This window comes from Ranitomeya variabilis, chromosome 5, assembly GCF_051348905.1.
Source record: "Ranitomeya variabilis isolate aRanVar5 chromosome 5, aRanVar5.hap1, whole genome shotgun sequence".
Lineage (NCBI taxonomy): Eukaryota > Metazoa > Chordata > Amphibia > Anura > Dendrobatidae > Ranitomeya > Ranitomeya variabilis.
In genome coordinates this window covers 48,581,072-48,652,565 of record NC_135236.1, presented here as the reverse complement: position 1 = coordinate 48,652,565, position 71,494 = coordinate 48,581,072, and the positions used below count along the sequence as shown (strand labels likewise).

The 71,494-nt window shown below is 48.2% G+C and overlaps 3 protein-coding genes across 6 annotated transcripts; all 3 read left to right on the top strand.

Moving 5' to 3' along the window:
• The first annotated feature begins 11,971 nt into the window (after positions 1-11,971).
• On the top strand, positions 11,972-29,962 carry LOC143774351 (surfeit locus protein 4-like). Its single transcript, XM_077261844.1, has 6 exons — positions 11,972-12,122; positions 20,368-20,554; positions 20,631-20,707; positions 22,115-22,158; positions 22,439-22,625; positions 28,417-29,962. The coding sequence occupies exons 1-6, from the start codon at positions 12,075-12,077 to the stop codon at positions 28,681-28,683; spliced, it is 810 nt and encodes a 269-aa protein (XP_077117959.1). The 5' UTR covers positions 11,972-12,074; the 3' UTR covers positions 28,684-29,962.
• Positions 29,963-33,432: 3,470 nt separating this feature from the next.
• On the top strand, positions 33,433-41,290 carry YJU2B (YJU2 splicing factor homolog B). Of its 2 annotated transcripts, none has more exons than XM_077261843.1 (9): positions 33,433-33,692; positions 37,908-37,961; positions 38,475-38,557; positions 38,840-38,895; positions 39,337-39,397; positions 39,606-39,748; positions 39,839-40,011; positions 40,259-40,397; positions 40,750-41,290. In XM_077261843.1, exons 1-9 carry the CDS (start codon positions 33,690-33,692, stop codon positions 41,130-41,132), a joined length of 1,095 nt encoding a protein of 364 aa, XP_077117958.1. In that variant the 5' UTR covers positions 33,433-33,689; the 3' UTR covers positions 41,133-41,290. The 2 variants fall into 2 exon arrangements, with proteins under 2 accessions (XP_077117958.1, XP_077117956.1); XM_077261841.1 differs by lacking the exon at positions 33,433-33,692 and adding an exon at positions 37,153-37,378.
• Positions 41,291-42,355: 1,065 nt separating this feature from the next.
• GTF2F1 (general transcription factor IIF subunit 1) lies at positions 42,356-57,045 on the top strand. 3 transcript variants are annotated; one of them, XM_077261840.1, is made up of 14 exons: positions 42,356-42,429; positions 46,088-46,124; positions 46,202-46,263; positions 47,265-47,337; positions 48,248-48,441; positions 48,521-48,691; positions 48,872-49,074; positions 54,864-55,005; positions 55,086-55,144; positions 55,395-55,505; positions 55,699-55,772; positions 55,866-56,010; positions 56,092-56,215; positions 56,598-57,045. In XM_077261840.1, the coding sequence occupies exons 2-14, from the start codon at positions 46,113-46,115 to the stop codon at positions 56,800-56,802; spliced, it is 1,575 nt and encodes a 524-aa protein (XP_077117955.1). In that variant the 5' UTR covers positions 42,356-42,429; positions 46,088-46,112; the 3' UTR covers positions 56,803-57,045. The 3 variants fall into 3 exon arrangements, with proteins under 3 accessions (XP_077117955.1, XP_077117954.1, XP_077117953.1); XM_077261839.1 differs by having other exon boundaries at positions 42,395-42,429; positions 46,011-46,124; XM_077261838.1 differs by lacking the exon at positions 42,356-42,429 and adding an exon at positions 42,521-42,646 and having other exon boundaries at positions 46,011-46,124.
• The last annotated feature ends 14,449 nt before the right edge of the window (positions 57,046-71,494 follow it).

Sequence of the window (71,494 nt, the reverse complement as noted above, 5' to 3'; positions counted from 1 at the left end):
TGACTCTCCTGGAGTCACAGAACCTGTTGGTATTCTTAAAGAGGGAGTTATCTTGTCAGCCATTTCTCCGGATTTGCGACGTGTGTTGCAGAGATTTCAGGCTGGTAGACCTGACTCTTGTCCACCTGACAGACTGTTTGTTCCTGATAAGTGGACCAGCAGAGTCATTTCCAAGGTTCATTCCTCGGTGTTGGCAGGGCATCCGGGAATTTTTGGCACCAGAGATCTGGTGGCTAGGTCCTTTTGGTGGCCTTCCTTGTCACGGGATGTGCGGTCGTTTGTGCAGTCCTGTGGGACTTGTGCTCGAGCTAAGCCTTGCTGTTCGCGTGCCAGCGGGTTGCTCTTGCCCTTGCCTGTCCCGAAGAGGCCTTGGACACACATTTCCATGGATTTCATTTCAGATCTCCCGGTGTCTCAGGGCATGTCTGTCATCTGGGTGGTATGTGATCGCTTTTCTAAGATGGTCCATTTGGTACCTTTGCCTAAGCTGCCTTCCTCTTCCGATCTGGTTCCTGTGTTCTTTCAGAATGTGGTTCGTTTACACGGCATTCCTGAGAATATTGTGTCTGACAGAGGATCCCAGTTTGTTTCCAGGTTCTGGCGATCCTTTTGTGCTAGGATGGGCATTGAGTTGTCGTTTTCGTCTGCCTTTCATCCTCAGACTAATGGACAAACGGAGCGAACTAATCAGACTCTGGAGGCTTATTTGAGGTGTTTTGTTTCTGCGGATCAGGATGATTGGGTGACCTTCTTGCCATTGGCTGAGTTTGCCCTTAATAATCGGGCTAGTTCCGCTACATTGGTTTCGCCATTTTTCTGCAACTCTGGTTTCCATCCTCGTTTTTCCTCGGGACATGTGGAGCCTTCTGACTGTCCTGGGGTAGATTCTGTGGTGGATAGGTTGCAGCAGATCTGGAATCATGTGGTGGACAACTTAAAGTTGTCACAAGAGAAGGCTCAGCGTTTTGCCAACCGCCGCCGCGGTGTGGGTCCCCGACTTCGTGTTGAGGATTTGATATGGCTGTCTTCTCGATTTGTTCCTATGAAGGTCTCCTCTTTTAAATTTAAGCCTCGCTTCATCGGTCCTTACAAGATATTGGAAATCCTTAATCCTGTGTCCTTTCGCTTGGATCTTCCGGTGTCGTTTGCTATTCACAACGTGTTCCATAGGTCTTTGTTGCGGCGGTACGTTGTACCTGTGGTTCCTTCTGTTGAGCCTCCTGCTCCGGTGTTGGTTGAGGGCGAGTTGGAGTACGTGGTGGAGAAGATCTTGGATTCTCGTCTCTCCAGGCGGAGGCTTCAGTATCTGGTCAAGTGGAAGGGCTATGGTCAGGAGGATAATTCCTGGGTGGTTGCCTCTGATGTGCATGCGGCCGATTTAGTTCGTGCCTTTCACGCTGCTCATCCTGATCGCCCTGGTGGTCTTGGTGAGGGTTCGGTGACCCCTCCTTAAGGGGGGGGTACTGTTGTGAATTGACTTTTTGGCTCCCTCTTGTGGTCACTAGTGGTATGACTCTGGGATTGTCTTTCTTCAGTTTGGAACTCACCTGGGTCGTTAGTCCAGGGGTGTCGCTATATTAACTTCCTGGATCCTTAGTCCAGTGCCTGGCATCGTTGTAATCAGATCCTTCTGTTGCTCCTGTCTGCTGGTCCTGGCTCTTGCAAATTTTAGCTAAGTCCTGCTTCTTTGTTTTTTGAGTTATTTGCTTTGCTCCTATTTTTGTCCAGCTTGTACTAAATGTGATTTCTGACCTTGCTGAAAGCTCTAGGGGGCTGGTGTTCTCCCCCCGGCCGTTAGTCGGTTCGGGGGTTCTTGCATATCCAGCGTGGATATGTTAATAGGGTTTTTGCTGACCATATAAGTCATCTTACTATATTCTGCTATTAGCTAGTGGGCCTCTCTTTGCTAAATACCTAGCTCATGCTTATGTTTGTCTTTTCCTCTTACCTCACCGTTATTATTTGTTGGGGGCTTGTATCCAACTTTTGGGGTCTTTTCTCTGGAGGCAAGAAAGGTCTTTCTTTCCCCTTCTAGGGTTAGTTAGTTCTCCGGCTGGCGCGAGACGTCTAGAACCAACGTAGGCACGTTCCCCGCCTGCTGCTATTTGTGGTGCTAGGATTAGATATACAGTCAGCCCAGTTACCACTGCCCTATGAGCTGTTTTTTTGTGTTTGCAGACTTGGTATTATTTCCTGAGACCCTCTGCCATTGGGGTCATAACAATGTACAAGAATATAACTACTATAATACTGCTCCTATGTACAAGAATAGAACTACTGTAATACTGCTCCTATGTACAAAAATATAACTACTATAATACTGCCCTCTATGTATAAGAATATAACTACTATAATACTGCTCCTATGTACAAGAATATAACTACTATAATACTGCTCCTATGTGCAATAATATAACTACTATAATACTGCCCCTATGTACAAGAATATAACTACTATAATACTGCTCCTATGTGCAATAATATAACTACTATAATACTGCTCCTATGTGCAAGAATATAACTACTATAATACTGCCCCTATGTACAAGAATATAACTACTATAATACTGCCCCTATGTACAAGAATATAACTACTATAATACTGCTCCTATGTGCAATAATATAACTACTATAATACTGCTCCTATGTGCAAGAATATAACTACTATAATACTGCCCCAATGTACAGGAATATAACTACTATAATACTGCCCCCTATGTACAGGAATATAACTACTATAATACTGCTCCTATATACAAGAATATAACTACTATAATACTGCCCCTATGTACAAGAATATAACTACTATAATACTGCCCTCTATGTACAAGAATATAACTACTATAATACTGCTCCTATGTACAAGAATATAACTACTATAATACTGTTCCTATATACAAGAATATAACTACTATAATACTGCCCTCTATGTACAAGAATATAACTACTATAATACTGCTCCTATGTACAATAATATAACTACTATAATACTGCCCCTAAGTACAAGACTATAACTACTATAATACTGCCCCTATGTACAAGACTATAACTACTATAATACTGCCCCTATGTACAAGAATATAACTACTATAATACTGCCTCCTATGTACAAGAATATAACTACTATAATACTGGCCCCTATGTACAAGAATATAACTACTATAATACTGCTCCTATGTACAAGAATATAACTACTATAATACTGCCTCCTATGTACAAGAATATAACTACTATACTACTGCCCCTATGTACAAGAATATAACTACTATAATACTGCTCATATGTACAAGAATATAACTACTATAATACTGCCCCTATGTACAAGATTATAACTGCTATAATACTGCTCCTATGTACAAGAATATAACTACTATAATACTGCCCCTATATACAAGAATATAACTACTATAATACTGCCCCTATCTACAAGAATATAACCACTATAAGGGTATGTTCCCACGGTCAGGAACCGGCAGCGCTTTGGATGCAGCACATGTCCGCTCCGTCCAAAACGCTGATGGCTTTTGAACGCAGGTGATTCCGCATGTGTTCATTGAACCGTGCAGAATCACTGCATCCAGTACATTGTACGGAGACATTTATCTTGTGGAGAATGAGCGTCTCCGCAAGATAAATTGACATGCTGCGGTCTGGAAAGACGCGCGTCGCATGTGCGTCTCTGCAGGGAAGCAGCAGGTGCCAGTGCATGCATAGTGGAGATGGGATTTCTTCAAATCACTATGATGTAACATCTGGCCGCTGCGAGTTGAATGCAGTGGATGTAAGCATCGCCCAACCCGTAGCGTTTGCTAACCGAGGGAACATACCCTCATACTGCCCCCATGTACAAGAATATAACTGCTATAATACTGCCCCCTATGTACAAGGATATAACTGCTATAATACTGCCCCCTATGTACGAGAATATAACTACTATAATACTGTCCCTATGTACAAGAATATAACAACTATAATACTGCTCCTATGTACAAGAATATAACTACTATAATACTGCCCCTATGAACAGGAATATAACTACTATAATACTGCCCCTATGTACAAGAATATAACTACTATAATACTGCTCCTATATACAAGAATATAACTACTATAATACTGCCCCTATGTACAAGAATATAACTACTATAATACTGCCCTCTATGTACAAGAATATAACTACTATAATACTGCTCCTATGTACAAGAATATAACTACTATAATACTGTTCCTATATACAAGAATATAACTACTATAATACTGCCCTCTATGTACAAGAATATAACTACTATAATACTGCTCCTATGTACAATAATATAACTACTATAATACTGCCCCTAAGTACAAGACTATAACTACTATAATACTGCCCCTATGTACAAGAATATAACTACTATAATACTGCTCCTATGTACAAGAATATAACTACTATAATACTGCTCCTATGTACAAGAATATAACTACTATAATACTGCCTCCTATGTACAAGAATATAACTACTATACTACTGCTCCTATGTACAAGAATATAACTACTATAACACTGTCCCATAAGTACAAGAATATAACTACTATAATACTTTCCTCTATGTATAAGAATATAACTACTATAATACTGCCCCTATGTACGAGAATATAACTACTATAATACTGTCCCTATGTACAAGAATATAACTACTATAATACTGCCCCCTATGTTCAAGAATATAACTACTATAATACTGCCCCTATGAACAAGAATATAACTACTATAATACTGCCCATGTGTACAAGAATATAACTACTATAATACTGCCCCCTATGTACAAGAATATAACTACTATAATACTGCCCCTATGAACAAGAATATAACTACTATAATACTGCCCCTATGTACAAGAATATAGCTACTTTAATACTGCCCCTATGTACAAGAATATAACTACTATAATACTGTCCCATATGTACAAGAATATAACTACTATAATACTGCCCCTATGTACAAGAATATAACTACTATAATACTGCCCCCTATGTGCAAGAATATAACTACTATAATACTGCCCCCTATGTACAAGAATATAACTACTATAATACTTTTCTCTATGTATAAGAATATAACCAATATAATAATGCCCCCTATGTACAGGAATATAACTACTATAATACTGCCCCTATGTACAAGAATATGACTACCATAATACTGCCATTTGTTGCATAGTTTGGTCGCAGAAGAAACTTGTGAGAGTAGATTATATGGGGTAATTCAAGTTTTATCTACACAGAATATGAGGTAGATCTATCAGCTTCTTAATACAGCATAACAGGAAGTCTGAAGGACCTTTTACCAGAGAGAAAGTGAAACCAAAGTACAACAAGTATATGCATTACATTCAACTAAGCATATAACAGTAACAACTACTGACAGAAAAGTGTAAACTCCTCCTGCACACAAATAAGTCTGTATTTGTTGCATATCTGCCAATATTGCTTTCAAGGGGTTATCCATAGGAAGAGGAGACGTAAGGCCAGGGATAGCGAGACTCTTAGAAAAAGTGACTGACTGGTCATAGTGGCTTCTGGACAGGGGACTGTGTAGAAGAAGCCAAGCCTTGATCCCACAGATAACGGTATAAAACAGGATTGAGTTTGTGAGACTAATGGTGGTCCCAGGTGCCAGTAGTGGAAGAAATAGGACGCGGAAGCACTGAGCGAGTAGAGAGACCAGGACTGTGGCGCCCAGGCTCGGTTGTGCGACGTTGGATGAAACGGTGTGCTTCAGCGCCCTGGAGTAGAACAAGAAAGAAAAGGAAGGATATAGTGTGAGAAAACATTCTTTATGCTGTAGACAAAACAACCATAAGACTTTGTGCCCACTGTCCCTTGTGCCAAGTTATCGTTCAGTAACGTAATTTTTGAACAACGTTCTCCTTTATTAAACTGTGGAAATTATGGTCCTGGCCGGCCCACAGCACCGGCTACATGCAGCCCACAGGGGCGTAAAGTCCTCACAGCACAAGTCCACACCCCCAGCCAGGACCCACACTTACATGTAGTGCGCCAGTGTGTAAAAGGAGACGCCCCGTGCCATGCTACAGACCCCATGAACCTGGGCATCCCATGCCAATCCTAATGGTCACCTCTACACCAAGCTCTTCAGTCCATGTCTTGTAGCAGTCTGGTCTGACATGGCGTAGCCCCCAACTACTGATGGTAGAGCCTACGAGCCGGCGTGGCCACTGCCAGCCTGTGCTGGTGACGCATCTCTGGATACACTTTCTATTATTTTGCGGTCTACCCCCCGGGCATACGCTCACACCCATTATATAAAGGAACAAGCTGTTTACACAAGAAAGTGTACGGTGCCAACATCGGCTACAGGGGAGGAGTGGCACACAAAAGATGTAGCAGCTGACAGCCCATTACACCGAATGCCAGGGGTTCTCAAAATCACAATATAGTCCATGAAATGTGAGCCTTAAAGGGGAAATGTCATCAGGTTCAAGATTTACCCAGAAAGTAACCTGATGATTCGGCACCAATAATCAGCCAAAGAATAAGTGATGCCCGGGAACACTCCTCCTAATGGAAGTCCTCACCCGACCCCAGAAATTAGATAAGTGATAAATACAGATGACGGTTCATAGATTTCTGAAAACCCATGGCTGTCTCGTTACTGATGACTGTCTCCACAATTCCTTACTTCTTAATTATTGACCATCTCTTCTTCACTTTATCACTGACCATAGGATAAGCTGTAATTGTGAGGCTCATACCTAAAAAGAAAAATGGGGCCCTGTGACGCCATTTTTTGCAGCTAGACCCCCGACCTCCGAAGCTTTCTATAAACCCTACAATGGAGAGGGCTACCTGTCTATTGACTTCTATGGGGGCAGCAGCTGGTGAGAATCAGTATTGGGGGGGGAACAAATAACGCCACAGTCCAAGAAACAGACACAGCCCCAATTCTGTATCTGGTGCGTCGCTTTAGGAGTGGAGCGAATCTGAGGTCGCCTTTTATTTTCATGACACATTGCACTTTTTGAGGGTAAGTTTTGGTCAATAGGTTTTGAGTTGATTTTATGAAAAAAAAAATGAAATGTAGAAAATATGAAAAATTAGCAGCTATTAAAATTTGACATATTCTGGATAATCATAACCTCGCATTAGTAAATAAATGACTTTCACCATCTGTCTTCTTTATGGAAGGATATTGTTTGTTTTTTTTACCTATTTTGATATTTTCGGAATGTTAGAAGAGTTTTAAGTTTAAAAAGTGACCATCATTTTAATTTCTATATCAATCATCGTTAACCCCCAAGATGGTTTGCATGTTAATGACCGGGCCAATTTTTACAATTCTAACCACTGTCCCTTTATGAGGTTATAACTCTAAAATGCTTGAACGGATCCCGGTGATTCTAAGATTGTTTCTCGTGACATATTGTACTTCATGATAGCGGTAAAATAACTTCTATATGACTTGCGTTTATTTCTGAAAAAAAAAAAGAAATTTGGAGAAAATCTGAAAAAAATTTGAAATTTTCAATCTTTGAATTCTTATGCCTTAAATCAGAGAGATATGGTACACAAAATAGTTACCGTAATAAATTTCCCACATGTCTTCTTTACATCAGCACTATTTTTTAAACATTTTTTTTGTTAGGAAGTTATAAGGGTTAACAGTTGACCAGCGATTTCTCCTTTTTCCAACAAAATTTTCAAAACCATTTATTTTAGGGACCACCTCACATTTGAAGTCCCTTTGAGGGGTCTATATGACAGAAGATACCCAAAAGTGACACAGTTCTAAAAACTGCACCCCTCAAGGTGCTCAAAAATACATTCAAAAAGTTATTTAACCCTTTAGGTGCTTCACAGGAATTTTTGGACTGTGTAAAAAAAAAATTAACAATTAACTTTTTTCACAAAACTTTTTACTCTAGATTCCAATTTTTTTTTATTTTCACAAGGGTAACAGAACAAAATGGATCCCAAACTTTGATGTGCAATTTCTCCTGAGCATGCTGATACCTAATATATTGGGGAAAAACCACTGTTTGGGCGCACGGCAGTGCTCGGAAGTGAAGGAGCGCTGTTTGACTTTTTGAATGCACAATTTGCTGGAACAATTAGCGGTTGCCATGCCGCGTTTGGAGAACCCCTGATGTGCCTAAACAGTGGAAACCCCCCACAAGTGACACCATTCTGGAAACTAGACCCCTCAAGGAATGTATTTAGATGTGTGGTGAGCACCTTGAACCCCCAGGTACTTCACAAAAATGTATAACATTGAGCCAAAATAAAAAAAATCTCATTTTCCCCACAAAAATGTTATTTTAGCCCCATATGTATTTTCATAAGGGGAACAGGAGAAATTGCTCCATACAAATTGTTGTGCAGTTCTCCTGAGTACACCGATACCCCATATGTAGGGGAATTACTACTTTTGAGGCTCATTGCAAAGCTCAGAAGGGAAGAGGCGCCATATTGGAGTTCAGGTTTTGCTGGAATAGTTTGAGTGTGCCATGTCACATTGGCAGAGCAACCGAGGGGCCAGAACAGCAGAAACCCCCTATATGTGAACTCATTTTACAATCTACACTCCCCAATGAATTCATCCAGGGGTGCAGTGATCATATTGACACCACATGTGCCTCACAGAATTTTATACCACTGAGCGGTGAAGAAAGAATAAATTACATTTTTACCACTAAAATGTTGTTTTAGCCCCAAGTTTTTAATTTTTCTAAGGGCCAATAGGACATTTTTTACAACAAACTGAGTGCACCAATACCCTACATATAACCTGGAAATATTTTTCAGGCACAGTGCAAAGCTCAGAAGGCAAGGAGACAGATTTTACTGTTATGGTTTGCAGGTGCCATAACCCACTGGGAGAGCCCATGATTTGCCAGAACACCAGAACCCCCCATAAGTCACCCCATTTTACAAACTACACCTCTCAATGAATTCATCTAAGGGGGCAGTAATCATATGGACACCACAGGTGTGTCACAGAATTTTATATCATCGGGCAGTGAAGAAAAAATAACTAGATTTTTACCACCAAGATTTTGTTTTAGCCCCAGATTTTACATTTTTACGCAAGAAGTGGGTAAATTTGGCACAAAAATTTGTCCCAGAATTTCTACTGAACGTGGCAATACCCCATATGTGGCGGTACTGTACTGCTTAGCCATGCGGAGAGACTCGGGAGGAAAGGAGCGTTATTTGCCTCCTGGAGCGCAGATTTTCCTAGAATAGTTTGCGGACTCCTTATACAGAGCCCCTAAACACTAAAAGAGCAGAATCCCCCCTCAAGTGACCACGTTTTGGAAATTATACCCCTTTGAGAATTTATCTACATGTGCAGTGATGATTTTGACTCCATGGTGTTTTCCAGAAACAAGCAGCAGTGGATGTTGCCGAGTGAAAATTACAAACTGCCGTTGTAGTGACCAGTACGTTGTAGTGACCAGTACGTTGTAGTGACCAGTACCCTGTAGTGACAAGTATTTTGCAGTCACCAGTACATTATGCCCAGCTCATGCTTCTGCGGGGCGGGCTCTCAACACTACAGAAATGCCAAACATGTGGGCGCTAAATGCGGTTTAGGCACACTGGGGCTCAGGAGGTAGGGGGGCATTTGGATTTGGGAGCACAGAATTTGATTAGTTTCTTTTTGGGGGTGAGGAGCCATTTCGCTTTTCCAGAACCTTTGTGCTACCAGTAACGTGGAAGGCCCCTATATTTCCATTGACGAATGATGGCCCTGAGTGGGGACTTGCTTTTTTTTGTGGATCACAGGTCCTATAGCATCCACATCTGCCTCATTATAGGGAATCTTCAGTAAAGGGTTCCATCTGATTCATGTATTTCAGAGATTTACATGGTGTAAGTGCTCAGTGCAGAGTGTAGGATAAATGTGCTCTGAGCCTGTGATCTTTGGGAGGCAGAATGAACAAAACAGCAGCTGAAGAATTGGTTTTTTACGCCGTTCCTCGTAGGCGACTTTATTCTTTGGGTCGGGGCGATTTCAGTGATACCAGATTTATATCGGGTTTTTATGATTGGCAGCCGTCACACACTGAAAGATGCTTTTTATTGCAAAAAATAGTTTTTGCATCACCATATTTTGAGAGCTATAATTTTTCCATATTTTGGCCCACAGAGTCATGTGAGGTCTTGTTTTTTGCGGGACGAGTTGACGTTTTTATTGGTACCATTTTCGGGCACATGACATTTTTGATCACTTTCTATTCCGATTATTGGGAGACAGAATGAACAAAAAACAGCTATTCAGTAATTTTTTTTTGGGGGGGGCATTTATGTAATTCCGTGTATGGTAAAATTAATAAAGCAGTTTCATTCCTTGGGTCAGTACGATTACAGCGATACCACAATTATATCATTTTTTATCCTTTGGCGCTTTTACACAATAAAAACTTTTATAGAAAAATAATTTTCTGAGGACTATAACTTTTTTTATTTTTCTGCTGATGATGCTGTATGGCGGCTCGTTTTTTTGTGGGACAAGATGACGTTTTCAGCGGTACCACGTTTATTTATATCCGTCTTTTTGATTGCGTTTTATTCCACTTTTTGTTCAGAGGTATGATGATAAAGCGTTTTTTTTCCTTTTTATTTTTTTATGGCGCTCACTAAAAGGGTTAACTAGTGGGACAGTTTCATAGGTCGGGTCTTTGCAGACGCAGCGATCCCAAATATGTGTACTTTTAGTGTTTATATTTTTTCTATACAAATAATTATTTATAATATATTTTGATTTTTTTTTTATCACTTGTTTTATTTTTAAAAAATATATTTGCAATTTTTTTAAAAACTTTTTTTTTTTTTAAACTTTTTCCCACTATGGGACTATCATTTTTTGCAGGCTGATCACTTGTACAGCATGGGGATGCAGCAGCATGCCTGTGCTATGGAAACTGTCAGCGCTGCACTGACAGAGTAAGTTGCTGATCATGCTCTGAGCATAACCAAGCAATTTTACTAGCTCTGGTGACCCAGATGATGTGCGGATGGGACATCAGGTTACAATGGCCCCTCCTGGACTGATCATTCATTCTCAATTCATGGGTAAAATCAGGATCCAGTGAAGAGTTTCCCATTACTGAGACAGAAGACAGTTGGTGCTCGTAATACTCTATGGAAGGAGCTATAGACAGACACAGACATTCCGCTGCAGGCTCTCCTGAAACCACGGTTACCGTTCTCCATAGAACTTTATGAGCACCAACTGATGTCTCCTGTGTCAGTAATGGGAACGGCTGTATTCACTACAGACAGAATTTACCAGAGAATTTTCCCGGGAGGAGAGAGAGGCAGACTTCTTTGATAAGATATATTCCAACATTTATTTTCTCGTATACAATTGATTTATGAAACACTTAATAGAACGATGGTCACTTTATACAAGCTCCATGCAGCGCAGTGTGAACAGTCCCTGAGGACTCTGGGTTTTCGTCATTTTCTGACGTATCATAACCCACCGTGGACTTCACTGCTTTCACCATTTTTTGTGGCTTTTTTTTCCACACGTTTTTATGCATTTTTTTTTTCTTTAGAGAAGACAATGGGAAAAAGCAAAAAACAAAATGCCACAACTTCCTCCATTGTGTGAAATCAGGGCACTCCTATATACAGGGATGAAGTGGGGGAAGGGAAGTGACAACTGGCACCACCTAGCCGGCTCACAGGAGTGGTTGTCACGGTCCCCTCCTCCTCCTCCTCCTCCTCCCCCTCCTCCCCCACACCGGCGGTGGGGCAGCACTGAGCCCGCCCTCAGGTCAGCACTCGGCTCCAGTCTGCCTGTCTGTCCACGTTGACAGTAAGGGCACGTTGCCCTTACATAACATGGCCGCCGCCCCCCGATTTCCACTCATATTGCACAACACAGCGTAGCAGTGAGCTGGGGCGCTGCTATTGGTCGAAAAAGAAACGTGATTCCGTATGTCGCCAAATATGCACCAATAGCAGTGGCTTTAGAGAGGAGACGCGCTGCCACTGGACCACGCCCTCTACCACCAGTGCCCGCGCTGCCTGCTAGACGGACGGGCTCACTGACTGGCAGGAGGAGATGGCGCCCTCGGATGTGATGGGAGCAGCTGAGGAGCTGGCAGACCAGGTAACGACGCCCCGCAGTGATCCCCGCTCCGTCACCCCCGGGCCACTGCTGTGTTATTACCCTGCAGTCACAAGACCCTCCGTATAAGTGACATGGTACAGTCCATGCTTTCCTACCCTGCTGCATCTGTTGGTATGCTCCACTTGGAATATGGGATACTTGGAATAAACCATGTGATGGGGGGGGAGGGGAGTAATTAATTGGACAAGTCATTAACACTTAATCACCCTGCTGGTGAATGGCTCCTGTGAGGAAAAGCCCGGCAGTTACAAGCAGTGATAAGCAGCCTGTGGCTTCCTGAGGGAAAGGTACAGGGCACTATGGGACTTGTAGTCCTACATGGCCATACACAGACAGTAGCAATCTGACGCACATTCATCCAGTTGCTCTACAATTGTGATACATGGCACATCCATTCACCACACTGCGGGGGCCAAGTCTGCCATGCAGGAGCTGAATCGCCATCATCTGCCATTCTTAAAGGGGTCCTCTCAGCTAGGACACCCCTTTAATTGAAATTCTCACCTTCCAGTCAGTGGATCCGCTTGTGTCCACTATCAAGGTGTTCAGAGGGTTAAAGGGGTTTCCAGGTTTTGGATAAAACCTCTATCTGATAGAGTCCCCATCTGCAGCGCTGCAGCCAGTCAGTGAGCGCAGCAGCTCTGAATAATTTGTGCCGTCTACACAGGCAGAGCTGCTGTGCACAGTGATTGGCTGCAGCGCTGTCTGCATAATGTCAGCACTGCAGACAATGACAGACATCAGGGGCAGCGATGGAGACTCAGCGATGGACCCGGGGAGGGGAGTAAACTGCAGGACAAAAAAGAGGCACCCGGGGACAGGAGTTCCACATGTGAAAGCCATCACCGCTGCAGCCAATCACTGAGCTTAGAGGACAGTGCTGTTTACATTAGCTGAGTGGCTGCAGCGGTGATGTGTGCTGTCGTCATGATGTCACCGCTGCAGCCGGTCAGCAGAGACTGGAGGAGGGTGACTAACACCTGATTTATATTATTGGTAACAAGACTGCTGCGGCCAAAAACCGCCATAATTCCCCTCATATAAAGGCAGAGAATCCCCCTGGTGTAAACAGGTTTGTGTAGGACGTCTAGTGATCTACAAATGGCGACATCTTTATTACATCGCTCTCTATGGGTAAAGGAACGTGGCCTCTACCACACTGAGAAAAAGTATCCAGCTCACCACATGCATCCGAACCGCGAGGAGGCCACGATCACTGCGACACATCGTCCTCTACAGCTGTAATACTGGACACGGGGGACATTTATAGAAGAGTTTTCAGAAGTCTCATCATGAGAAGCAGGATTACAGTGACTGATAACTCCTCTACATACAGCTGATAACACAGGATCCACCATTCACAATAGATGATGTCACAGCTCACCCCCTCCTCCTGTACAATGACTGATAACACCTCTATATACAGCAGATAACACAGGATCCACCATTCACAGTAGATGATGTCACACCTCCTCCTCCTGTACAATGACTGATCACACCTCTATATACAGTAGGTAACACAGGATCCACCATTCACAATAGGTGATGTCACAGCTCACCTCCTCCTCCTGTACAATGACTGATCACACCTCTATATACAGTAGGTAACACAGGATCCACCATTCACAATAGGTGATATCACAGCTCATCTCCTCCTCCTGTACAATGACTGATAACACCTCTATATACAGCAGATAACACAGGATCCACCATTCACAATAGGTGATGTCACAGCTCACCTCCTCCTCCTGTATAATGACTGATAACACCTCTATATACAGTAGATAACACAGGATCCACCATGCACAATAGGTGGTGTCACAGCTCACCTCCTCCTCCTGTACAATGACTGATAACACCTCTATATACAGTAGATAACACAGGATCCACCATTCACAATAGGAGATGTCACAGCTCACCTCCTCCTGTACAATGACTGATAACACCTCTATATACAGTAGATAACACAGGATCCACCATTCACAATAGGTGATATCACAGCTCACCTCCTTCTCCTGTACAATGACTGATAACACCTCTATATACAGTAGATAACACAGGATCCACCATTCACAATAGGTGATGTCACAGCTCACCTCCTCCTCCTGTACAATGACTGATAACACCTCTATATACAGTAGATAACACAGGATCCACCATTCACAATAGGAGATGTCACAGCTCACCTCCTCCTGTACAATGACTGATAACACCTCTATATACAGTAGATAACACAGGATCCACCATTCACAATAGGTGATGTCACAGCTCACCTCCTCCTCCTCCTGTACAATGACTGATAACACCTCTATATACAGTAGATAACACAGGATCCACCATTCACAATAGGTGATGTCACAGCTCACCTCCTCCTCCTGTACAATGACTGATAACACCTCTATATACAGTAGATAACACAGGATCCACCATTCACAATAGGAGATGTCACAGCTCACCTCCTCCTGTACAATGACTGATAACACCTCTATATACAGTAGATAACACAGGATCCACCATTCACAATAGGTGATGTCACAGCTCACCTCCTCCTCCTCCTGTACAATGACTGATAACACCTCTATATACAGTAGATAACACAGGATCCACCATTCACAATAGGTGGTGTCACAGCTCACCTCCTCCTCCTGTACAATGACTGATAACACCTCTATATACAGTAGATAACACAGGATCCACCATTCACAATAGGTGATGTCACAGCTCACCTCCTCCTCCTGTACAATGACTGATAATACCTCTATATACAGCAGATAACAGGGGATCCACCATTCACAATGGGTGATGTCACAGCTCACCTTCTCCTGTACAATGACTGATAACACCTCTATATACAGTAGATAACACAGGATCCACCATTCACAATAGGTGATGTCACAGCTCACCTCCTCCTCCTGTACAATGACTGATAACACCTCTGTATACAGTAGATAACACAGGATCCACCATTCACAATAGGTGATGTCACAGCTCACCTCCTCCTCCTGTACAATGACTGATAACCCCTGTATATACAGTAAATAACACAGAATCCACCATTCACAATAGGTGATGTCACAGCTCACCTCCTCCTCCTCCTGTACAATGACTGATAACACCTCTATATACAGTAGATAACACAGGATCCACCATTCACAATAGGTGATGTCACAGCTCACCTCCTCCTCCTGTACAATGACTGATAACACCTCTATATACAGTAGATAACACAGGATCCACCATTCACAATAGGAGATGTCACAGCTCACCTCCTCCTGTACAATGACTGATAACACCTCTATATACAGTAGATAACACAGGATCCACCATTCACAATAGGTGATGTCACAGCTCACCTCCTCCTCCTCCTGTACAATGACTGATAACACCTCTATATACAGTAGATAACACAGGATCCACCATTCACAATAGGTGGTGTCACAGCTCACCTCCTCCTCCTGTACAATGACTGATAACACCTCTATATACAGTAGATAACACAGGATCCACCATTCACAATAGGTGATGTCACAGCTCACCTCCTCCTCCTGTACAATGACTGATAATACCTCTATATACAGCAGATAACAGGGGATCCACCATTCACAATGGGTGATGTCACAGCTCACCTTCTCCTGTACAATGACTGATAACACCTCTATATACAGTAGATAACACAGGATCCACCATTCACAATAGGTGATGTCACAGCTCACCTCCTCCTCCTGTACAATGACTGATAACACCTCTGTATACAGTAGATAACACAGGATCCACCATTCACAATAGATGATGTCACAGCTCGCCTCCTCCTCCTGTACAATGACCTTTGCTTCTGATCCGACTATTGCTGCTAATGTACATGTAGTATTTCCTTAAATATCAGGAAAAATATAAAAACCCTCAGTGACCTGAAAATTACAAGATTTCCGAGTTTGATTTTTAATAAAACTTGTGATAAGGAAAATACATTGACAAAAGCTTTTATATATAAGTTTAACACAAAAAAAATATGATTTCAGAGAACGGGTCATTCTCTGGTAACCCGATGCCTTTCAGGAGTTAAATATATATATAAAAAAAAAAAATCATGGGTGAGGTCAGTGATGACGGACGGGATTAGTCCCTCCTGATACACGGGTACATGTCGCTGCTGACTAGGGGTGGCGTGCGCCGTCCCTTCTGTCAGATCAGTCCCACTGTGTCCCCTCCTCTGGCATTTCTGTTGCCCCCTTGTCTGGTGCAGTGCCGGCCTTCTGTGGGGATGAAACGATCACATGGGACGAGACATAAGAGCCACACAAGCGTCAGGATATGAATATACTGATTTCTATGGATGTCCCTGCAGCAATTCCACTTGTGTGAGCAGTCCCGAAGGGTGAATGCACGCTACAGATTTCATGCAGGTTTTTCTTCCAGGAAATCTCATTTTTACATATGGATTTTGTCACAGGTCAATTAATATACAAATAATACTGATCCTATTATACCCCAGAGCTGCACTCACTATTCTGCTGGTGCAGTCACTGTCTACATACATTACATTACTGATCCTGAGTTACATCCTGTATTATACTCCGGAGCTGCACTCACTATTCTGCTGGTGCAGTCACTGTGTACATATATTACATTACTGATCCTGAGTTACATCCTGCATTATACCCCAGAGCTGCACTCACTATTCTGCTGGTGCAGTCACTGTGTACATACATTACATTACTGATCCTGAGCTACATCCTGTATTATACCCCAGAGCTGCACTCACTATTCTGCTGGTGCAGTCACTGTGTACATACATTACATTACTGATCCTGAGTTACATCCTGTATTATACTCCAGAGCTGCACTCACTATTCTGCTGGTGCAGTCACTGTGTACATACATTACATTACTGATCTTGAGTTACATCCTGTATTATACCCCAGAGCTGCACTCACTATTCTGCTGGTGCAGTCACTGTGTACATATATTACATTACTGATCCTGAGCTACATCCTGTATTATACCCCAGAGCTGCACTCACTATTCTGCTGGTGCAGTCACTGTGTACATACATTACATTACTGATCCTGAGTTACATCCTGTATTATACCCCAGAGCTGCACTCACTATTCTGCTGGTGCAGTCACTGTGTACATACATTACATTACTGATCTTGAGTTACATCCTGTATTATACGCCAGAGCTGCACTCACTATTCTGCTGGTGCAGTCACTGTGTACATACATTACATTACTGATCCTGAGCTACATCCTGTATTATACCCCAGAGCTGCACTCACTATTCTGCTGGTGCAGTCACTGTGTACATACATTACATTACTGATCCTGAGTTACATCCTGTATTATACCCCAGAGCTGCACTCACTATTCTGCTGGTGCAGTCACTGTGTACATACATTACATTACTGATCCTGAGTTACATCCTGTATTATACCCCAGAGCTGCACTCACTATTCTGCTGGTGCAGTCACTGTGTACATACATTACATTACTGATCCTGAGTTACATCCTGTATTATACCCCAGAGCTGCACTCACTATTCTGCTGGTGCAGTCACTGTGTACATACATTACAGGTCTTGGCTGAGATCTGCGGTTGGGTCAGTCCTGCCTGTCCTCTTCTATTTATTTGCCTGGTGCCGCCATGTTTCCTACAGATGAGGACGTGCCCAGGTATTTGGATATCCTGTAAATTCTGGTTACTCTTGATATTTGCTCATGGTGTCCACGCACCTGGGAGCGTCCTGTGTAATGTCAGTCTCTGGTGTAGAATGTAAATCTCCTCTCTGCCTGAATGACTGATAACAGGGATCAATAGACTGCATCATGTTCAGTGCTCATAGCTGGGGTCTCTCTGCTGCCCTCTTGAGTTCATACTGGGGAACTACAGGGTGATGTGGTCAGAACCCCCCCCCCCTCTCCCCGGGAATTAGCTGCTGTTCCTGTAGGTAATTTGTGCTGTGCTGTTGGGATTGCTGTGCTGTTGGGATTGCTGTGCGGTTGGGATTGCTGTGCGGTTGGGATTGCTGTGCGGTTGGGATTGCTGTGCGGTTGGGATTGCTGTGCGGTTGGGATTGCTGTGCGGTTGGGATTGCTGTGCGGTTGGGATTGCTGTGCGGTTGGGATTGCTGTGCGGTTGGGATTGCTGTGCGGTTGGGATTGCTGTGCGGTTGGGATTGCTGTGCGCTGCGCGTGGTTGGGATTGCTGTGCGCTGCGCGTGGTTGGGATTGCTGTGCGCTGCGCGCGGTTGGGATTGCTGCGCGCTGCGCGTGGTTGGGATTGCTGCGCGCTGCGCGTGGTTGGGATTGCTGCGCGCTGCGCGTGGTTGGGATTGCTGCGCGCTGCGCGTGGTTGGGATTGCTGCGCGCTGCGCGTGGTTGGGATTGCTGCGCGCTGCGCGTGGTTGGGATTGCTGCGCGCTGCGCGTGGTTGGGATTGCTGCGCGCTGCGCGTGGTTGGGATTGCTGCGCGCTGCGCGTGGTTGGGATTGCTGCGCGCTGCGCGTGGTTGGGATTGCTGCGCGCTGCGCGTGGTTGGGATTGCTGCGCGCTGCGCGTGGTTGGGATTGCTGCGCGCTGCGCGTGGTTGGGATTGCTGCGCGCTGCGCGTGGTTGGGATTGCTGCGCGCTGCGCGTGGTTGGGATTGCTGCGCGCTGCGCGTGGTTGGGATTGCTGCGCGCTGCGCGTGGTTGGGATTGCTGCGCGCTGCGCGTGGTTGGGATTGCTGCGCGCTGCGCGTGGTTGGGATTGCTGCGCGCTGCGCGTGGTTGGGATTGCTGCGCGCTGCGCGTGGTTGGGATTGCTGCGCGCTGCGCGTGGTTGGGATTGCTGCGCGCTGCGCGTGGTTGGGATTGCTGCGCGTGGTTGGGATTGCTGCGCGCTGCGCGTGGTTGGGATTGCTGCGCGCTGCGCGTGGTTGGGATTGCTGCGCGCTGCGCGTGGTTGGGATTGCTGCGCGCTGCGCGTGGTTGGGATTGCTGCGCGCTGCGCGTGGTTGGGATTGCTGCGCGCTGCGCGTGGTTGGGATTGCTGCGCGCTGCGCGTGGTTGGGATTGCTGCGCGCTGCGCGTGGTTGGGATTGCTGCGCGCTGCGCGTGGTTGGGATTGCTGCGCGCTGCGCGTGGTTGGGATTGCTGCGCGTGGTTGGGATTGCTGCGCGTGGTTGGGATTGCTGCGCGTGGTTGGGATTGCTGCGCGTGGTTGGGATTGCTGCGCGTGGTTGGGATTGCTGTGCACTGCTCGGTTGGGATTGCTGTGCGTGGTTGGGATAGCTGCGCGGTTGGGATCGCTGTGCGATGCGCGGTTGGGATTGCTGCGCGTGGTTGGGATTGCTGTGCACTGCTCGGTTGGGATTGCTGTGCGTGGTTGGGATAGCTGCGCGGTTGGGATCGCTGTGCGATGCGCGGTTGGGATCGCTGTGCGGTTGGGATTGCTGTGCGCTGCGCGGTTGGGATTGCTGTGCGCTGCGCGGCTGGGATTGCTGTGCGGTTGGGATTGCTGTGCGCTGCACGGTTGGGATTGCTGCGCGTGGTTGGGATTACTGCGCGGTTGCGATCGCTGTGCGCTGCTCGGTTGGGATTGCTGCGCGTGGTTGGGATAGCTGCGCGGTTGGGATTGCTGTGTGATGCTCGGTTGGGATTGCTGGGCGTGGTTGGGATTGCTGCGCGGTTGGGATCGCTGTGTGATGCTCGGTTGGGATTGCTGGGCGTGGTTGGGATTGCTGCGCGGTTGGGATTGCTGTGCGCTGCACGGTTGGGATTGCTGCCCGGTTGGGATCGCTGTGCGTGGTTGGGATTGCTGCGAGGTTGGGATTGCTGCGCGCTGCGCGGTTGGGATTGCTGTGCGCTGCGCGGTTGGGATTGCTGCGCGCTGCACGGTTGGGATTGCTGCGCGCTGCGTGGTTGGGATTGCAGCGTGCGGTTGGGATTGCTGCACGCGGTTGGGAGCGCTGCGCGTGGTTGGGATTGCTGCGCGGTTGGGATCGCTGTGTGCTGCGCGGTTGCGATCGCTGTGCGCTGCTTGGTTGGGATTGCTGTGCGTGGTTGGGATCGCTGCGTGGTTGGGATCGCTGCGCGGTTGGGATCGCTGTGCGCTGCGCGGTTGGGATTGCTGTGCGTGGTTGGGATTGCTGCGCGGTTGGGATTGCTGTGCGCTGCACGGTTGGGATTGCTGCGCGGTTGGGATCGCTGTGCCGCTGAGCTGACACTCCACTTGTCTTCCTGCAGTTCCTGCGGCTCACGAAGCGCTATTTGCCACACGTGGCTCATCTGTGTCTGATCAGCACCTTCATGGAGGACAGCCTGCGCATGTGGCTGCAGTGGGACGAGCAGCGCGACTACATCAGCATGTCCTGGGGCTGCGGGATGTTCCTGGCTACTGTGTTTGTTCTCATTAACATGCTGGGACAACTGGGTGAGACCCCGAGCCGGCTCGCTGTGCCCCCCGCACCCCCTCCTCTGGGGTGATAACGCTGTGTGTCTGTGTTTAGCTGGCTGTGTCCTGGTGCTGATGAGGAAGCTGGTCCCGTACGCCTGCCTCGGCCTCTTCGTGATCATTGTCCTGCAGGTGAGCGGGCATTGGTGCCCATGTTATAGCAGCACGGACTGCACTGTGTGTGATGCATCCATACGAGGGTGGACCCCCATTCTGTGGCATATCACGCTCCTGTTACCCTATGGTAACGTGGCACGATTGCCGCTGGGCATGTTGCGGGTCAGCGTGCCAGTGACTGCTCACGACCATGCGATGGCTCAGTCCCTCCCACTGCAGTAGAAGAACTGTGCTAAGACATAAATAGTCTGTGACCGCGACCACAGTGACACCTAGTGGTGAAGAGGAGGGACTGCAGTCCGACGCACCTGACTGCCATGGAGACCCCTGAGATATGTGTCTGAGAGACGAGTTACGGTATATCCTGTGGGTGGCGGAGTGCGGGTGCGTCACTTACCTGGGGCAGAGATGGCAGCAGGACGCACTATGGGAATAAGATGAGCCGGCGAGGGCAGAGCGATGGGGCAATGTCCACTGGGAAACTTCATGTCCTGGCATCACATGGACATAACATATTTGCTCCTGACCTCACATTATTCTGACTGTGCCCCCTTCACGGCAGGCGTATTCCCTGGTGGCAGCGCCCTCTTCCAGCAGGATCATGCCCCCTCCGCACTGTGGACATTGTGAGGACTGGTGGGGGGAACATGATGAAGAGATCGAGGTGTCTACTTGTCTCCTAATCTCTAGATCTTAATCTGATCGATCATCTGTAGGATGTGCTGGAGCTTCGAGTCCTGCTCATGGAGACTTTAAGGCGGACTTGTCACTTGCTCTAAATATGTGATTTCCCCCTTGGTATGAATGTCGCCGTTTTCCTGAATCTGCCGCTGTTTTTCTTGTCTTCTTGCGCCTCTCCGTTCCTGAGATATGGCCGTCTCTTTCTTGTATGTAAATCTAGTCTTGTGTGCTAAGTGGGCGTGGTGTGACTGGAGAACGCCTACTTGGTAACAAGACTAGATTTACATACAAGAAAAAGACGGCCATATCTCAGGAACGGAGAGGTGCAAGAAGACAAGAAAAACGGTGCTGGATTCAGGAGAACAGCGGCATTCACACCAAGGGGGAAAACATTTATAGCAAGTGACGGGTCATCTCTAGAGCATCTGCTACTACTAATGCCTTGGCCACAGGACACTAGCCATTCGGTGTCATCCATGTCTTGAGGGGTCAGAGAAGGGGACTCTCGCTGTATTAGGGGTGGTCTCCGTGTTCTGGCTGATCAGTGTGTGCACCCCCCAGTCCACGGCTTGTTACCGCTCAGTACGTCGGTGGATGTAAAGACCCGGCAGCAGCTAGGACATGGCTGTAAGGAGGAAGCGTAGTAAGGAGAAGTCTAAGCAGGTGGAATATTAGAAAGCTGCCGACTTATAGGGTGAATATTGGTCGGGGCCTTCTGAATGCCGTTTTCTTCTCTTTCAGACCGTTGTGTATAACATCCTGTGGGACGTGAAGTTCCTGATGAGGTCAGTACTCGGCTCCCGTCTGCAGCGCCTACATGTTGTATATAGATGTGGCTTTATGACATTTAAAGGGGATGTTCACTTGCATCCACCTACACTTCTACTACTGATGTATACTGCAAGCAGGATCGCCATCTAGTGCTGGAGCGTAGTTACTGCAGTGACCCAAAGTGAACAAACCCTTTAAGTTCCCCTGTGTCCTTTCCACATAAGTTATGTCAGTGGTCACCGGTCCGAGAGAAGCTTCATCGTGTCTCTTCTCACCCCCTTACTTTCCCACCAGGAACATGGCTCTGGGTGGAGGTCTCCTGCTGCTCCTGGCCGAGTCCCGTTCGGAAGGCAAGACGATGTTTGCCGGGGTGCCCAGCGTGGGGGACACGTCACCCCGTCAGTACATGCAGCTGGGAGGCCGCGTGCTGCTCATCCTCATGTTCATGACGCTGCTTCGCTTCAATGCCAGCGCCTTTACTGTGAGTAATGGGGAGTGTGGGCAGAAGGGGCGCCCGATGTGGGGGGCGCAGATACCTCACCTGTGGGTGGAGAACGGCGGTGTCTGGGCATCTGCTGGAGCAGTAGGTGCAGCTTATATGGTGGAGGTGGCCATTACTGTGTGACCTAACCACTAGTGGCTGCATATAAGGCTGGAGGTGGAGAGGTGGGTGCTGCGTGTGCAATGTTGTGTATACTGGTGGCGGGTGCTGTATATTGGTGATGGGCAGTGGTGGTGGAGGGACACTGATTACTTTATATACAGTGGGGGAAAAAGTATTTAGTCAGCCACCAATTGTGCTAGTTCTCCCACTTAGAAAGATGAGAGAGGCCTGTAATTGACATCTTAGGCTACTTTCACACTAGCGTTAACTGCAATACGTCGCAAATGCATCGTTTTGCCGAAAATACGCATCCAGCAAAAGTTCTTGCTGGATACGTTTTTTCGTCATAGACTAACATTAGCGACGCATTTGCGACGCATTGCCAAACGTCGCGTCCGTTTTGCGACGCTTGGGCGTGTGGTAGCGGACCGTCGGGAGAAAAAAACGTTACATGTAACGTTTTTTGCTCACGACGGTCCGCTTTTTCCGACCGCGCATGCGCGGCCGGAACTCCGCCCCCACCTCCCCGCACTTCCCCGCACCTCACAATGGGGCAGCGGATGCGTTGGAAAAATACATCCGCTGCCCCCGTTGTGCGGCGGAGACCACGCTAGCGTCGGGAACGTCGGCCCGACGCACAGCGACGGGTCTTTCCCGACGCTAGTGTGAAAGTAGCCTTAGATAGACCACAACTATGAGAGTCACAATGAGAAAACAAATCCAGAAAATCTCCTTGTCTGATTTATTTCACAAATTATGGTGGAAAATAAGTATTTGGTCATAATCAAAAGATCATCTCAATATTTTGTTATGTTTCCTTTGTTGGGAATGACAGAGGTCAAACGTTTTCTGTAAGTTTTCACAAGGTTGGCGCACACTGTTGGGGGTATGTTGGCCCATTTCTCCGTACAGATCTCCTCTAGAGCAGTGATGTTTTGGGCCTGAGAAACACGGACTTTCAACTCCCTCCAAAGGTTTTCCATGGGGTTGAGATCTGGAGACTGGCTAGGTCACACCAGGACCTTCATATGCTTCTTATGAAGCCACTCCTTTGTTGCCCTGGCAGTGTGCTTGAGATCATTATCATGCTGAAAGACCCATCCACGTTTCATCTTTAATGCCCTTGCTGATGGAAGGAGGTTTGCACTCAAAATCTCACTATACATGGCCCCATTCATTCTTTCATGTACACGGATCAGTCGTCCTGGTACCTTTGCAGAGAAACAGCCCCAAAGCATGATGTTGCCTCCCCCATGCTTCACAGTAGGTATGGTGTTTCTTTGGATGCAACTCAACATTCTGTCTCATCCAAACATGACAAGTTTTGTTTCTACCAAACAGTTCTACTTTGGTTTCATCAGAGCATATGACATTCTCCCAATAACCTTCTGGATAATCCAAATGCTCTCTAGCAAACTTCAGATGGGCCTGGACATGTACTGGCTTAAGCAGGGGGACACGTCTGGCACTGCAGGATCTGAGTCCCTGGCGGCGTAGTGTGTTACTGATGGTAGCCTTTGTTACGGTGGTCCCAGCTCTATGCAGGTCATTCACTAGATCCCCCCGTGTGGTTCAGGGATTTTTGCTCACCGTTCCTGTGATCATTTTGACCCCACGGGGTGAGATCTTGCGTGGAGCCCCAGATTGAGGAAGATTATCAGTGGTCTTGTATGTCTTCCATTTTCTAATTATTGCTCCCACTGTTGATTTCATCACACCAAGCTGGTTGGCTATTGTAGATTCAGTCTTCCCAGTCTGGTGCAGGGCTACAATTTTGGTTCTGGTGTCCTTTGACAGCTCTTTGGTCTTCACCATAGTGGAGTTTGGAGTGTGACTGCTGGAGGTTGTGGACAGGTGTCTTTTATACTGATAACAAGTTCAAGCAGGAGCCATTACTACAGGTAAAGAGTGGAGGGCAGAGGAGCCTCTTAAAGAAGAAGTTACAGGTCTGTGAGAGCCAGAAATCTTGCATGTTTTTAGGTGACCAAATACTTTTTTTCCACCATAATTTGCTAAATAAATCTTGCCAAATCAGACAAGGTGATTTTCTGGATTTGTTTTCTCATTGTGACTCTCATAGTTGTGGTCTATCTATGATGTCAATTACAGGCCTCTCTCATCTTTTTAAGTGGGAGAACTTGCACAATTGGTGGCTGACTAAATACTTTTCCCCCCACTGTATTGGTGGTACGTGACGGGCACTGGTGGTGGAGGGGCACTCATTACGGTATATATTGGTGGTAGGTGATGGCCACTGATTTCACTATATATGTGGTTAGTGCTGTATCACGATGGTAGGTGATGGACACTGATTACAGTATATATTGGTGTCGGGTACTGTATTGGTAGGTGACAGGCACTGGTGGTGGAGGCGCACTCCTTACAGTATATATTGGTGGTAGGTGACAGGCACTGATTTCACTATATGTGGTGTGTGGTGTGTACTGTATAGCGGTGGTAGGTGATGGGCACTGGTGGAGGGGCACTGATTTCACTATATGTGGTGGGTACTGTATAGCAGTGGTAGGTGATGGGCACTGGTGGTGGAGGGGCACTGATTTCACTATATGTGGTGGGTACTGTATAGCGGTGGTAGGTGATGGGCACTGGTGGTGGAGGGGCACTGATTTCACTATATGTGGTGGGTACTGTATAGCGGTGGTAGGTGACGGGCACTGGTGGTGGAGGGGCACTCATTACAGTATATATTGGTGGTAGGAGACGGGCACTGATTTCACTATATGTGGTGGGTACTGTATAGCGGTGGTAGGTGATGGGCACTGGTGGTGGAGGGGCACTGATTTCACTATTTGTGGTGGGTACTGTATAGCGGTGGTAGGTGATGGGCACTGGTGGTGGAGGGGCAATGATTTCACTATATGTGGTGGGTACTGTATAGCGGTGGTAGGTGATGGGCACTGGTGGTGGAGGGGCACTGATTTCACTATATGTGGTGGGTACTGTATAGCGGTGGTAGGTGACGGGCACTGGTGGTGGAGGGGCACTCATTACAGTATATATTGGTGGTAGGAGACGGGCACTGATTTCACTATATGTGGTGGGTACTGTATAGCGGTGGTAGGTGATGGGCACTGGTGGTGGAGGGGCACTGATTTCACTATTTGTGGTGGGTACTGTATAGCGGTGGTAGGTGATGGGCACTGGTGGTGGAGGGGCAATGATTTCACTATATGTGGTGGGTACTGTATAGCGGTGGTAGGTGATGGGCACTGATGGTGGAGGGGCAATGATTTCACTATATGTGGTGGGTACTGTATAGCGGTGGTAGGTGACGGGCACTGGTGGTGGAGGGGCACTGATTTCACTATATGTGGTGGGTACTGTATAGCGGTGGTAGGTGACGGGCACTGGTGGTGGAGGGGCAATGATTTCACTATATGTGGTGGGTACTGTATAGCGGTGGTAGGTGACGGGCACTGGTGGTGGAGGGGCACTCATTACAGTGTATATTGGTGGTAGGGGACGGGCACTGATTTCACTATATGTGGTGGGTACTGTATAGCGGTGGTAGGTGATGGGCACTGGTGGTGGAGGGGCAATGATTTCACTATATGTGGTGGGTACTGTATAGCGGTGGTAGGTGACGGGCACTGGTGGTGGAGGGGCACTCATTACGGTATATATTGGTGGTAGGTGATGGCCACTGATTTCACTATATGTGGCGGGTACTGTATAGCGGTGGTAGGTGACGGGCACTGGTGGTGGAGGTGCACTCCTTACAGTATATATTGGTGGTAGGGGACGGGCACTGATTTCACTATATGTGGCGGGTACTGTATAGCGGTGGTAGGTGACAGGCACTGGTGGTGGAGGGGCACTGATTTCACTATATGTGGTGGGTACTGTATAGCGGTGGTAGGTGACGGGCACTGGTGGTGGAGGTGCACTCCTTACAGTATATATTGGTGGTAGGGGACGGGCACTGATTTCACTATATGTGGCGGGTACTGTATAGCGGTGGTAGGTGACGGGCACTGGTGGTGGAGGGGCAATGATTTCACTATATGTGGTGGGTACTGTATAGCGGTGGTAGGTGATGGGCACTGGTGGTGGAGGGGCAATGATTTCACTATATGTGGTGGGTACTGTATAGCGGTGGTAGGTGATGGGCACTGGTGGTGGAGGGGCAATGATTTCACTATATTTGGTGGGTACTGTATAGCGGTGGTAGGTGACGGGCACTGGTGGTGGAGGGGCACTCATTACAGTATATATTGGTGGTAGGTGACGGGCACTGATTTCACTATATGTGGTGGGTACTGTATAGCAGTGGTAGGTGATGGGCACTGGTGGTGGAGGGGCAATGATTTCACTATATGTGGTGGGTACTGTATAGCGGTGGTAGGTGATGGGCACTGGTGGTGGAGGGGCAATGATTTCACTATATTTGGTGGGTACTGTATAGCGGTGGTAGGTGACGGGCACTGGTGGTGGAGGGGCACTCATTACAGTATATATTGGTGGTAGGTGACAGGCACTGATTTCACTATATGTGGTGGGTACTGCATAGCAGTGGTAGGTGACGGGCACTGATTTCACTATATGTGGTGGGTACTGTATAGCGGTGGTAGGTGACGGGCACTGGTGGTGGAGGGGCACTGATTTCACTATATGTGGCGGGTACTGTATAGCGGTGGTAGGTGACGGGCACTGGTGGTGGAGGGGCACTGATTTCACTATATGTGGTGGGTACTGTATTGGTGGTAGGTGACAGGCACTGGTGGTGGAGGCGCACTCCTTACAGTATATATTGGTGGTAGGTGACAGGCACTGATTTCACTATATATGTGACGGGTACTGTATAGCGGTGGTAGGTGATGGGCACTGGTGGTGGAGGGGCACTCATTACAGTATATATTGGTGGTAGGTGACGGGCAATGATTTCACTATATGTGGTGGGTACTGTATAGCGGTGGTAGGTGATGGGCACTGGTGGTGGAGGGGCAATGATTTCACTATATGTGGTGGGTACTGTATAGCGTTGGTAGGTGACGGGCACTGGTGGTGGAGGGGCACTCATTACGGTATATATTGGTGGTAGGTGATGGCCACTGATTTCACTATATGTGGCAGGTACTGTATAGCGGTGGTAGGTGATGGGCACTGGTGGTGGAGGGGCACTGATTTCACTATATGTGGTTGGTACTGTATAGCGGTGGTAGGTGATGGGCACTGGTGGTGGAGGGGCACTCATTACAGTATATATTGGTGGTAGGTGACGGGCAATGATTTCACTATATGTGGTGGGTACTGTATAGCGGTGGTAGGTGATGGGCACTGGTGGTGGAGGGGCAATGATTTCACTATATGTGGTGGGTACTGTATAGCGTTGGTAGGTGACGGGCACTGGTGGTGGAGGGGCACTCATTACGGTATATATTGGTGGTAGGTGATGGCCACTGATTTCACTATATGTGGCAGGTACTGTATAGCGGTGGTAGGTGATGGGCACTGGTGGTGGAGGGGCACTGATTTCACTATATGTGGTTGGTACTGTATAGCGGTGGTAGGTGATGGGCACTGGTGGTGGAGGGGCACTCATTACAGTATATATTGGTGGTAGGGGACGGGCACTGATTTCACTATATGTGGTGGGTACTGTATAGCGTGCTGCTCTATCTAATCCCCGTCTTCCGCTCTTCCTCAGATTTTTCAGGATATCTTCGGCCTGTCCCTCATCATCTTGGTCACGATCGGCTATAAGACTAAGCTGGCAGCCCTGACCCTGGTCCTGTGGCTGCTGATCATCAATGTGCTGCAGAACGCCTTCTGGACCGTCCCCTCCTATCGGCCCATGCACGACTTCCTCAAGTACGACTTCTTCCAGACCCTGTCTGTCATGGGTGGGCTGCTGCTGGTGGTGGCGCTGGGCCCTGGTGGAGTCTCGATGGATGAACACAAAAAGAACTGGTGACTGGCCCTCACATGGACGCCATTATACGATGCCCCATTATATGATGTAGCTTTCTGCCATCTGATTGCCAAGGATTGTTCCCTTCAGCCGGGGAGTTTGGTGAATGGAGGAAGCTTAGGATATGGAAGGGGTGATGCCAGGGATGGGCACCGGGCTTTTCCTGTCCTGTCGTATCTTACACCTGTACCATGATCCTTTGCTGGAGCTACAGTGCCCCCCACAGGCCCGGCCCCCCATTATGCCTCCAGTAAACACCACCTGCAGGTGTCGCTGTCTACAGTCGGGCATCTCATGCCCCTCGCGCCATCACTGGAAAATGTATCCGAACGCGGCTCCTATAATAACGAGTCCAAACGACGGAAACGACAAACATTTTATTGTAGAACCGATAAACAAAGAGGAAGCCGTTGTGCCGAGTACATAAAAAATACACAAATCTCTTATTAAGACAGATATATACAGTACATACATTAAAAAAATAATTTAGGGGGTAAATACAGAAATCCTGCATTCAGGGAGCGTATAACTCTGTATAATCAGTGTAAGTATAGTAATGAGACAATAGGCCACTGCGTAGCCACTAAAAAGGCTGAAACTATAAAGGATCAGTATCATTACTAAGTATAGGTCACAGATGGATTCTAGTAAAGTCAGCAGCACTATAATCCTGAAAGTACACACATGTTGGAGGCAAAATGCACAGTCTACATGGAGCACCATTTACAGAGCGAAGATATATAGAGAATTTATATTCAATGAACAATTGTACAAAAAGTTATCACGAAGTGCGTAAGGTGCAGACAAATTATGGTTATTGCAAACTAAGCTGGGTGTAGGTAAAGTACCTTATGGTCAAGTATTTTAATATTTAAGCAGCATATCATAAATTGGGAGCACAACAGCACTGAATATACACACATTATGGAAGCAAAGCATGATTGTAAGTTTAGATAAATAAATAAAGCGAGAGTATACAACCTGACGGTGCAGCAATGGTCCCCGACGCGCGTTTGCTTCTTCCTGGAAGAACAGAGTTAACTTTGATGAATGCAGTATTTCTGTATTTGTATTTACCCCCCCCCCCCCAAATTATTTTTTTTTAAATGAATGTATGTATATAAATATACAGTACAGACCAAAAGTTTGGACACATCTTCTCATTTAAAGATTTTTCTGTATTTTCATGACTATGAAAATTGTACATTCACACTGAAGGCATCAAAACTATGAATTAACACATGTGGAATTATATACTTAACAAAAAAGTGTGAAACAACTGAAAATATGTCTTATATTCTAGGTTCTTCAAAGTAGCCACCTTTTGCTTTGATGACTACTTTGCACACTCTTGACATTCTCTTGATGAGCTTCAAGAGGCAGTCACCGGGAATGGTCTTCCAGCAATCTTGAAGGAGTTCCCAGAGATGCTTAGCACTTGTTGGCCCTTTTACCTTCACTCTGCGGTCCAGCTCACCCCAAACCATCTCGATTGGGTTCACGTCTGGTGACTGTGGAGGCCAGGTCATCTGGCGTAGCACCCCATCACTCTCCTTCTTGGTCAAATAGCCCTTACACAGCCTGGAGGTGTGTTTGGGGTCATTGTCCTTTTGAAAAATAAATGATGGTCCAGCTAAACGCAAACTGGATGGAATAGCAAGCCGCTGCAAGATGCTGTGGTAGCCATGCTGGTTCAGTATGCCTTCAATTTTGAATAAATCCCTAACAGTGTCACCAGCAAAGCACCATCACACCTCCTCCTCCTCCATGCTTCACAGTGGGAACCAGGCATGTAGTGTCCATCCATTCACCTTTTCTGCGTCGCACATAGACACGGTGGTTGGAACCAAAGATCTCAAATTTGGACTCATCAGAACAAAGCACAGATTTCCACTGGTCTAATGTCCATTCCTTGTGTTCTTTAGCCCAAACAAGTCTCTTCTGCTTGTTGCCTGTCCTTAGCAGTGGTTTCCTAGCAGCTATTTTACCATGAAGGCCTGCTGCACAAAGTCTCCTCTTAACAGTTGTTGTAGAGATGTGTCTGCTGCTAGAACTCTGTGTGGCATTGACCTGGTCTCTAATCTGAGCTGCTGTTAACCTGCGATTTCTGAGGCTGGTGACTCGGATAAACTTATCCTCAGAAGCAGAGGTGACTCTTGGTCTTCCTTTCCTGGGGCGGTCCTCATGTGAGCCAGTTTCTTTTAGCGCTTGATAGTTTTTGCCACTGCACTTGGGGACACGTTCAAAGTTTTCCCAATTTTTCGGACTGACTGACCTTCATTTCTTAAAGTAATGATGGCCACTCGTTTTTCTTTACTTAGAATTTGTTTTATGGCAAGAAAAAAGCAGCTAACAGTCTATTCAGTAGGACTATCAGCTGTGTATTCACCAGACTTCTGCACAACACAACTGATGGTCCCAACCCCATTTATAAGACCTCTCACACGTCCGGATAATTCCGGTACCAGAGAAATCGGTACCGGAGTTATCCGTGTCTGTGTGCTCAAGTGGCACATCAGTGTGGCACACGTGCGGCATCCGTGTGCCGCCTGAGGACCACACGGACCGTGCAGGAGAGACAGCGCTACACTAAGCGCTGTCCCCCCCGCATGTGGTGCTGAAGGCAGAATTCATCTCTTCTCCCCCAGCGTTCGTTGGAAAGAAAAGATGAAAGATCATTTTTTATTTTTTTTTTGGGGTGAAAAATAAAGTTTGCATGTGCCCCCCGCCTCCCCTCCCCCAGTGCGCCGCCTGGCCCCTTGCCGAAGAAATACTCACCCGGCTCCCACGATGTCTCCTGTCTCCTCTCAGCGCTGGCAGCCCCTACTGTGTGAGCGGTCACGTGGTACCGCTTATTACAGTCAGTGAATATTCCCTGACTGTAATGAGCGGTACCACGTGACCGCTCACACAGGAGAAGCTGCCAGCGCGGAGAGGACAGAGGAGACATCGCGGGAGCTAGGTGAGTATTTCTTCGGCAAGGGGCCAGGCGGCGCACTGGGGGGGGGGGAGGCGGGGGGCACATGCAAACTTTATTTTTCACCCCCCCCAAAAAAAAAAAAGAAGATCTTTCATCTCTTCTCTCCAACGAACGCTGGGGGAGAAGAGATGAATTCTGCCTTGAGCACCACATGCGGGGGGGACAGCGCTTACTGTAGCGATGTCTCTCCTGCGGGCGGTACGTGCACACGGAGGAGAGTGCACACTGTTCTCCGTGTGCACGTGTGCAGGACGTATTGCAGTACGTGTTGCGGGAGAAAAACGAGCATGTCTCCGTGTTTTGCACACGGACACACGGTCCGTGAAAACACGGAGACGTGCATAGACCCATTAATTTGAATGGGTCTACGGGTGTCAGTGTCTCCGGTACGTGAGAAAACTGTCACTACACGTACCGGAGACACTGACGTGTGAAAGAGGCCTAAGGCAAGAAATCCCACTTATTAAACCTGACAGGGCACACCTGTGAAGTGAAGACCATTCCCGGTGACTACCTCTTGAAGCTCATCAAGAGAATGCCAAGAGTGTGCAAAGCAGTCATCAAAGCAAAAGGTGGCTACTTTGAAGAACCTAGAATATAAGACATACTTTCAGTTGTTTCACACTTTTTTGTTAAGTATATAATTCCACATGTGTTAATTCATAGTTTTGATGCCTTCAGTGTGAATGTACAATTTTCATAGTCATGAAAATACAGAAAAATCTGTAAATGAGGTGTGTCCAAACTTTTGGTCTGTACTGTATATATATGTCTTAGTAAAGATTTGTGTATTTTTTATATACTTGGCACAAAAGCTTCGTCTTTGTTTATAGGTTGTACTCGATGGAAGTGCCATCAATCTAGGCCAATATATTGGTTTTAAACATTTTATTGTATCAGAAGATTTGTATCGACGTTTTATAATAAATGACTATTTTCAGAGCGATAAGAGGAGATTTCTCCATGGCCGACGTCCATAATCTGCACACAAAGTCCCGTAATTACTGATCCTCAATTGCGTCCGTTCCTCTAGTCCCGATCATTCCCATCTGATCAGAAGCCTCGCCATGTGGAGGGCTAAACCTACCGTACTGCCATCTCCTACAGCAGGCAGCTCAGTTTAGCGTCAAAAGCAAGAAAATAAACTATGACCTGTAAAAGCAGCATGACCTGAATCTGGGAAAGAGAAAAATAGCCAAAGGTAACGAGAACTGACCCCGGAAAAGAAAGCGAAGGATAGGGTGGGATCTGTGCCCCCCAATGTATTCCACAAGGCATTATACGGTAAGTAGCAGTGGGGGACACCGCACGGTAGGACGTCCTAGAGCGGGTCCAGAGGGCGGCAATAATAAAAGTATGGAGTACCAACATGCGATGGTTCATAGCACAAGCCAGCATGGCCAGCGGGCGAGATGGGAATCTTGCAGCAGTTGATAAAAGTGCAAACCGGACCTCAGGGGCGGCCTTTCCAACCTGGGGACTGAAAGACGGATGTCTGAATGCCCATTAGGCCCTGACCGCCCCTGTGGAATGAATGAAGAAGAGGGAGCAGCTGTAAACTTCCACAATGACGGGAAAAAAACAATGGATCAAAGGCTGCCCCCCAAACCCTGCCTGGGATCATAAAAGATAAAGTACGTAACCAATAGGAAAATCCTAATAGCCCTGATCAAACTGACGACTCTTGAAAATGGAGAGTTCAGAACCTCGACCTCTACAGCTGGTAAGGGACGCAGCTGAGGTAAGAGGGGGGGGAGAATATCAGAGCCAGAGAAGGAGGTCGGGCCAAGAGGAAGGAGGTTGGGCCAAGAGGAAGAGTCCACAGAGCAGAAAACACAGGTCAGAACACCAGGCTTCGCCACACTTGGGAGCGAAAGGATCACTGGAAAGCTTTCTGCATTGGCAGCTGAAAAACAGAAGGAAGAGAAGAGAGTTTCCTCCCCAATGGGAGACTGGTGCAAGCGTCCAGGGGCCTGGCCAATACGTGGAGGCCTTGTGATTGACATGGGAGTCCTCCACCGATGAGCAAATGGTGGGTCCCCAGAATAATTGATGCTAATGAGCCACCCATCCTGCCCCCATTCCCCGATGAGTAAATTACCACCATTGATTAAGGCTACTTTCACACTAGCGTTTTTTTCAATACGTCGCAATGCGTCATTTTGGCAAAAAAACGCATCCTGCAAAAGTGCTTGCAAGATGCGTTTTTTTCCCATTGACTAACATTAGCGACGCATTTGCGACGCATTGACACACGTCGCAACCGTCATGCGACGGTTGCGCCGTGTTATGGCAGACCGTCGGCTGCAAAAAACGCTACATGTAACGTTTTTTGCTGCCGACGGTCCGCTTTTTCCGACTGCGCATGCGCGGCCGGAACTCCGCCCCCACCTCCCCGCACTTCCCCGCACCTCACAATGGGGCAGCGGATGCGCTGGAAAAATGCATCCGCTGCCCCCGTTGTGCGGCGCAGAGAACGCTAGCATCGGTAACCTCGGCCCGACGCACGTGTGAAAGTAGCCTAAGTGGTCTGGATGTGAGCTGGATAACCTTAAGGTAGGAGGGAACCAGATGTGGACAGGTAGAAAAATGGTCTCGGCAAGTATCAGGAAAACATTCTTCAGGTGAGATTGTTAATATAATCTTGGGAGGTGCCGTAGCAGCACGGACCTGGAGGGGCCGAGCAGGTCTTGACAGATAGCATGTGGATCAGCGAGGATACAAACCGTGATATGCAAAATGGCAGACGGAGAAGGGAGCACTGGATGTAGCAGAGCCAGGTGCGAGGGTGCACACTGTAACAACAGCTGTATAGACAATCCAGAACTAGCAGTAGGCAAATGGTTAATAGCAGGATACAAGTGATGTAATGGCAGCTTGTTCTTGTTTGCAGACGTGGTTGGTTGGACACAGAGCAGTAGACAATCTGGTAATTTGATTGCAGAGTTACTATTATAGCAAATGTATTCAAGCAAACCTGTAGCAAGGAAATGGTTAACCACAGGACAGCAGGGGAGTATTATCAAACTGGAAACTAGCATGCAGTGATGCATTAACCTTGATTGCAGAGACAAAGGTGTGAACAGGGCTGAGAACTATTTCAAAAAAGTTGGCAATCTGGAAACTTTGCAGAAATGGGTTTGGACTAGATCTATGTAAGGGTATGTTTCCACGTTCAGGAAACGCTGCTTGTTTGACGCTGCGCAGCGCTGCAGCGTCAAACAAGCAGCGTCCAGATGTTCCAGCATAGTGGAGGGGATTTGATGAAATCCCATCTCCACTATGCGTGGAAACCCGCACGCGGCGGCCCTGCGACTACGGACATGCTGCGCGTCTTTTCAGATCGCAGCATGCCCGTACACCTTGCGGGGACGCAGCGTCCCCGCAAGGCATATCACAGGGCCCTATGGGAGAGAGCGATCATCCCGGATGTGAAGAGTTAACACATCCGGCATGATCGCGTCCCATTAAGGGGGTGGGGCTTAGCGCCGAGCGGCGATACCGCCGCCCATCCGTAACGTGGAGACATACCCTAAGATGGGCTTAGAAACAAACCCTGGAAGTGGGATTAAAGCAGGAGATAATTGTGCACCTGGCTGTATTGTGAAGCAAACTCCTGACATGGATACGACTACTGAGAGCAATGCTATCGCCATACTCTGCACATGGCTGCTCCTCCAGGCCTTAAAAGGCCTTGGGTGATAACGTCAGGGGTGTTTTCCAGGTTACCCAGTAAGCTGGTGTGGACTAGGACAAGGGGAGCAGACTATAGGAACATTGTTGTGTGGAGTCTGGGGGGATAAAAACTCTCACCCCACGCGCTGAAGGTCATTCCAAGAAGATCCTTGTAATGGAGATGGCGAGTGGGAGAAATGACAGAAGGGGGGAAAGATCCTTGTAAAGACCCTGGAGCTGTTGCAAGGTTGCGGGAGTAGGAATGAGCACAAATCTGAAGCAACAAGAAAAAGTGCTAAAAGGGATTGATGGTTCACGAAAGCGGGGAGATGATATCACACTGCTCAGTGACGAGAGACCACCGCTAACGGTTTTCTCTATGGAATCTCCATGGGAGCAGGGTGGGTTTGACAGTTGTCATTGTTCGAGGCCAGTGATGAGGTTGGGTCGTATCCTCAGAATTGATCTGAGACCAGAACAGGAGCAGAACCCCAGACGATGAGAACGGCTTGGAAGAGAGAGAAGGCTGGCCGAGTCCTTGGAGGGGCAGAGGGAGAATCTGCCCTGACCCGGCATCGTCCACACACAAACCCACCAGGCGCCCCTTATCCCAGGGAAGAACTGAGGGGAGTAAAAACCTGATGCTGAGGATGTCCTGGAGTAGGAGGGATCGTGCAGACGTGTCATGCAGGTCCATCACAATAGGAGGAATATGTATTCATCATCGAGAGAAGAGAATTCCGCAAGAAAACGCCGAGAATGGACGACTGAGCGCCCGCGGTCCTGTGGAGAAAATCACTTATCCATGGCAGCGAAATGCCAGCAGGAGACATCACCTTGTACAAGAGAAGGGAGCAAGGGCCAAGAGTGGAAACCTGCCCAGACTGGAGCGTAGCAGAAGAATATGGAGGCCAGCGGTCACCGAGTGCAGTGGTCCCGAGAGTCCTAGTGAGAGGCTGCAGCCATCAGCCCATGGTGTTGTTACTCTACTGGGTCACATGACGGAGATTCTGACTCTCCGGATTCCTCTGTATTTTGGCGATGACCCGGGGGTCGCTTTTACAGCTATGGAGCCTCGATCTGACGCTAATTAAAGGGATTGTCCATAACCCTGAGCAGATTGTGCAGAAAAGCCTATTCCTCTAAGGGTATGTGTCCACGGTCAGGATTGCTTCAGGCTTTGGTCAGGATTTTATGCAGGTAAAATCCTGACCAAAAATGCACCTGAGGTCACTGGCAGTGTTTTGCTCATTGTAGCAGCATGCTGCGTTCTGAAAAGACGCAACGCATGTGCGTTTTGGCGGAAAAAACGCATGCGTTTTTTAATGCACAGTGGAGACGGGATTTCATTAAATCCCCTCCACTATGCTGCAACATCTGGACGCAGCGTTTCCTGAACGTGGACACATACCCTCATATGTACGGAGATCACGGGATATAGAAGTACTACTACTCCTATCGGGGTGAGAATATAGTCACCTGACCTCCTCCATCCTTGCACCCCTCCCCCTTCATTTACAGAGAAAATGTTATGGCAGCGCCCTCTAGCGGTCAGAAGTAGAACTACCTCTCGAGATCAGGTTCAAACTGCCTGAAAACTCTTGTATGTATATATAGATATATATCTTTCCTGTATGAAAACTCTTGTAGAAGTCAGTGAGCAGCAGCGTGTCCGCTCCCGCGTACTGTTACTCCTCCTCTGTGTAAGAAACGTATTGGACCATAACGATAGGTAGAATGAACCATGACCCTTAAGAGCCACCGTTGGGTCACATGACTTTCCCGGAAGTAAAACCTGGCACCACGTGGTACAGGATGCGTCCCCCGCTCTAGTGTTTTGCGTTCCGTAGCGGCCGCCATTTTGTCGTAGACCGCGGCTATGGACAGTCACATATCCGGCTCCTGAGTGAGGCCACAGATTATCACAGTATTTCCTCTGGCGCTTATTTGTCGCATTATTTATAACCACAACATAGACTGGCAGGAAGGAGCGGATAAAAGCTCTCAGCTCAGGAAGGTCCGGGCTCACACTGCGCGACCATGGTGAGTTACAGCTTATGATGGAACCACAAGTCCCAGCTGTGAGGAATGGCTGCACCACCTCTGTCGTCCAGCAGTGCATAGAGCAGGAAGGCTTCCTGGGTCTTGTAGTACCGCAGTTATTAAAAAGTTAGTAATTACTGAGACTTATAGTGCTACAAGTGACGTAGGCTGTTAGCAGTTGCTGAGAATTGTAGTCCTACAGCTGATTGGAGGAGTTGTTCTGCTGCAGGCACACAAGATAGCTTGCTGGGGCTTGTAGTTCCTCAGTAAAGTGTGGGCTCCTGTATATCAGCTCTTATACCAGGATCTGAGGTTTGTAACTGAGGATCGGGCGCTGATTGCTGGGATTTTTAGAGCCACAAAGAAAGCACAGGGGTTCAGGCCATGGGGCATTGCATGTAGCTGGGACTTGTAGTTCTTCAGACAAGCCTCAGGTGTACACTGAGAGACTGGGAGCAGGTGGTGGGGATTTGGTGTACCTTCATGGCGCGTAATAATAATCACAGAAATGTTTTTTGTTTTTCTGTAGGGTGAGAGAAAAGGAACCAACAAGTATTATCCTCCCGACTTCGACCCGGCCAAGGTGAGTGCGACTGCTGTGTGCCAGGGTGTCGCCGGGCATCGTCCTAAACCCATTGCTTAAAGGGTTAATACCCCATCTTCATGAATGGATCCACTAAATACAAGCAATCTTGCAGTTAGCTGTTTATTACAATTTTGAGCGGTTCTTGAGATGTTCCCACATTTTGACAGCTTGTTGCCTTGGAGACCGACCACCGCTGTGAGACGGCAGAACATGCGCAGTACGTACAAGCCCTTTTCTGTTGAGCTTGTAAGCGCTGCATTGAAGATGCGCAGGATCGCTGGAGTGAGCTGTTACCTCCTGATCCCGGCCAGCTTCAGTGCAGCGCTTACAAGCTAGGCAGCAACAGTGGTCGGTCTCCTTGGCAACGATCTGTAAACAAAAGGTTTAATATCGTGAATGAGTATTAAATTGCAAAAGTGCTTGTGCTTACTAGAACCTTCCGACAATATCCACCATTAGCAGCTTCCTAATTGTATTATCTGAGGTGACACCTGTTCTTCTCTTCCTCAGCATGGCTCCCTCAACCGCTACAGGAACAGCCACCCTCTGCGGGAGCGGGCTAGGAAGCTGTCCCAGGGCATCCTCATCATCAGGTGAGACCAATGCCAGCCTCCCACCACAGTAAATAATGGCCGTTACCTGCTGTGACCCTACTTGAATGAAGAGGCTGCAGCGACCCCTGCAGGGCCGGGCAGGTACTACACATAGCAGTGCGGCGAGGAGAAAATACACAGATGACTCCTTGTATTCTTGGGTTCAGCATGGTTCCTATTGATCAGCAATGTCTGGCTTCTCCTGCCATCACTTGTGGTGGTGCGGACGCTGTACATGTTGTGCTTTGTCAGTCGTCTCCATTCACAAACTTCTCTCCACAGATTTGAGATGCCATATAACATCTGGTGCGACGGCTGCAAGAATCATATAGGAATGGGTACGAGCCTCCATCCGTCTTGTAATGTCCTCCAGTATAAAGCCTCCTGCTCCCCATCCTGACTGTCCCAGCACAGCGGGACCTCACTACGGCCCAGGGAAGGGATACACAGCCATTCTTGGGGGACTGAGCGAAAGTGTACAGAGTATCCAGTGATTGTATTATTCCTCATTGCTCCATATAAAGGTCACAACAGCCTGTAATATTGGTGGAACTGCACCTTCTCCATGGGGCATATTCACATCTGTTTCCCCTGTGTGCAGAAACATGAAGCCCCATGATCGTCTTATTACCTGATAACAATAGGGGATTGTACCCCATAACGTCATTATTTGTTTTAAATCTGGGCACAGACATAAGAACCCCATAATTTATTTTTATTTTAATAATCTTCCTCGGTTTGTAAATTCATTCCTGATGGTTTATTTCTGTCTATTTCAGGTGTCCGTTATAACGCGGAGAAGAAGAAGGTCGGCAATTATTACACAACTCCTATATACAGGTAATAAGCTTCATTATACCAGGACCGTGCGCCCCCCACTGAGCTGAACGGACCCTCTAGTGTAGAAATAATTCATGTGTTATGGAATTGCATTGTGAGCGCTGCTGTTGGGTAAAGGCAGGCGGAGCTGCCAGTTCACAGAATACAGGCTGTTCTGTTATGGGGATGCTGGATAATAATCGGTGACTACCTTTACCCGCCCTCCTAGGTTCAGGATGAAGTGTCACTTATGTGTGAATTACATTGAGATGCAGACGGACCCTGCATCATGTGACTACGTGATAGTGAGCGGAGCGCAGAGAAAGGAGGAGCGCTGGGACATGGCGGAGAATGAGCAAGTCCTCACAACCGGTCAGTATCCTTGCTCTAACATCTGCTGGGTGATGATGAGTGGGGGGCTCTGGCGGGTGTTGGGGTGTGTTCACACATAGTCATCTGCAGAACATGAGGCGAAGCAGAAGCTGGAGACGGATTCTATGTATCGCCTCGAGCATGGAGTCAAGGATAAAGAGAAGCTTCAGAGGGCGGCACCATCACTGTCGGAGCTGCAGGAGGCTCAGAGCGCATGGAGGGACGACTTCGCCCTCAACAGCCTCCTGCGCAGCAAGTTTAGGGTGAGTTACAGTTGTGTACATACAGGACTGCATGGGTGGGATCGGGGCCGGCACAGGTGGGTAAGGTCCGCTCCTTATTCCTGGGGCAGTCATCAGGACAAGGTGCTGACCCATAATGTCTGGTACCCTGGCTCTGCTCATGTCTTTACCGCATACTCGCACAGTCAGCGGGCCGGTCGCCCAGCATGGCATATCATGGCAGGCAGCGGGGCTCTGTGTAATTTGGCCTTTTGTCATCTCATACCAGGAGGAGAAGAAGCAGATCCAGGAGGAGGAGGAGCGGGATCAGGCGCTGCTGAAGAAGACGTCTCTGGACCTGAAGCTTCTCCCGGAGGCTGAGGAGGATAAGAAGATGGCGGCTCTGCTCAAGTATCACAGCCTGGAGTGTAAGAAAGGGAAAGGAGAGCAGGGGTTAATGCGAGGGGCCTACACCTATAGAGGGTCTGCTTACTGCTCCAAGGGGCTGTCTGTGGCGCCCCCTGGAGGGAGACTGGCAGAACAGAGGGTTGTGCCTTTTGTCTGCTAGGACAATGCTGTGGCTCTGACTTTCCCAGAGCCCTGAGAGGTAATCTCCCCAGCCCTGCACTGACACATCCACTGCTTCTAGTATGACTGGGCCTGTCTGGATCAGTGAGAATGTGACCCCATTGCAGGTGACATTTGACGACCATATTGCTTGTCTCCTGGATGTTTCCAGGCCATCGCTACTGTCACCATTTATCATTTCTTGTATGACAGCGTACGACCAGAAGCAGCAGAAGAAGCGCTCAGAGATCAGCAGTCGCTCCTGGTTCTCCCCCGCAGGCGACAGGAAGCGCCAGACAACGGAGAACTCAATCAAAAAGTTAATGATCCGACCCAAAGCCAAATCCCCACTGAGCAGCGGGGCGTCCGCCATAACGCTCGGGGTAGTACGGCGAACGTCAAAAGATGGAAGTCAGACCGATGACGAGAGACAGACAACGGAGGAGGCACCAGCCATCCACAGCAACGGGTGCCAGGGGGACAAAGTAGCGCAGACTGTTAATAATAATGCTGAGAACGGTGCCCCCAGAGCCCGCACCACCACTTCATGTCTGGTCGCTGACTATTCGGACTCTGGATCAGAGTTGGAGGTGTAGCCGGGAGCGCGACAAGGAGGGGAGGGGGTTACATGTAATAAATCTGCCATATGCTGTGTATATAGTGTGTAAATATAATGTACAGTCATCCAGTACGTGTCTCCTTGTTGTATATGGACACCACAAACCCGGCCCTAACCTGCAGCCCATATTGTTATTATTGCTGACCAGTAATTAGTCTATTGTTCACTGTTATCAGCCATTTCTGACTGTAGCGTTCTTCGATGTGAATCATGAAAGACAATTTTCCAGTTTCCACCCCAGAGTAAGTTATGTGACCCTGTCAGCATGGCCGCTGACCGAACCTTTCCCAGCAGCCGAGGTTTTTATATTATAGTCCTGTTGGGCCTTGTGCACACGACTGGTTCTCCGTGGTTTTCTCACAGTTCTCGTTCTATGATATTCTATGGGGCCGTGCATGCGTCCCAATTTTTTTTTTCTCGGCCCGAGGGAAGATGTGTCTGATCAGGATCGACAATGCAAGTCTACAGGTGGGAGAAAAAGTATCAGATGATGTCCAAGTGCGGTCTGATATACATGGAGATACTTTGAACAACAAAAAAAAAATCTCGTTCAATAAACACTGATAAGAATAATTTCTGTTTTTCTACCTTCTCTCCCGGTGCCGCTATGACGTCTGCACGGATAGAAGTATGTGGAGAAAGCTGGGAACGTTCAGGGTGGGCTTCTGGCTGCCGGAGAGATCTCGGGGGGACCCTGGGGTCCCATCTGAGCAGCCATGTGTTGTGTACAGAGCGAGGGAAAGCACGTCATCCCGCAGTGTCCTCAGTACAGGGGGCTGTGTATAAGACCACCTCACACCTCAGGGGCCACAAGCTCCAGTGCATACGGGGGCCGTGTACCTGCAGGTCATATTAGGCCCGGATTACTGTAATTCTGTTCCACTCAATGACCGTGGAGACCGGAGGTGCAAATTTATCTGTAGGACGCCCCTGTCATGGTCTTGTACCGGGGCCAATAGATGGGGGCCCCTACTCACACCCTCCCTATTATGGGTCTCTGCACCCACAGCTGACTGCTGACTGTCTCCAACTAGCTACAGGAAAGACTGAAGTGAGCAGAACCTTTATAGGAAATACTCATGCACTGAGCGCAGGGCTGCGTGTGGGGACATTGGCCCTGGAAACTCGCCCACAACAAACATGTCCGCTCACTGTACGTGCCCCAAACAAAGATGGCGCCGGAGTGACGTCCGCCCCCACCTCAGGTGCTTTCCGCTTCTATAACCCGGAAGTAGTTGGCTGAGGACCGGAAGACGAGGAGCTGCAGTGAGCCGGTGAGAAGTCCTGACTGAAGTGTCTGTGCTCCCGGTGTATGAACTACCACCCCCAACAGCTCCCCGGACTGCTGCTCAGAATGCCCTCCAGCCCCTCTATACCCCCATGTGTGACCCTTCATCTCTGTCGTATTTCTATGTATCTCCCCACAGCTCCTTCTTACCCAGAACCTTCCTTGTTAGACCCCATTATTGTCCTGCCCCCAAGATCCTTTTGGTATGATGTACCTTCCCCCTGAATGAGCCCCAATTACTACACTGTGAGACCCCAATACACGTGAGACCCCCAATAACTGCCCTGTGAGAAACTTAATACACTTTGTGAGACCCCAATACACCTGAGACCCCCAATAACTGCCCCGTGAGACCTTTAATACACTTTGTGAGACCCCAATACACGTGAGACCCCCAATAACTGCCCTGTGAGACCCTTAATACACTGAGACCCCCAATAACTGCCCTGTGAGACCCTTAATACACTTTGTGAGACCCCAATACACGTGAGACCCCAATAACTGCCCCGTGAGACCTTTAATACACTTTGTGAGACCCCAATACACGTGAGACCCCAATAACTGCCCTGTGAGACCCTTAATACACTTTGTGAGACCCCAATACACGTGAGACCCCAATAACTGCCCCGTGAGACCTTTAATACACTTTGTGAGACCCCAATACACGTGAGACCCCCAATAACTGCCCTGTGAGACCCCCCAATAACTGCCCTGTGAGACCCTTAATACACTGAGACCCCCAATAACTGCCCTGTGAGACCCTTAATACACTTTGTGTAACCCCAATACACGTGAGACCCCAATAACTGCCCTGTGAGACCCTTAATACACTGAGACCCCCAATAACTGTCCTGTGAGACCCTTAATACACTTTGTGTAACCCCAATACACGTGAGACCCCCAATAACTGCCCTGTGAGACCCTTAATACACTGAGACCCCCAATAACTGTCCTGTGAGACCCTTAATACACTTTGAGACCCCCAATAACTGCCCTGTGAGACCCTTAATACACTGAGACCCCCAATAACTGCCCTGTGAGACCCTTAATACACTGAGACCCCCAATAACTGCCCTGTGAGACCCTTAATACACTTTGTGTAACCCCAATACACGTGAGACCCCCAATAACTGCCCTGTGAGACCCTTAATACACTGACCCCCAATAACTGTCCTGTGAGGCCCTTAATACACTTTGTGTAACCCCAATACACGTGAGACCCCCATTAACTGCCCTGTGAGACCCTTAATACACTGAGACCCCCAATAACTGTCCTGTGAGACCCTTAATACACTTTGTGAGACCCCAATACACGTGAGACCCCCAATAACTGCCCTGTGAGACCCTTAATACACTTTGAGACCCCCAATAACTGTCCTGTGAGACCCTTAATACACTTTGTGTAACCCCAATACACGTGAGACCCCCATTAACTGCCCTGTGAGACCCTTAATACACTTTGTGAGACCCCAATACACGTGAGACCCCCAATAACTGTCCTGTGAGACCCTTAATACACTTTGTGTAACCCCAATACACGTGAGACCCTCAATAACTGCCCTGTGAGACCCTTAATACACTGAGACCCCCAATAACTGCCCTGTGAGACCCTTAATACACTTTGTGTAACCCCAATACACGTGAGACCCCCATTAACTGCCCTGTGAGACCCCAATACACGTGAGACCCCAATAACTGCCCTGTGAGACCCTTAATACACTTTGTGTAACCCCAATACACGTGAGACCCCCCAATAACTGCCCTGTGAGACCCTTAAGACACTGAGACCCCCAATAACTGCCCTGTGAGACCCTTAATACACTTTGTGAGACCCCAATACACGTGAGACCCCCAATAACTGCCCTGTGAGACCCTTAATACACTGAGACCCCCAATAACTGTCCTGTGAGACCCTTAATACACTTTGTGTAACCCCAATACACGTGAGACCCCCATTAACTGCCCTGTGAGACCCTTAATACACTGAGACCCCCAATAACTGTCCTGTGAGACCCTTAATACACTTTGAGACCCCCAATAACTGCCCTGTGAGACCCTTAATACACTTTGTGAGACCCCAATACACGTGAGACCCCCATTAACTGCCCTGTGAGACCCTTAATACACTGAGACCCCCAATAACTGTCCTGTGAGACCCTTAATACACTTTGAGACCCCCAATAACTGTCCTGTGAGACCCTTAATACACTGTGTAACCCCAATACACGTGAGACCCCCAATAACTGCCCTGTGAGACCCTTAATACACTGAGACCCCCAATAACTGCCCTGTGAGACCCTTAATACACTGAGACCCCCAATAACTGCCCTGTGAGACCCTTAATACACTTTGTGTAACCCCAATACACGTGAGACCCCCATTAACTGCCCTGTGAGACCCCAATACACGTGAGACCCCAATAACTGCCCTGTGAGACCCTTAATACACTTTGTGTAACCCCAATACACGTGAGACCCCCCAATAACTGCCCTGTGAGACCCTTAATACACTGAGACCCCCAATAACTGTCCTGTGAGACCCTTAATACACTTTGTGTAACCCCAATACACGTGAGACCCCCCAATAACTGCCCTGTGAGACCCTTAATACACTGAGACCCCCAATAACTGTCCTGTGAGACCCTTAATACACTTTGTGAGACCCCAATACGCTTCTTGTGAGACCCTAATAACTGGCAGGAGCAGACAGTAGTGGGGTCTCGGTCGGCCCCTTCTCCTTGTATCCGCCGTTCCGGGCTCGGTGTTTGCGGCCGGAGCTGCAGTTTCTATCAGAACTATATTTGGTTTCATACAACTTTCTTTCTGATTATAAGCCGCGATTCTGACATTTCCTTGTTTTCCCGTTTTGATACCAATTATGTTAATTCTTTGTTATATACATTGTGGGATAATGGGGTGATGTGACCTCTTATGATATATATATATATATTATAAATTTCCTTTTTTTAATTTTAGTTTTTACATTTTTTTAATGTGTTCCCTAAAGTAATATTGTAAAATTACTGATTTACACAGGAGGTCAGTGTACAAACCTAGCAGGTGTGTGTATGGGGTGGGGGGCGCACGGGGGTCAGAAGTGACGCCTCTCCCCATTTCCAACCTCTTAAATGCCAGTTACACTTGACAGCATTGTCCATCCGTGTAAACTGCTCGGTTTACAGTAGACTGCCGCTTGCTGTGTAACACACTGGTACGGAGCTGGCTCAGTCCTTGACCCCGCTGCATGCATGCAGTGCATAGGGCGGATGTCACAAGGTGAAGCCTGGCTAGGGTGGGCCCACAGCTGCCATGGTCTGTGGCACTTGTCCTTGTTCACCAGTGTCCTGGAGGGGATCCCAGAGGATGGAACCTGATCCTGAGATAATGGCGTATGGTAGCCATCAGGGTATAAGATGGGGATGTGTCCGTGTGACCGGCTTATAATTTGGAGCACCGCTGGTCTTTTTCTTCACGTCTATGTTTATGCAGCCGCTTGAGAATTTCTATCTGACTGACCCCTCTCCCCCTTGTGTCTCCCTATGACTTTCGGTCTCCCTATACATATCAGGTCATCAGCCGCCATTTACCCTGTATGTGTGATCACTGCCCTCTCCATATACTTCACTGTTCAGAACTGTCTTTCAGGTATTCCTCCCGCCCTCCTCCGGCCATGACGTCTCTAGTAAGTGCCCGCTTGGCATTCAGGGTGCTTTGATTTATTTTCTATGTGGTGATCTCTTGTTTCATGTTCTATTACAGGGGGGCAGCAGTCAGTCTGTTGGCGGCCAGTCTGTCACTGAATATGTCGTTCGCGTTCCTAGGTGAGTTTTGAAGATTTATGGGGTATTAAACAGTCTAATACCCAGAGAGGACTCCTTCTGATAAATTATTCCTGGAAATGATATCATAATCTCTGCAGTGCTCGTCTTCTCCACTAGGTGGCAGCAGCATTGTAGTAATATAATTGCCCAGGATGGGTCTGTAACGTATATGATGCCGGCTGCAATCTGCCCCAGGTCACAGCATTAGATGCGTTTGTGCTATAATATTTTTGGATTTTCCTATTTAATCTATTGGTGAAAAGATGCTATTATATGGCAGCAGTGCTGAAAAGAACAAAACACAGTGCTCTTGGGCTTTTGTTGGATCCAATTAGGCATAATGGGACATCCAACTATCCTGGCCACGTCATTCTGACAATTGGCGAGGAGAAAAGCAGGACTTATCCACTCAGTCATCGAGGGGATGGCCTAAGGGTATGTTCACACTGCACCTTTTGCCATCATTAGGCTTTCAAAAAATGCCAAGCGTTTAAAAGAAGCGTCACATTCATTTTCCTGATGTTTTCTGCGTTAAAGACGCTCTGTCCTTTACGATAGAAGCCAGTGGGAAAGTTAAAAAGACACCGGGAAAGCTGCCAGACGTCTGAGTGTCTGTGAATGTTTTTGCTTTAAAAAAAAACAAAAACGCTAGTATTTTCTTCCTTGTTTAATGAAAGGGGGAAAAAAAACCTTCCAGAAAACAACTGTAAAAAGATGGCAGAAAAAAAAACGACTCAGGAATTGACTAAAAAAACGCAAAAAAAAAAAAAGATTTGTCACGTTTACAAAACTCCAGAGAAAAAGAGCAATTTCTGGAGAGTCTTCTGCCAAAAAAAGTCAGTGTGAACATTCCCCTAGCGGTGTCGTGAGATATAATGAAGCGGATGTGGCTGAGATGCGGTGGGCGCAGGTGGCAGCCGTCTCCTGGGCGCCTCCTCGATATACAGATGTACGCTATTATTTATTATGTATAATCTGATATTTTGTGTTTTCTGCTGCAGGAACCCCAGTAAAAGATATAATCTTATGGGATTTAATGCGGCAGATAAAGTGGATTTCTCTACATGGAACCAGGTACTAAAGGAAATGTAATGACGCTTCCTAACCAGTCTGATGGGCGCCCACATTTTTCACACCCCTAGCTGGATAGGGATGATGTCTGGATCACAAACCCTGCCGCAGCTCTAATTGTACATGCAGGTTAAGGGTTTCCATCCAGAAACCCCTCTGTGATCACGCAGCCTTTGGGATCACAGTCTCAGGATTGCTTGCTATGTCTAGCATCCAACTGAAATGGAAATTGGGAGAAGTGGAGAGTCCTGGAGTCTCAGGATTGCTTATGATGTCTGTCATCCAACTGGAATGGACATTGAGAGAAGCGGAGAGTCCTGGAGTCTCAGGGTTGCTTATGATGTCTGTCAGCCAAATGAAACAGACCTTGGGAGAAGTAGTGAGTCCTGGAGTCTGAGGATTGCTTATGATGTTTGTCATCCAACTGAAACGGACATTGGGAAAAGCGGCGAGTCCTGGAGTCTCAGGATTACTTGCTATGTCTTGCATCCAATTACAATGGTGGCAGTCAGAGCTCATCCATGTTGGCTGTGGGATGTTTAGAAGACAGAGCAGCCCTTTCAATGTTTCCTTTTCAGCTGGATTCCAGGCACAGTGTACACCCCCCAGACTCTGGTTCTGTAGAAATAGTATGGTCGCGACTCTGGGGGCCACCCATCAGTGGGTGAGAAGGGCACGCAGCTATCATGTACAATGATTATTTACAGATGGTACATGTGTGCAACTTATGGGCAAGTGGTTTACTGTAGGATCTGATTTATCGGGTACTTCTCGGAGCGGACAGCTGTTCGGCAGACCCTCTCTGATTTGTACAATATGGTGGGGAATCCTTTTCTCAGCCGTACTCCCGGTGGTGGCGCCAGCCTCACACAGGGGGGCATCCCACTGATTATAATGAATACTCTTCTGCCAGGCTCGTATGGAGCGTGACCTGAGTGCCAAGAAGATGTATCAAGAAGAGGAGATGCCAGACTCCGGGGCGGGGAGCGAATACAATCGCAAGCAGAAAGAGGAGTCCCGGCGGAGGAAGTACGGCATTATTCTGAAGGAGTTCAAGATAGAAGACCAACCCTGGCTGCTAAGGGTTAACGGCAAAGCCGGGCGCAAGTGAGTGGCATGAACCTGATCCCGGGATCGGCGCTTAAAGGCAGGAGCCATGTTTATATCTGAATGTCTTCTGTAACAGGTTCAAGGGTGTGAAGAAGGGCGGCGTGACGGAGAACGCGTCCTACTTCATCTTCACCCAGTGTCCAGATGGAGCGTTCGAAGCATTTCCAGTTTCCAACTGGTACAACTTCACCCCACTGGCCAAGCACCGCACTCTGACCGCCGAGGAGGCTGAGCAAGAATGGGACAGGTGAGAGGCAGCGAGTCCGGGCACGTCGTCTATTGTCTGCTGTTATCGGGCAGGAGGGAGGGTGACTATAGTGCTATTTATCAGTAAACCCCCCTAGGACCCCCATGTGATGTCACACGCTCCCTCCGCTGGGACACGTACATCTTTATGTACCGCAGATTTCCATTGATTTGTTTGCAGGCGGAACAAAATCCTCAACCACTTCAGCATCATGCAGCAGCGGCGGCTGAAGGACCTGGACGATGATGATGAGGAAGGCGGCAGCAAACTAGACAAGCTGTTAAAGAGTAAGAAAAAAAAGAAAAAAAGCGACCTGAAGATTCACGACCTCGAGGACGACCTGGAGCTGAGTACCAGCGACAGTGAGGAGAGCGGAGAAGACGGTGAGAGGGTGGGATGGATGGATCGGTGGGATGGGGGGGTCTGTCCTGTGCCGGGGTCTCATCAGATGCTGATGAGGAGCAGGATTTCTATGAAGATGTTTGAGATCTGGATCCCGCTATTGTTTCACTTATACAATATATGAGCAGGCAAAACATTGTTCACCTGTCTGTTAGGTGTCGAGTTCCCGCCTCTGCACAGGGGGAATCTCGAACCATCTCCGCTGCAGTCTCCCATTCTTCTCCAGCCGCAGTGGAGCCTGCTCAGCGGAGACGTCAGTCCCAGCGTCTTGCTCAGTCTCACTCTGTGCAAAGGGTTACTGCTGCTTTTCCAGCTTCTGCCATTGAAGCCAGTGCTGGGCAGCGACGAGCAGACGCTTTTGGGACCAAGTCCTGCTTTTTCCCTTCTGAGCATGCCCAGGGCAAGATCTCCCATTGGAGATCGAGGGTCACATGCTCAGATACTGCAGCAGATTCCATTGGTCCTCCAGGAAGGTCCTGAAGGTGCTCAACTTCTGTGGCAGCTTCCTATTGGTCCTTCTGGGAAGGTCCTGTACATGCTGCAGCTATAAAGGGTTCGCATAACCGCACGGCCATGCGCTAGTGTACATTTGTATACATTTGTGTGTTGATGAGTGCAAGTCATCCTTACCCCCAAGGGTGGTTTGCACGTTAATGACCGGGCCAATTTTTACAATTTTGACCACTGTCCTTTTATGAGGTTATAACTCAGAACGCTTCAAGGGATCCTGATGATTCTGACATTGTTTTCTCGTGACATATTGTACTTCATGATAGTGGTAAAACTTCTTTGATATTACCTGCGTTTATTTGTGAAAAAAATGGAAATTTGGCGAAAATTTCGCAATTTTCCAACTTTGAATTTTTATGCAATTAAAGGGAACCTGTCACCCCGTTTTTTGAAGATGAGCTAAAAATACCGTTAAATAGGGGCAGAGCTGGGCGTTACATTAGTGTCTTTGTGTGCCTTTATAACCTACCTAAGCTGCCGAAATACCTTTGTAAAGTCGCCGTTTTCTGCTGTCACTCACGCTGGTCTGGTCCTATGGGCGTGGTGACAGCGCTGTTTCTCCCCCAGAATCCTGCTCATCATTACGTTGGTGGCGTAGTGGTGTGCGCATGTCCAAAGCGAAGATCCACTGCCCAGGAGATTCAAAACAGCGCGGTTTTCGCTATTCGCAGTTTACCGGTGGGCGCGGCCATCTTTCCTGTGGCCGCGCGTGCGCAGATGGAGCGCTCTGCTGCCCGGGGCTTCAGGAAAATGGCCGCCGCGATCTCCATCTGTGCACGCGCGGCCACAGGAAAGATGGCCGCGCCCACCGGTAAACTGCGAATAGCGAAGACCGCGCTGTTTTGAATCTCCTGGGCAGTGGATTTGCCTTTTGGACATGCGCACACCACTACGCCACCAACGTAATGATGAGCAGGTTTCTGGGGGAGAAACAGCGCTGTCACCACACCCATATGACCAGACCAGCGTGAGTGACAGCAGAAAACGGCGACTTTACAAAGGTATTTCGGCAGCATAGGTGGGTAATAAAGGCACACAAAGACACTAATGTAACGCCCAGCTCTGCCCCTATTTAACGCTATTTTTAGCTCATCTTCAAAAAACGGGGTGACAGGTTCCCTTTAAATCACAGAGATATGTCACACAAAATACTTAATAGGTAACATTTCCCACATGTCTACTTTTCTACTTTACATCAGCACAATTTTGGAACCAAAATTTTTTTTGTTAGGGCGTTATAAGGGTTAAAAGTTGACCAGCAAGTTCTCATTTTTACAACACCATTTTTTTTAGGGACCACATCTCATTTGAAGTCATTTTGAGGGGTCTATATGATAGAAAATAACCAAGTGTGACACCATTCTAAAACCTGCACCCCTCAAGGTGCTCAAAACCACATTCAAGAAGTTTATTAACCCTTCAGGTGTTTCACAGGAATTTTTGGAATGTTTAAATAAAAAAGAACATTTAACTTTTTTTCACAAAAAATTTACTTCAGCTCCAATTTGTTTTATTTTACCAAGGGTAACAGGAGAAAATGGACCCCAAAAGTTGTTGTACAATTTGTCCTGAGTACGCCGATACCCCATATGTGGGGGTAAACCACTGTTTGGGCGCATGAGAGAGCTCGGAAGGGAAGGAGCGCCGTTTGACTTTTCAATGCAAAATTGACAGGAATTGAGATGGGACGCCATGTTGCGTTTGGAGAGCCCCTGATGTGCCTAAACAGTGGAAACCCCCCAATTATAACTGAAACCCTAATCCATACACATCCATAACCACACCCCTAATCCCAACCGTAAATGTAATCCAAACCCTAACTTTAGCCCCAACCCTAACTGTAGCCTTTGCCCTAGCCCTAACCGTAGCCCTAACCCTAGCCCTAACCCTAATGGGAAAATAGAAATAAATAAATTTTTTTAATTTTTCGCTAACTAAGGGGGGTGATGAAGGGGGGTTTGATTTACTATTTATAGCGGGTTTTTTAGCGGATTTTTATGATTGGCAGCCGTCACACACTGAAAGACGCTTTTTATTGCAAAAAAATATTTTTTGCATTACCACATTTTAAGAGCTATAATTTTTCCATATTTTGGTCCACAGAGTCATGTGAGGTCTTGTTTTTTGCGTGACGAGTTGACGTTTTTATTGGTAACATTTTCGGGCACGTGACATTTTTTGATCGCTTTTTATTCCGATTTTTGTGAGGCAGAATGACCAAAAACCAGCTATTCATGAATTTCTTTTGGGGGAGGCGTTTATACCGTTCCGCATTTGGTAAAATGGATAAAGCAGTTTTATTCTTCGGGTCAGTACGATTACAGCGATACCTCATTTATATAATTTTTTTATGTTTTGGCGCTTTTATACGATAAAAACTATCTTATAGAAAAAATATTTTTGCATCGCTTTATTCTGAGGACTACAACTTTTTTATTTTTTTGCTGATGATGCTGTATGGCGGCCTGTTTTTTGCGGGACAAGATGACTTTTTCAGCGGTACCATGGTTATTTATATCAGTCTTTTTGATCGTGTGTTATTCCACTTTTTGTTTGGCCGTATGATAATAAAGCGTTTTTTGCCTCGTGTTTTTTTTTTTTTTTTTGCGGTGTTCACTGAAGGGGTTAACTAGTGGGACAGTTTTATAGGTCGGGTCGTTACGGACGCGGCGATACTAAATATGTGTACTTTTATTGTTTTTTTTTTATTTAGATAAAGAAATGTATTTATAGGAACAATATATATATATATATATATATATATATATATATATATATTTTAATTTTTTGGGGGGGAATTTTTTTTTTTTTTTTTACACTATAACATTGCCCCGGGGGGGGGCATCATGTTATAGTGTAAGATCGCCGATCTGACACTTTGCTGTGCACTGTGTCAGATCGGCGATCTGAAGTGCACAGATCCAGGCTTCCCGGCGCCTGCTCTGAGCAGGCGCAGTGAAGCCACCTCCCTGCAGGACCCGGATGCCGCGGCCATCTTGGATCCGGGCCTGCTGCAGGGAGGAGGAGGTAAGAGACCCTCGGAGCAACGCGATCACATCGCGTTGCTCCGGGGGTCTCGGGGAAGCACGCAGGGAGCCCCCTCCCTGCGCGATGCTTCCCTATACCGCCGGAATACTGCGATCATGCTTGATCGCAGTGTGCCGGGGGCGGTCCGTGACCGCTCCTGGCACATAGTGCCGGATGTCAGCTGCGATAGTCAGCTGACGATCGGCCGCGCTCCCCCCGTGAGCGCGGCCGATCGCATATGACGTACTATCCCGTCGGTGGTCATACGGGCCCACCCCACCTCGTCGGGATAGTATGTCAGATGTCAGAAAGGGGTTAAATATCCCATCCCTATGGTATGACTGCTCGCGTAAGGTGGATGATTGCTATCTAGCGCCCGACTTAGCCATCAGCACATAACACACAAAACAGCGTCTATTGCTGTGACCGCCAGTGCGGCGCCGTGCGCTTTCACAGCGCTTTCCTGACCCAAGCCTGGGTGGTTAGTGGCGTCCGCCAGTGCGGCACCGCACGCACTCTCGTGCATCTTTATTAATATTATTTCCTTCACTCTGACACCTCAGTTGCGGTGTCGAGCGCAAGAGGTCTATATGAACTCAAATCCTGTGTCTTGGGAGACTCCTTGCTTGCGCTCTTGGTGCGGTACCGCGGCCCTGTGACGCAGCAGGGTTTGCTTCCTTCACACAGGGTGAGGTTAACCCGTGTGTATATCCACACCATATAGTCCGTCATTACTTAGCAGCAGGTTCCATCTCTGCACGGTGGACCCCGGGCTGCGAACGCACCTTACTCTATCCTAATTATTTGGTACGTTCCACTAGCCCTAACACTGTCAGTAATTGTTTTTGAATGGCAGCCTTTACTGTCTACAACTCCTCTAGACTGGTAATGTACACAATGGGCCTTTGGGGTCCCCTATTTGGAACGTTGGAGGGGTTTTAGCATCTAGACCCATTTACCATCTATTCTGTGGGTAGGATAAATATAGCGGGTGAAATAAGTAATAAACACGTCATCAATTTTCTAAGTAAATCTATTTCTCCCCAGATGTCGGTAACAACCCATCCAACCCACACAGGCAAAGAAATCACCATAGATGTCCATAAATGAGGTTATGTGTAATAATGAGAAATGTCCCAGGCAAAAAGTATTGACCACGCTTACTGAAATGTATTTAATACTTCGTACAAAAGCCTTTGTTGGTGATGAAGCTTCAAAACAACTCCTGTATGGAGAAACTAGTCACAGGCATTGCTCAGGGGTAATTTTTGTCCCATTTTTCCACACAAACACTCTTCACATCCTGAAAGTCCCGTGGGTTCTTTCTATGAACTCTGAGCTTTAGTTCCTTCCATACATTTTGTGTTGGATTCAGGTCCGGTGATTGGCTCAGCCATTCTAGCAGCTTTATTTTCTCTCCTTGGCTTTGTGTTTGGGATCATTGTCTTACTGAAATCTCCACCCTCGTTTCATGTTTAGTTTAGAAGTTCTTCTGTAACCAGTGCCATCAGTGTGTTTTCCGACAATAAGGTTGCAAATGTCTTGAGACAGCTCACCCATCATGAGATGTTTCTTGTGTGACACCTTTTTTATAGGCCATCAGTTTAAGCTGCTGGTATTATTTGTCACTAAGTGGCAGGATTGCTCCCAATCACTGATAGATTTCAGCCGGTGTCAGGACTTTTCAGGGCTTTTCTTCACCTCTTTCTCCATGTGTTGAATACTTTTTCCTTGTGTCATTTTCTCTTTATTACACATAACTTAATTTATGGACATCTATGGTTTGCTTTCTTTGCCTGTGTAGATTGAATGGGATAGTAGCAACATCTGTAGAGAATTTCATGTCAATAGCACCTTCAGAAATAGATTTATTTAGAAAATTAGTGATGTGCTCAATACTTATTTCACCCGCTGTATCTTGTTTATGGAAGAACCCCTTTAACAGAGGAAAGGACCTCTTTTTAGCTCACAGAACCCCTGCCAACAGTCATGGAGGTCCCTGAGCCGGCTCTACCAGAGCCATATCTGGTCTCCGCTTCTGTAGAGAGTGCACGTTTGGCTCCCAATACCCGACCCTGCGAGGTGACCAGATTGAGTTTGTATACTGCAGGGTGTAGTATAGGCCATCAGATGATCGCAGGCTCAAGTCCACGAGGGAAATGTTTAAACCACCCCCTGTCCCATCTTTTCCCAATTTAAGCTTTTAATCATTCCTGTCTTGTTTTAATTTAAGGAGAGAAACGGCCTAAAGCCCCAAAGAAAGCTGCTGCGAGCAAGAAGAAGAAGAAGTCTCGCTCTGATGACGAGGCCATCGAGGACAGCGACGATGGAGATTACGAGGGGCAGGAGGTGGACTATATGTCTGATGAGAGCAGGTAACAGAGCGCCGTGCAGGAGATGCTGCCCGACCTGACGGTGACACCACCGCTCAGCTCCTCATGTCCTCTCCTTGCAGCTCAGAAGATGAAGTTCCTGGGAAACCAGTTACCGTGAAGGAGGACGAGCATCCTAAAGGTGACCACAGACTGTCCATCGTCTCCTTTGGAGCATTACAGGGGATGTCGGGCTTTACATTCTGCCCAAACAGTGACAGAACGTTACTCATCTGTCCCCATATTCTGGGGTCACACCAAGCAGAGCAATTACAATCCAGTAGCCAATGCTGCAGGCGAGGTGCACATTATGCCCTCTCCTACCAGCCACACTGGACTGCTTGCTGATCTTTGATGGCGCATATCTCTAGGATTTATGTTGTATCTTGTAGGCATTGATGAAGGAAGTGAGAGCAGCGAGGAAAGTGAAGAGGAGAAGGTAGAAGAAGAGGAGGAGGAAGAGAAGAAAGCACCTACACCCCAGGAGCGGAAAAAGAAGAGAGGTGAGGCCAAAGTCCTGGATTGGACAGTCGGTCTCATTAGGTCTTCCTCTGTAATGGATGGGGCTCCATGTTTCCCTTGGTACCAATAGTTGGTTCTGATGGGAGTTACGACAGTCCTTCCCAATTATAAATGCCACCCAAGCTGATAACCACAAGATACAAACGCCATTGCTCTGGTTTTCTCTTCCCGTAGACAGCAGTGATGAGTCGGAGACGTCTGAGGACAGTGACATAGACGGAGAGGCCTCCTCTGCTCTCTTCATGCAGGTAACGGGGGATGTAAGCGTCTGCTCAGGCTGGTAATACAGCCGTTCTGCTGATTATCTAACGGACCTTTGAGCTGTATTTGTTTCCTTGTAGAAAAAGAAGACTCCTCCGAAGAATAAGGATAAGAAAGGTGGCTCCAACAACAGCTCCCGCGCCAACAGCCGGCCTGGCACTCCATCCCCTGATTCGGGGAACACGTCTAACACACTTAGGGCTGCAGCCAGTAAGCTGGAGCAAGGTGCGTAGCGGTGGTCAGATGATGGGCGCTCTGTCTATACATCCACTATCGCTAACATTAGTTTTTGGCTTTTTCCTCCAGGTAAACGTGGCGCTGCCAGTCACACTCCAGCGGCAAAGCGTCTAAAGATGGATTCTGGACCTCAGAACACGTCGGGAAAATCAACCCCACAGCCCCAGTCTGGAAAGTCTACACCCAGCAGTGGGTAAGTGGCTCTATATGTCGGTTAGATTCAGAGAGGAACAACAAGACGTCATAGAGGGGTCTGCCGTCCAGGACTCCCCTCTGATTAGAAAGTGTCCATGTGTTATACCTGCCTTTGGGAGGGATTGCATCAGTGAAGGGGTCAGGTGGCTATAAATGCAGACTTCCTTCTTAATATTCTGGTAAATGGAGACTTTGAGATCTTCCAGACACCAGTGCACCTCCCTCTGGGTGTCATAAGGTCCTATGAAAAATACTACATAAGGGCTTGTTCACGCTCACGTATTATAAGCAGCATTTTTCCTGCAGCAGAAAAATGCAAATGCTGCAAATATTAAATGTGTGCACAAACCCCCAATCCACCTTCCTCTTTCTGCTCACAGAGACATTCAGTTGACGGAAGAAGCGGTTAGAAGGTACCTGACCCGCAAACCCATGACGACCAAGGACTTGCTGAAAAAATTCCAAACCAAGAAGACCGGTCTTAGCAGCGAGCAGACGGTGAACGTGCTCGCCCAGATTCTGAAGAGACTCAACCCCGACCGCAAGACAATTCATGAAAAAATGCACTTCTACCTGAAGGAATGACCGCGGGGCTCCAGTACTAACAGCACAAATACGACAGGACCGGCACACGTGGCCCCTTGGACTCCATCTTTATATGTGACCCTGGTAGCGGTCGAAGCGTAGAGGACGTGCGAGCGGCTTGGATGGGGAATGTGTGATGTAATATTTTTCCATCCGATTTGTAATAAGGGTGATTAAGTATCTGTGGTTATTGTTTTTTATTACTTTGTGGAATGACGAGTATTAAAATGAGATTTTTATGTATTTCCCGTGTTGTGTGTGTTGTTGGCTGATCGCAGCGTGGTCCTCAGCGCCAGCATCTCCGTCATCCTCGACAGATTTGCAGTGTGGGCAGTGCCCGGATGGGACTGGCTGCTGCGCTGTCTGAATACTTCACATATCTGAACAATAGCCCAATTCCTTCTGTCTCTGGATTTCATCGGTCAGAGCCTTAAAACATCATATCCACATCCAGATTAAGAGTTTGCAGAGGATCCCCCCCCTTTAAGGGTTCACAGGTACGAGGCAAAGTGATGCTTGTTTGATAGCTGAACTGTGTCGGGGCAGGTTATAATTAGTGCACAATAATTCCCAATCAAGGAGGCGAAATATGCAACAACAATAATCCCAATTAACGATTTGTTCCTCGGGCTTTTATGTCGGTCTCAGACTTGGTCTTCACTAATGATAAAGGATATTGTACATGATGGGGTCTTCACATGAACCATTTTTTTCTTTCCTCTGGATTCTCTGTATATACATTGCCTTGACAAAGTATTCTTACCCAGTAACATTTTCCACATTTTTTCATGTTACACCCACAAGTAGAGATGGGAAGACACCTGGATGTTCAGGTCGGGACGAACAGTTACAAAAAGTTCGGTTTCAGGTACCAGAACAGGATCCGAACCCTATTCACTTGGATGGAGGACCCAAACATCCAGTGTTTTCCACGCTGTCATGCAAACACCGCTTCTGATCAGCAGTAAAATCATCACCGCCGGTCAGACAGCAGTAGTTCCCACGCTGTCAAGTATTAAGTTTACGTCCTGTCACCAGTGTCAGCAGATGGGGCTACTGCTCCCATCAGCCGACACCTGCTGCCACTAGTAATAGTGAGAGCAGAAGCAGCTGATGGGAGTACGGTATTCATCAGCCGGCACAAATGCTGTAAATAAATAATTTTAACAAAAAACCTGTGTGGGTTCCCCGTATTTTTGATAACCAGCCAGGCAAAACTCACAGCTGGGGGCTGCAACCCTCAGCTGTCAGCTTCAGCAAGGCTGGTTATCAAGAATAGAGGGGTCCCCACGTCATATTTTTTAATTGTTTAAATAAATCATTAAAAAAAACGTGGGGTCCCCCCATTTTTGATAACCAGCCAAGCTAAAGCAAACAGCTGGGGGCTGGTATTCTCAGGTTGTTAAAGGGCCATGGATATTGACCCTCCCCCCAACCTAAAAATAGCAGCTGCCCAGAAAAGGCGTATCAATTAGATACGCCAATTCTGGCGCTTTGCCCGGCTATTCCCACTTTTCCTGTGGAGGTGGCAAGTGGGGTTCATATTTGTGGGGTTGATGGGACCTTTGTATTGTGAGGTGACATCAAGCCCACGGCTTTGTAATGTAGAGGCGTCTATAAGACACCCTATCCATTACTAATCCTATTGTCCTATAACCATGGTCTGTCTCTAGAAGGATGTCTCTAAAAGGATAACAGCAAAGATGACAGCAGAAATATGCCAGAAAAATAACCCCCTGCTATAGATGCTTCATCATCATCATCATCATTATTACTATGCTTCGTTATTGCTATCGATCTGACAATCGATCTGCTTCATCCTCAGGTATGTCCACTGGCTGCAACCCCAATCCCATCACCATCACCCAACTTTCCTGATCTTCCTCACCCTGCTATTCCTGCTATGTCCGCTGGCTACTATTACTGTTTTTTTTTCTTTTTTCTTCCCCTGCATGTTTTCTCATTTTAATTCCTTGATGCCAATACAGAGTTGGCTTTATCTTTCCATTTGGATCTATTTCCCCTTGCATTTTCCCTTCTGACTTCTAATTAATCCCCTCCTGTGTCTGTGATCAGTTTCCCTGCTGCTCCTCCCTCCTGATCACACCTGGCCTATTTCATGTGCACTTAGCTTGTTATAAATTCAGGGCCGCAGGTCTGTCTGGACCGTGGTCTGTCTCTAGAAGGATAACAGCAAAGATGACAGCAAAAATATGCCAGAAGTGAACAGAAGTTAAGACTAACCACTGTTAATAAATGTACCAAATTTCTTTACCTTTCCACCACACTTACTCATCAAGCTGACATACACTCTAACAGTTTTGGCTACATTACTTCCCAGCCTCCTTTGGTATCCCCAAACCCCAGCACCCTGTAACCAAGTAATAATCTCTCCTTCCCTCCTGCCTCCCCACCTGACCTCCTCTGCTCCTCAACCTCAGATCTCTCCTAATAAAACACAAAACAAGCCGCCCACTCTCCTTCTCCCACCTGCTCTGTCTCTCTGCTTCTCACTGCTGGCGACATATCTCCCAACCCTGGGCCCCCACAGCTCATACCCTCCATTACTACCCCCTCCTATCACTCTCAACTCAATATAAACACCCGAAATCTTGCCCACCTCAAATCTGTGCCCATGACGCCCACCCTCCTGCACCCTCTCACTGGATCACTATGGAATGCGCACTCCGCAATAAACTCCACATGATTCACGACCTCTTTACCTCTCATAATCTTTTCTTTCTGGGCATCACCGAAACATGGCTGACATCCTCTGATACATCCTCCCCTGCTGTGCTATGTTACGGCAGCCTCCACTTCACCCACACTCCTCGCCCAGGCAATAAACATGGTGGAGGAGTGGGCCTTCTCCTTTCTTCCAACAGTACCTTTAACCCCATCCCACCTCTACCCACTCCCAATCCCACCTCTACCACTCTGTCCGCATCTACTCTCCCTCCAAGTGGCCGTCATATACCGACCTCCGGGCCCGGCCACTGCCTTTATTGACCAATTCTCCACCTGGCTTCTTCACTTTCTGTCTGCTGACATTCCCACCATCATCATGGGTGACTTCAACAACCCCATTGACACCCACCAGTCAGCAGCCTTCAAACTCCTGTCCCTAACTTCATGCTTTGGACTTACTCAGTGGTCCTCCGCAGCCACCCACACAGACGGACACACATTAGACCTGGTCTTCACCCGTTTATGCTCCCTATCTAACGTCACAACCTCCCCTCTTCTATGCGACCACCATCTGCTCACTTTCTCATCCCTGTCCTCACCTGTCACCCATGTCCAGCAAAATGCGCACCCCCGCAGAAACTTCGCACATCTACACACCCACACGCTCTGACTCTATCCTACCACTAGCATCCATATCCTCACTCCACGACACAGACACTGCTTTCTACAATGCCACTCTCGCATCAGCTATTGACATGGTCACCCCTGTCATGCATAGCAGAGTGCGACGTATCAATAGACAACCCTGGCACAATAACATCACTAAAATGCTTCAGCAAGTATCCAGAATCGCAGAACAGCGTTGGAAGAAAACGCATTCGCAAGATGATTTCACTGCACTCAAACAAGCAACACTCGCATTCAAATCAGCTCTCACCTCTGCTAAACAGGCCTACTTCACAACCCTCGTATCTTCCTTATCCCACAACCCCAAACAGTTGTTCAACACTTAACTCCCTCCTCCGCCCACCACTGCCCCCTCCGACTTCCCTAATCATTGCCGAGGACTTTGCCACGCACTTCAAAAATAAGATCGACCAAACGAGGCAAGTCTTTGTTGTCAAACCACCACAACCCCTTTCTATGCCAGACCAATGCCCTAACCCCATAACTTCCTTCTCCAAAATCACTGAAGGACAGCTTGCTCATCTTCTCTCAAAATCACACCTCACCACTTGTACACTTGACCCCATCCCACCTCACCACCACACTAATCCCATCCCTAACCCATCTCTTCAACCTATCACTAACTTCTGGTACCTTCCCCACTGCTTTCAAACATGCCACAATCACACCTATCCTCAAAAAGCCTTCCCTTCACCCAAGCGCTATGTCCAGCTATCGCCCCATATCTTTGCTCCCATTTGCTTCCAAACTCCTTGTGCAGCACGTCCACACTGAACTTTCCTCTCACTTTGCATCTAACTCTCTCTTCGACAACCTACAATCTGACTTCCGTCCCCACCATTCCACTGAGACTGCCCTGACCAAAATTACTAACGACTTACTTACAGCCAAAGCTAATGGACAATACTCTATACTCCTCCTTCTAGACCTGTCCTCTGCTTTCGACACAGTTGACCACTGCCTCCTACTACAGATCCTCTCTTCGTTTGGTGTCAAAGACCTCGCCCTATCCTGGATCTCCTCATACCTTACCAACCGCACATGTAGCGTTTCCTTCTCCCATACTACCTCTTCATCTCGCCCCCTCTCTGTTGGTGTCCCTTAAGGCTCTGTCCTTGGGCCCTTACTCTTCTCAATCTATACACTTGGCCTGGGACAACTCATAAGTTCTTATGGCTTCCAGTACCATCTATATGCTGATGACACTCAGATCTATCTCTCTGGCACAGATGTCACCTCTCTGCTCTCCAGAATCCCAGAGTGTCTATCAGCCATATCCTCCTCCTTCTCCTCTCGCTTCCTCAAGCTCAATGTGGACAAATCTGAACTAATTATCTTTCCTCCATCTCGCATATCTTCCCTACCTGATCTATCTATCAAAATAAATGAAATCACACTTTCCCCTGTCCCCAAAATCCGCTGCCACGGAGTAACCCTGGACTCTGCCCTGTCCTTCAAACCGCACATCCAAGCTCTCGCCACCTCCTGTCGCCTCCAGCTCAAAAAATATTTCCAGAATCCGTCCTTTCCTCAACCCTTAGGGTACCGTCTCACAGTGGCACTTTTGTCGCTACGACGGTACGATCCGTGACGTTCCAGCGATATCCATACGATATCGCTGTGTCTGACACACAGCAGCGATCAGGGACCCTGCTGAGAATCGTAAGTCGTAGCAGATCGTTTGGAACTTTATTTCATCGCTGGATCTCCCGCTGTCATCGCTGGATCGGTGTGTGTGACACCGATCCAGCGATGCGTTCGCTTGTAACCAGGGTAAACATCGGGTTACTAAGCGCAGGGCCGCGCTTAGTAACCCGATGTTTACCCTGGTTACCATCGTAAATGTAAAAAAAACCAAACAGTACATACTCACATTCCGGTGTCCGTCAGGTCCCTAGCCGTCTGCTTCCCGCACTGACTGACTGCCGGCCGGAAAGTAAAAGCAGAGCACAGCAGTGAAGTCACCGCTGTGCTCTGCTTTCACTTTACGGCCGCCAGTCAGTCAGTGCAGGAAGCAGACGGAGAGGGACCTGACGGACACCGGAATGTGAGTATGTACTGTTTTTTTTTTTTTTACATTTACGATGGTAACCAGGGTAAACATCGGGTTACTAAGCGCGGCCCTGCGCTTAGTAACCCGATGTTTACCCTGGTTACCCGGGGACTTCGGCATCGTTGGTCGCTGGAGAGCTGTCTGTGTGACAGCTCCCCAGCGACCACACAACGACTTACCAACGATCACGGCCAGGTCGTATCGCTGGTCGTGATCGTTGGTAAATCGTTTTGTGTAACGGTACCCTTACTCTACCAAGATGCTCGTGCATGCCCTTATCTCCCGCCTCGACTACTGCAACATCCTCTGTGGCCTACCTTCTAACACTCTCACACCCCTCCAGTCCGTCCTTAACTCTGCTGCCCGACTAATTAATCTCCTCGCTGCACTCCTGCTTCCCCTCTTTACAAATCTCTTCACTGGCTCCCAATTTCCCAGTGTATGCAGTTTAAACTACTAACACTGATCTACAAAGCCATCCATAACTTTTCTCCTCCATATATTTCCAAACTAATCTCTCAATATCTTCCCTCACATAATCTCCGCTCCTCACAAGACCTCCTTCTTTCCTCCTCGCTTATTTGCTCCTCACCCAATCGCCTCCAAGACTTCTCCCGAATATCCCCCATCCTCTGGATTTCTGTGCCCAACACGCCCCGGTTATCCACCACATTTGGATCCTTCAAAAGAAACCTGAAAACCCATCTCTTCAAAGAAGCTTACAACCTGTAATGACGACACGGCCACCTCAACCCCCGACCTACTGTCTCCTTCCCCATAATCCTGCAGAATGTAAGCCAGCAAGGGCAGGGTCCTCGCCCCTCTGTATCAGTCTGTAATTGTTAGTTTGTTTACTGTAAGGGTACCGTCACACAGTGCAATTTTGATCGCTACGACGGCACGATTCGTGACGTTCTAGCGATATCGTTACGATCTCGCAGTGTCTGACACGCTACTGCGATCAGGGACCCTGCTGAGAATCGTACGTCGTAGCAGATCGTTTGAAACTTTCTTTCGTCGCTGGATCTCCCGCTGTCATCGCTGCATCGTTGTGTGTGACAGCGATCCAGCGATGCGTTCGCTGGTAACCAGGGTAAACATCGGGTTACTAAGCACAGGGCCGCGCTTAGTAACCCGATGTTTACCGTGGTTACCAGCGTAAAAGTAAAAAAAAAAAAAACCGTACATACTCACCATCTGATGTCCGTCAGGTCCCTTGCCGTCCGCTTCCCGCTCTGACTGTCTGCCGGCCGGAAAGTGAGAGCAGATCACAGCGGTGACGTCACCGCTGCGCTCTGCTCTCACTGTACGGCGGCACTCAGTCAGGGCAGGAAGCAGACGGCAAGGGACCTGACGGACATCAGATGGTGAGTATGTACGGTTTGTTTTTTTTTACTTTTACGCTGGTAACCACGGTAAACATCGGGTTACTAAGCGCGGCCCTGCGCTTAATAACCCGATGTTTACCCTGGTTACCCGGGGACTTCGGCATCGCTCCAGCGCCGTGATTGCACAGTGTGACCGCAGTCTACGACGCTGGAGCGATGATCATACGACGCTGCAACGTCACGAATCGTGCCGTCGTAGCGATCAAAATTGCACTGTGTGACGGTACCCTAAGTGATATTTGTTTTTTGATGTAACTCCGTCTCATCATGTACAGCACCATGGAATTAATGGTGCTATATAAATAAATAATAATAATATAGTAAATAAAAGACACAGCCAGAATAAAGCCCTGTATTTTAAATAAAACAAACCACAGTTATACTCACCTAACACCTAATTCCACTGAATCCCTCGTCTCCTGTAAGAAAGAAAACAAAAAATACACAACCCTATCCCTCACCTGTCCATCATTCCATGTCATAATCCATGTCTGGGGGATAAACAGTTTTCAACTTGGAGGGTGCCAAGATGCGACCTTCAAGGCTGAGATCACTGGCGAATGAGCTGCTGCCAGAGCAGCCTCAGTGACTAGCGGTGACGTCATTGAGGTTACTGCTGGTCACTGAGACTGTGTTCCCAGCTGGGCTGAACTGCGGTGACCTCGTTGAGATCCCTGCTAGCACCATGAGAAAGTCTCATGGTGCAAAGGCAAGTTTACCGCAGTGAATTTCTCCCAGTGAACTCTCCTGTGCACCGTGAGACTTTACTTAAATAATTAAAAAATACGGCTTGGGGACTACTCTATTCTTGATAACCAGCCTTGCTGAAGCTGACAGCTGAGGGTTGCAGCCCCCAGCTGTGAGTTTTGCCTGGCTGGTTATCAAAAAATACAGGGGAACTCACACCTTTTTTTTTTTTTCATCATTTATTTACAGCGAAGCCGTCGGCTGATGAATACTCCTATTAGCCGCTCCCACTTTCACTGTTATTAGTGGAAGTAGGCGTGGGCTGATGGGAGCAGTAGTCCCATCAGCTGATACCAGTGACTGGAGGTAAACTTGATACCTCCAATCACAGCTGTGGGCTTTGGACACTGGGAACTGTCACTGGGATTTTTGTCTATTCATCAAGGCAAAACTGCTCCATCTCCTTCAAGATAGATGGTTTCCTCTGGTGAACAGCAATCTTTAAGTCTGACCCCAAATTCTCAATTAGATTGAACACACAAAACCCACAAGAGAAAAAATGAGCAAAAACCCTGCTGTAAATAAGTAAAAAGCAAAGAGTGCATCTAAATAACACAGAGTTTTTAGTAATACTGTTTTTGATCAAAAATAGCATAAAATCCATCCTACCACGACAAGGTGACTCTGATCGGGACGGTCCTACACTGTCTAATATTAAAAACCTTCCCATGTGTCAATGTTGGCCTCAGTGTGAATAAGGGCAGACAACATGACTGGGCCCAACCAGTAGAACACCAGTCTGAGGGAGCCTTATATACAATCTCCAGCTCAGAAAAGGGTGGCTACACCCTGGCTTGCACAGAATGCAATAATACAAAGAAGAAAAAAACACTAAAATTGAGCTTGACTTAAATTGGTACACATGCAGCACATAAACACATGTCCACATTGGCCATAAAACCCACAGGAGATAAAATGAGCAAAAACCCTGTTGTAAATCAATAATAAGCTGGGGTGTGGCCACCCTTTTCTGAGCTAGAGATTGTATATACAGCTCCCCCAAACTGGTGTTCTACTGGTTGGGCCCGGTCCTTTTGCAGCTGTCACTGCAACCCTCCACCAGTCAGGCCTTTATGGCAGAGTGGCCAGGCGGAAGCCTCTCCTCAGTGCAAGACATATGAAAGCCCGCATTGAGTTTGCTAACACATGAAGGACTCCCAGACTATGAGAAATAAGATTCTCTGGTCTGATGAGACGACGATAGACCTTTTTGGTGATAATTCTAAGTAGTATGTGTGGAGAAAACCAGGCACTGCTCATCACCTGCCCAATACTATCCCAACAGTGAAACATGGTGGAGGCAGCATCATGCTATGGGGGTGTTTTTCAGCGGCAGGGACAGGACGACTGGTTGTCATTGAAGGAAACATGAATGCAGCCAAGTACAGAGATATCCTGGAAGAAAACCTCTTCCAGAGTGCTCTGGACCTCAGACTTGGCTGAAGCTTCACCTTCCAACAAGACAATGACACTAAGCACACAGCTAAAATAACAAAGGAGTGGCTTCAGAACAACTGTGTGACCATTCTTGACCGGCCCAGCCAGAGCCCTGTCCTAAACCCAACTGAGCATCTATGGAAAGACCTGAAAATGGCTGTCCACCAACGTTCACCATACAACCTGACGGAACTGGAGAGGATCTGCAAGGAAGAATGGCAGAGGATCCCCAAATCCAGGGGTGAAAAACTTGTTGCTTCATTCCCAAGAAGACTCATGGCTGTACTAACTCAAAAGGGGATTCTACTCAATACTGAGCAAGGTCTGAATTCTTATGACCATGTGTTATTTCAGTTTTTTTTTCATTGAATTTGCAAAAATTTCTACATTTCTGTTGTTTTTTTCAGTCAAGATGGGGTGCAGAGTGAACATTAATGAGAAAAAACATGAACTTTTTTGAATTTACCAAATGGCTGCAATGAAACAAAGAGTGAAAAATTTAAAAGGCGTCTGAATACTTTCCGTACCCACAGTATGCCTATATTTTTCTCACTTCACCAACTTAGACTATTAAGTCCTGATGCATCACACACAAATTGGATTATGAACATATTTAAACACAGGTTATAATGTAACAAAATAGGTAAAAAGACAAGGGAGTGAATACTTTTGCAAGCTACTGTAACTACAGCGGATCTGCAGAGGTGTGTTTGAGAGCATTAAGGATCAAACAACATCATGAAAACCAAGGAACCCACCAGACAGGTCAGGGATAAAGTTGTGAATTAGAGTAAAGCAAGGTTAGGGTATAAAAAAATAGCCGAAGTTCTGAACATCTCAAAGGTTCAATCCATCATCCAACCATGGAAGGAGTATGGCACAACTGCAAACCTACCAAAACATGGTCGTCCTCCTAAACTGACATACCAAGCAAGTAGCACACTAACTAGAGAAGCAGCCAAGAGGCCCATGGTCACTGCAGAGATCCACAGCTCGTGTGGGAGAATTTGTACACAGGAAAGCTAATAATTGTGTACTCCACAAATCTGGCTTTTAATGGAAAAGAAATCCTTTTTTTTTTTTTAAAGCAAGCCTTAAGAAGTCTTGTTTGCAATCTGTAAAAAGCCATGTAGGGGACACAGCGAGCATGTGGGAGAATGTGCTCTTGACAGATGAGACCAAAGTAGAACTTTTTAGGCTAAATGCAAAACGCTATGTGTGGCTGAAAACTAACACTGCACATCACCCTGAAAACACCATCCCTACCGTCAAGCATGGTGGTGGCAGCATCCTGCTATGGGGAGGCTTTTCTTCCACAGGAACGAGGAAGGTGGTCGGAGTTGATGGGCAGATGAATGGAGTTAAATACAAAGCAATCCTGGAGGAAAACCGGTTAGAGGCTGCACTGGGGCATAGGTTCACCCACCAGAAGGACGACCCTAAACATACTGCCAGAGCTACAATGAATAGTTTAGATGAAAGCATATTCCTGTATGTGAACGGCCCAGTCACAGTCCAGACCCAAATCCTAGAAAATCTGTAAGAAGATGCTAAAATTGCTGATCACAGACATCTCCATCCAATCTCGCCGAGCTGGAATGTGCAAAGAAGAGACAAAATATCACCGCTAAATGTGCAAAGCTCGTAGAGACAAACTCCGAAGACTCACAGCAGTAATTGCAGTGAAAGGTGGTCCTACAAAGTATTGACTCGGGGGGCTGAATATAAATGCAGGTCACCAGTCTCAGATTTATATCTAATATATAATTGCCTAGAATACTACTTCCTGCAATTTGTGCCAACTTCCGTGGCTTTGTCCGGAGCTAATGTCCGGAGATAATGTCCGGAGCTAATGTCCGGAGATAATGTCCAGAGCTAATGTCCGGAGCTAATGTCCGGAGATAAGTGACGTCACCAGTGTCCTACACCCAGGCAGAGCACAGGGGCCCCAGGCAGCATATGGGGCCCCAGGCAGAGCACAGTGGCCCCAGGCAGAGCACAGGGGCCCCAGGCAGCATATGGGGCCCCAGGCAGAGCACAGTGGTCCCAGGCAGAGCACAGGGGCCCCAGGCAGCCTATGGGGCCCCAGGCAGAGCACAGTGGCCCCAGGCAGAGCACAGGGGCCCCAGGCAGCATATGGGGCCCCAGGCAGAGCACAGGGGCCCCAGGCAGCATATGGGGCCCCAGGCAGAGCACAGTGGCCCCAGGCAGAGCACAGGGGCCCCAGGCAGAACATGGGGCCCCAGGCAGAGCACAGGGGCCCCAGGCAGCATATGGGGCCCCAGGCAGAGCACAGGGGCCCCAGGCAGCATATGGGGCCCCAGGCAGAGCACAGTGGCCCCAGGCAGAGCACAGGGGCCCCAGGCAGAACATGGGGCCCCAGGATGAGCACAGGGGCCCCAGGCAGAGCACAGGGGCCCCAGGCAGCATATGGGGCCCCAGGCAGAGCACAGGGGCCCCAGGCAGCATATGGGGCCCCAGGCAGAACACAGTGGCCCCAGGCAGCATATGGGGCCCCAGGCAGAGCACAGTGGCCCCAGGCAGAGCACAGGGGCCCCAGGCAGCATATGGGGCCCCAGGCAGAGCACAGTGGTCCCAGGCAGAGCACAGGGGCCCCAGGCAGCTTATGGGGCCCCAGGCAGAGCACAGTGGCCCCAGGCAGAACATGGGGCCCCAGGCAGAGCACAGTGGCCCCAGGCAGAGCACAGGGGCCCCAGGCAGAACATGGGGCCCCAGGCAGAACATGGGGCCCCAGGCAGAGCACAGGGGCCCCAGGCAGCATATGGGGCCCCAGGCAGAGCACAGGGGCCCCAGGCAGCATATGGGGCCCCAGGCAGAGCACAGTGGCCCCAGGCAGAGCACAGGGGCCCCAGGCAGCATATGGGGCCCCAGGCAGAGCACAGTGGTCCCAGGCAGAGCACAGGGGCCCCAGGCAGCTAATGGGGCCCCAGGCAGAGCACAGTGGCCCCAGGCAGAACATGGGGCCCCAGGCAGAGCACAGGGACCCAGGCAGAGCACAGGGGCCCCAGGCAGCATATGGGGCCCCAGGCAGAGCACAGTGGTCCCAGGTAGAGCACAGGGGCCCCAGGCAGCCTATGGGGCCGCAGGCAGAGCACAGGGGCCCCAGGCAGCATATGGGGCCCCAGGCAGAGCACAGGGGCCCCAGGCAGCATATGGGGTCCCAGGCAGAGCACAGTGGCCCCAGGCAGAACATGGGGCCCCAGGCAGAGCACAGGGGCCCCAGGCAGAGCACAGGGGCCCCAGGCAGCATATGGGGCCCCAGGCAGTGCACAGGGGCCCCAGGCAGCATATGGGGCCCCAGGCAGAGCACAGCGATATTTTGGACCACTGTGCGGTGTTTCAGACCCCCTGTGTGATGTCTGGGGCCCTGTTCTTAAGTATATTAAAGATTAAAGTAACGTATATTAAAGTATATTATAGATCAAATTTGACACGTTTATGAGCACCATTGAGTGATATACTCAAGAATGACATAATTTTTCAACATTTTATGGTTTCAAACTGTAAACACTCAGAGTTTTTTTTACTTCAACCAGAAAACCTTAACGGTTCATAAAAAACTTGACTGTTCAGGATATGATAAAAGTCATAGTATTCTGAATCTTTAACTTATAAAGATACCTTTACATGGGGTGATTATTGGTTCCAGAGAGGCTTTTGGCCGATAATCGTACACATGGCTGGTGACAGGACAATACAATATAAACGTTCAAAGGTAAACACTGATAACATTAAAATCTAATATATAATTGCCTAGAATACTACTTCCGGCAATTTGTGCCAACTTCCGTGGCTTTGTCCGGAGATAATGTCCGGAGATAAGTGACGTCACCAGCGTCCTACACCCGCTCAGGGTGGACAAAGATATATGCCTTCGTGGTGCGCGGCACTTTTCTGATTGGTTGCCGCCTGCCGCGAGCGACCAATCAGAAATGTGCCGTACTGTCAAGAATTGTCAAGAGCTGGTGAGTGCAGCCATTTTTTGTTCTTTCTTACTATTATTTATTAATTGTATTATTCTTACATTTGAATAAATAAAGTATATATGGATTCTAGACTCCCGATTCTTTAGAATCGGGCTGCCATCTAGTCTAATATATAATTGCCTAGAATACTACTTCCTGCAATTTGTGCCAACTTCCGTGGCTTTGTCCGGAGATAATGTCCGGAGATAATGTCCGGAGATAATGTCCGGAGCTAATGTCCGGAGCTAATGTCCGGAGCTAATGTCCGGAGATAAGTGACGTCACCAGTGTCCTACACCCAGGCAGAGCACAGGGGCCCCAGGCAGCATATGGGGCCCCAGGCAGAGCACAGTGGCCCCAGGCAGAGCACAGGGGCCTCAGGCAGAGCACAGTGGTCCCAGGCAGAGCACAGTGGTCCCAGGCAGAGCACAGGGGCCCCAGGCAGCCTATGGGGCCCCAGGCAGAGCACAGTGGCCCCAGGCAGAGCACAGGGGCCCCAGGCAGCATATGGGGCCCCAGGCAGAGCACAGGGGCCCCAGGCAGCATATGGGGCCCCAGGCAGAGCACAGTGGCCCCAGGCAGAGCACAGGGGCCCCAGGCAGAACATGGGGCCCCAGGCAGAGCACAGGGGCCCCAGGCAGAGCACAGGGGCCCCAGGCAGCATATGGGGCCCCAGGCAGAGCACAGGGGCCCCAGGCAGCATATGGGGCCCCAGGCAGAGCACAGGGGCCCCAGGCAGCATATGGGGCCCCAGGCAGAGCACAGGGGCCCCAGGCAGAGCACAGGGGCCCCAGGCAGCTTATGGGGCCCCAGGCAGAGCACAGGGGCCCCAGGCAGAACATGGGGCCCCAGGCAGAGCACAGTGGCCCCAGGCAGAGCACAGGGGCCCCAGGCAGAACATGGGGCCCCAGGCAGAGCACAGGGGCCCCAGGCAGCATATAGGGCCCCAGGCAGAGCACAGGGGCCCCAGGCAGCATATGGGGCCCCAGGCAGAGCACAGTGGCCCCAGGCAGAGCACAGGGGCCCCAGGCAGCATATGGGGCCCCAGGCAGCATATGGGGCCCCAGGCAGAGCACAGGGGCCCCAGGCAGCATATGGGGCCCCAGGCAGAGCACAGGGGCCCCAGGCAGCATATGGGGCCCCAGGCAGAGCACAGGGGCCCCAGGTAGCATATGGGGCCCCAGGCAGAGCACAGTGGCCCCAGGCAGCATATGGGGCCCCAGGCAGAGCACAGTGGCCCCAGGCAGAGCACAGGGGCCCCAGGCAGCATATGGGGCCCCAGGCAGAGCACAGTGGTCCCAGGCAGAGCACAGGGGCCCCAGGCAGCTTATGGGGCCCCAGGCAGAGCACAGTGGCCCCAGGCAGAACATGGGGCCCCAGGCAGAACATGGGGCCCCAGGCAGAGCACAGTGGCCCCAGGCAGAGCACAGGGGCCCCAGGCAGAACATGGGGCCCCAGGCAGAGCACAGGGGCCCCAGGCAGCATATGGGGCCCCAGGCAGAGCACAGTGGCCCCAGGCAGAGCACAGGGGCCCCAGGCAGCATATGGGGCCCCAGGCAGCATATGGGGCCCCAGGCAGAGCACAGTGGTCCCAGGCAGAGCACAGGGGCCCCAGGCAGCCTATGGGGCCCCAGGCAGAGCACAGTGGCCCCAGGCAGAACATGGGGCCCCAGGCAGAGCACAGGGGCCCCAGGCAGAGCACAGGG

Excerpts from the sequence above, each read along its gene's own strand:
- GTF2F1 (XM_077261838.1), top strand. The coding sequence starts at position 42,536 with ATGTGTGACCCTTCATCTCTGTCGTATTTCTATGTATCTCCCCACAGC. Across the intron at positions 48,442-48,520 it reads AACGGCAAAGCCGGGCGCAA|GTTCAAGGGTGTGAAGAAGG; the intron begins GTGAGTGGCATG and ends CTTCTGTAACAG. Across the intron at positions 55,773-55,865 it reads CCTCTGCTCTCTTCATGCAG|AAAAAGAAGACTCCTCCGAA; the intron begins GTAACGGGGGAT and ends GTTTCCTTGTAG.
- LOC143774351 (XM_077261844.1), top strand. The coding sequence starts at position 12,075 with ATGGCGCCCTCGGATGTGATGGGAGCAGCTGAGGAGCTGGCAGACCAG. Across the intron at positions 12,123-20,367 it reads CTGAGGAGCTGGCAGACCAG|TTCCTGCGGCTCACGAAGCG; the intron begins GTAACGACGCCC and ends GTCTTCCTGCAG. Across the intron at positions 22,159-22,438 it reads GACGTGAAGTTCCTGATGAG|GAACATGGCTCTGGGTGGAG; the intron begins GTCAGTACTCGG and ends CTTTCCCACCAG.
- YJU2B (XM_077261843.1), top strand. Across the intron at positions 39,398-39,605 it reads TACACAACTCCTATATACAG|GTTCAGGATGAAGTGTCACT; the intron begins GTAATAAGCTTC and ends CCGCCCTCCTAG. Across the intron at positions 39,749-39,838 it reads TGAGCAAGTCCTCACAACCG|AACATGAGGCGAAGCAGAAG; the intron begins GTCAGTATCCTT and ends AGTCATCTGCAG.